Consider the following 72,089-nt stretch of genomic DNA (forward strand, 5'->3'; position numbering starts at 1 on the left):
AAAGAACTTAATCTCAGTGAAAACTTGTAATAAAACAATCTAAGTATTATTTTTACTGTGGCAAAAATATTAGAAAAATGTTAAGACTATTAATACATTGGTTTCAAAATTTTAATAATCTTATATGTTAAAAATTGTGCTATTTTGCTATTTACTTCGAGGTCCTTTTTGAATTATCATTGTATATACTGTTCATTCTACATATTATAAAGTTTTTGATTAGAATATTGTGTAAGCATACTGGTTATATTAAAAAATGTTTAGTACACAATTTACTTAAAATTGATATATTTCAATTTTTTAGAAATAGCATTATATTTAAAACTACCATGCATAATCTAAAAAAATACTGTTATAAGTAAATCTTTAATATTTAACCTTAAACATTTATTTTGAATATTAAGCCCTAATTGAGTACTACAAACATATGTAGATGTAAATTTTTTGATTTCACTTATTGTGTCAAAAAAAGTTAAAAAAATATATATAAAATTTAATATGAACATTTAGAAGAAACTAATACTTTAGAAAACTTGAGTTTAAAAAAGTGTTAAAAAGCTAAACATTTTACTAGTATTTCTTTATTCAAAATATATGTCAAGTCATTGTATTCAAAAATGGTTCTTACTTAAAATGTAAGAATTTCTAAAACAGCTCTCATACGAAAACTAAAAAATACAACTTATTGAAAGGCTTCAAGTGATGTCTTTAAATGTACAAAAGACTGAGTCTTATTAAAAAAGATGGTATTATTTTTCTTGCATTTTCTAATGATGAATAAAAATTATATGATAACTCACCTAAATTTTTATCATCAATTTAATTTTAGAAAGTTAAAATAATCTTATATTTTCTTCAGTATTATAAAACTATTACATTAACTAATTATTGTAACACTTTTAAATATATTTACAATCCATTCAGCTGGACCAAATAAAACAGTGTTTTAACTTTTCAGTTTTGGTTACAGTAATTTTAAAAATGGAAAGCAAGTGATTATGGTCACATGCTGAAGACATATTTTAATTTGGTGAGTTAAAAAAAATATAAATAGCTTTAAATTAAAACAATGTATATATATATATATATGATTTTTATTTAAATAACTTAGTTGTATTTTGTTAATCAAAAATTACAAATAAGGACTGACTTACACCGTACTTCTAGTATTAAAAATTGTTTGATAGAAGAAAGAAAGCTGTATTTTTTTTAAAGCTTTTATATAAAAAACGTTTTTTAAGTTAAAATTATTTAAAGTTAATTTTCATACTCAATTTACTGTCTTGCTTTTATCTTAATTTAAAAATAGTTTTTATGTCCTGTTGTTGAATACATTTCAGTCAAAAATAATTTTTTTTTCTGCACTTGTTTTTAGGAGGTTTTAAATCTTTAGCTACACTAATAACATACACTATAGATATTTTTACTAAGTTCTTTGCCTTATTAATGAAATGAAACAATTACTTTATAAACAAATTTAAAATCACACATAATACTGATAATTTGTCAGTGTGATTTTCAATTTTACAGTTTTATTTTAAATATAGTTTTAGTGAAAGACTTTCCAATATGAGTTGTGTTCATAATTTCCCTTTTTTTCCTACTTGTTAATAAACGAAACAAAATTTCAAAGCTTTCATCACTTCTGTTGATCATAAATTTTGACAATATTTAAGATTAAGGAGTGATAGTTATGGAAGAAGCAGACATGGTATTCTCTGTTAATGATCCGCTGCCTGCTTACATACAACAAGGTGTACAAAGACTTTTGAACCAACAGCAAGAAAATATTGCTCAGCTTCGAGGAGTCAGTAAAAAAAAATTCTTATAAATTTATTTATGTAGCTCTGTTTTAATAGAAATTTTATTTTACCATAAAGCAGAAAAATAAATTTTAACTCATGTAATTATACTACTTTAAAACCATAATAGCATATAAAAATCAATAACTAACAAGTTTTGTTAATGTAACAAAAATTTTATATAACAGTCTGATCCAGTCAATTCAAAATCAAGTCTTGGGCAATCTAAAGAAGAAAACGTTCAATCAAAAATTAAAGTCAATGAAAACAAAAGGTCAGAGCTGAATGTTGGGATCAGTAACAAAAGCGGGTCGATAAAAATGTGCAAGAGGAAAATGATATCAACGCTGGACAGGCATCTTAGAATATTATATTTACTTGCATTAAAAGTTTGTTTATACTTTTTATTATCAACTGTTTAAATATTCAATTTTTAATTTCTCTATAAATAAAATTATTTAATTTTTGAATTATAGATTTAAAATTTTTGATCATAAATTTTTTTTTTTTTTTTTAAAGACAACGTTGTTTAAAATGTAAATACTTAATAGTCTTAAAATTACTTGTTTAAATGTACAAAAGACTAAGTCTTACTTAATCAAAAATTTATTATTTTTTATTTTTTATTTTCGTATGAAAAAAGGAAATTTGATAACTCACTTAAACTTTTAATATTAATCAAAGTTCAGAAAATTAAAACATTTCTTTACCTTTTTTTCAATAATAAAAAACAAAATTTTTACAGAATTCAATAGATGAAGACGAAGCAATTTCGCAGACATGTAACATGGTTCTTGATATAACCAGTAAAACTATTCTAAAAAATAAACACTTTGAAAAACGCAACGAAAAAGGTTATTAGCTTTGAAAGTATTGTTTAAAAAACAACGAAAAAAACTTCAGACCTTTACAAATTGTTTAGAAAAGTTTTAAGGTAGACCTTTTAAGGGTAATTAAAATTAATTTATTTGCTGCTGCTAATCTTAGCTATAAAAGTCGTAAATTTCAAATTCTGAAACAGACACCAAACCTGACAACCCGCTGAAGTGTGATTTTTGCACCGAGCTTCTGTACATGCCAGTGACGCTTGCTTGCGGCCATTCCTTCTGCCAGTGTTGTGTGAGCACCATGCAGGAACTGTACAACAGTTGCTACCTTTGCAGCAAGCGACTGCCCAAAGAAAAGAAGCTCAAGTTTGTTTTGATTTCTAGATATCTGCTAATGCTGTTACTAGACTTTTGCTAATTCTGTTCGGTATTTTTCTAAGTTTTTTAAAGTTGAACAGTATTGATTTGCAACTCAACCAGGCTAATTTAAAGTTTTGGAAAACCGATAGCTATTTTTACTTTGCTGAAACAAGTATATAAATTATTAATTGTTAATGTTCTGTTACAACTCGATAAAAACTTGAAAGTATGTTGCATTAATAACTTAAATTGCACGAATTTATGAAAGTATCAGTCAGTGATTCCAAGTTCAATAAGACAAACTCGGTTGACTGAGAAGTTTAAAGTTACGTGTTGTCAAAAACATGTGTTAAAACAGCTTTTTTATCATATAAAGAATACAAATGTATATTTTTACTCATATTGCAAGTATACTTATATTTAAGTCCTCATTTTTAAATTGTAAAACTTGTTTCACTCAACCGAAGTAATTTTTTTAGTTTCCTTGGAAATATGGTTAAGTTTTGTTAGTCTTCCACTTGATAATTGTAAAAATGCCTTAGTTAGCAACATATTGTTCCTTTTAGCACTTTTACCAATATTAAGTTATAAAGAGTGGAAGCACTGCTACATTAGTTAATAATTTTTTCTAAACACTTTAAATCAGGGTTACCAAAAACCTGGAGTTGAAAATTTAGGCTAAAAAACCTGGAGTAGAGAAAAAAAAAAAAAAAAAACTTTATTTCGGAGCAAAAATCACTAAAAAACCTGGAATTTCAAACAACTTCTACATGTTAATTTATGAAATTTAGATTTGACACAAAACGTCTATCATAAAGATAATTTAATTTTAAATCATCAAAAAAATTTTTTATTAAAAATACATTTAAAGTAGCTTTACAGTATTGCTCAATGTTGTTAACATTTAAAAATTTACTTTGGCTGCTGAAATTTAAAAAAAAGAAAATAACATAAAAGTGAAAAAAAAAAGAATTTTGTTTTATTTCTTGTAGTTAAAAACTTAAATAATTAAAACATATCTTATAGTCATACTGTTAGTGATTGAAATATATTATGTAAATTGAAGCCTAACATAAAAGTGAACTGCGCTGGAGTTATAAAAAAAGTTTAAAGGTTTTTTTTCATTAAACTCAGACTAGTCTATAGTAACTCAGGCTGTTTTTTTTTTTGCTAAAAAGTATAGCAACTATGTAAGTTATTATTTTAAAACTTTAGTCAAACATTTTAAACATATTTAAATAATTAATTATTACTTAAATAACATTTATTAATTTACGTTTAATGTTCAAAAGCAAAAGAATCATATAAACTTTTTTTTAGTCTTATTTGTCACATAAATAACTAAGCTATTTTTCAGTTTTTTAAACTTTGAAATTACTTGTGAGATATGTTGATCAAAGTTTTTTAGAAAGTTCGATAAGTTTTTTATAGGAGGCGCAAATTTTTAAGGTGAAAATAGACTATTTCACTATAAATCTTAAATGATAATTTATTTCAAGAAATGTTTTTTATATTATTTAAAAATTCAGACGTAAGGAGTTTTTCTATTTTGAATAAATTTAGATTTTTTATAAAAATAATAAAAAACTAGTTTTTGTCTTTTGATTATTATTTTTTTCTAACTACAGATTTAACTAATTATTACATCAACATTTCCTATTGATATGAGGTACATTTATCTCAAAAAAAGTATGAGTAGATAGATTTTTAGTGATTGTTGTTTTTTCATTGTTTTAGTTTTCTCCTAACATAAGGAGCCTTTTGCATTATCTAAATTTAACCTGTTATCTCTCAAAAGTTAATCTAATTAGAAAACAGTTGTAAAAAGCAACTTATAGCTTTGTTAATTATCTATAAATTATGATGAAGTTGTAAAAAAAGTAATTTGCCCCTTTATCTCTTAAAACATGCTTATTTTAGTAATTTTATAAAATATACTAAAACTAAATAAGTATCTCAAATTAAACATAATCAGAGTGAACGTAACGCTGATGACGGTCATCCAAAAAATTTGTCCGAACGAGTGGAAAGCCAGAGAGCTGACTGTGCAAGGTTACAATTTGCTGCAGAAAGGAAGCTATCAAGAATCCCTGGACCGACTCACAGAAGCAATCGCTAAAAGTATGTATTTTGTGGCTCGCGATGTACTTACACCATAAATAAAAATTGGTTCCTGTACAATTTTTAGCTTAAATTTAATGTTTGTTTCAGTCTTTATATGAGGTCTAGGATACGAAACCAACAAAGTTTATTATTGTATGTATTTTAAATTATTATTGAATCTTAAACTACTTTTTAAATATTAACTCACTATAAATGTTTAATAATCAACTCAAACTAGGAAAAGCTTTCATATGTAAAGAAATTATAAAACATTTATTAATAGTTCAAATTGAAAAAACTCATTCAATGTTAATTTACACTATTTACTCTTATAATAAGTTTTTATATTCATTTGAAACATATCTAGATATAAAACTTATACAATATCTGCAGTTCCCAGTAGTTACAAAGCTTACTTGATTCGTTCGAAAGTGCTGCTTAAAATGCGCAAATACGAAAAGGCTCTGGAGGACTGCACCAAAACTGTGTTTTTGTCTAGCAAGTGTTCCGAGGTTTGTTTTGTTTTTCTAAAATAAATCATTGCTTAGATTTAGTTTAATTCGAATTGGTGCTATTTTAACCGCCTCCTCGCGTTTTTTAATATTTCACGTATCATCTCGAAAATTAAGTTTTTCTGATCACGTTGTCTCAATAAAGGGATTCTTGGAAGTAATAGGGGATAGAAAGGGTATATAACCATATAGATTAGTATAAGATCAAATAAATTTTTTATTTTAATTACAAGCTGGAAATACAAAGATAAATGATCACTATAAAACTGTTAAAACCTATAACCACATAAATGAACACGAATATACAGTTCAATAAATCACATACTCAAACCTTGAGAACAGACTACATTTTAAATTTATAACGCTCGGTCAAATAAAAATTTAAATTGCTACGCTATTCAACGTCTGACTGCCGGATGCCAATGCAAAAATGCAATTTCAAAACGTTGTCTGTTTTTTTATAGAAAACAATGATACTTTATCTTTTTTTACATACAGACTTATTTATTGAAATAAAATTTACTTATACCCGTTTACGAAACTTAAAAAATGCAAATAAAAACATAGACAAAACACGTTGTTTTTACTACCGTCTAAAATAAAATGTGATTTTTTAATACATATTTCCGCCATTAAATATTTTTTTATGGAGTTAGCGTCGCTCACTCGCTACAACGTAATTAATATGTGTAGACTTGAAACTAATATAAAAACTTTTTTTTTTGCTCAGGCGTATTTCGTGAAAAGTCAAATATTGCGGCGAATGAATCTGATTCCTCACGCCCTCATCAGCATTTTGATCGGCTTGTTCTTTGAACCGTGCAGAACTTTGGAGTCGGAACATTTAAAACAGGTTAGATGAGGTTTCAGTATTTAATATAACTGATTTTTCTTTAAACAAATATCCTTCACATTCATTTAACAATTAAAAAAAGTGTGGTATATTATACTTAATAACTTTTAGTATATTAAAGATTATCTTTAAAAATTTTTCATATTAAAAATAAATTGTTTGTTGTTCATGAATATTTTAGATTAAAAGATATATAAAACCTAAACACTTTTTATATTTTTTCAGTTCATAAGGTCCATGATGAACCGCGGCACGAAACGAAAGAAATCCAAACTCACATCAAAAATGCGCGCCGGCCAGAAGCGCCACTGCTCCTGCTCGCCGCCCAACGCCAACTCCAACCGCTTCTCCAACTTGGACCCGCCCTCGCCTCCCCTGCAGCCCCTGCCCGCCAAGCGCCGCCGCCTTTCCGAGTCCGACACCGTTGCCAACTACATGGCGTGGGACCGGACCCCGGATCAGACCCTAGCCATGATCCCCTCCTCGTCGCAGTCCTCTGACTGGGACTCGCTTCCGGTGCTGTCCCTCGACTCGGTGCGGCACCGCATGACCCCCTCCCCCCTCAACAGCACCTCGGAGAGCTCGGTGCAGCAGAAGCGGACGGGGTCGCGGAAGCGGCAGCTGTGCAAGGACGCCCAGCGCTGCTGGTTCCACTCCAACAAGCAGATGTCGCTGTGCGAGGACGTGAAGCCGTCGTGGGTGACGTTCAGCAGCGACAACGCCGCCTACAACCCGGTCGTCAACGACGACGGGGGCAACACGACGACGAGCGACGACGACACCATCTCGCACGCCGCCCCTTCCGTCAACTCGGTCGACCAGATGATGCTTAGCGACAACCAGCTGTCCGACACCAACCAGAACCCGGAGGAAAGCGGGAACCGGTGGGCTCAAGGAGGAGAGAGCCAGCTTAGTGAGAGCGACCAGGAGGTGGAGAAGCAGAACGGCGACCAGCGTGAGTTTTTGAAAAAAATTTATAATTTGAAAAATGGTTTAGTTATATACGCTTGCGTGTATTTTAGAGCTTTGTTATGCTTATTAAGTTTAATTAAGACTAAATACAGGGTTGCCAAAAAACCTGGAATTTGAGAAATTAAAAAGAAAAACCTGGAATTTTAGCATGTTAAGTAGAAAATTTTTGATTTTACACAAAAAATGTATCATATAGAATAAAAAAAATTGTTAACATCAATTTTTTTTTTGTTAAAACAAAATATTTAAATAAAGCTTAACAGTATCTTTTAAATGTTTTTATACTTATTAACACCGTTTCTTATCTTAAACTTAACTTTAAACTAAAAATAGACCCAAAAATGTGTACTTTTAAAAACCTTGAGGAAGTTTTGAAAACCTGGAGAAAATTTGCCAAAAACATTTGGCAACCCTGTAAATAGAGGAAGTAAGCGATTAAACGTTTTATATTTTGTAAACATTTCGTTATCTAACGGCAGTAGTTTAGTTTTTACGCTTGTATGTATCAATATATAAGTATATATAAAATATATAAAAACAAATTACACAGTAATCTTCCTTTATTCTACCAACATATGTTTCTGTGTGTCAACGAATAAAGGAAGATTACTGTATAATTTGTTTTTATTTATACTCCAGTGAAGTTACTTCACTAGGATCTTTTGTTAGCAAACAATTAAAACTATATTTTGAACAGTTATAAAATATATATAAAAACTATTTTGGTATTTTTTCTTCATAAAACATTAAAAGACATTGATAAATAATTTCCGTGATGAAAATAAACCATTAAGTGTGTTCAGCCATTAGAGTACGTATCTGTTGAAGGGTTTTTGAGACATTATGTAAATAGGCAGCTGAAATTTACGTAAAGTTTGAAAACAGCACTGGAGAGAGTTACATAAATACAGATGTTTCGCCACCAGCCCGTTTTTTACGAAACTGTTCAGTAGAAACTGTTCAAACTTTAACTTTAGTTTAAACTTGTTTAAACTGTTTTGATATTGTTAAAAATAAGTCAACTTCCTAAACGACCAATAATATATAGTTATGTTTTTTTCAATCGATAGTACGGTAGTATTAGTGATACAACAAAACCTTTATGGCGTTAAAAAAATATTTTGAATCAGCAGTACAAATTTCAAACACAATTTTAAGTTATTTCCAACAAAATCAATACGAATACTATGCTTCGAATTAAGAAATATTTATTTTAAAACAAACAAACTGATTTCAGCTGACAAGGAAGAGCAGCCCAACACCAACCTTCTGCTCGACACTGCCAAGGCAGTGAAGGCGTTCGTCAGCGAGATAGAAGTTTCCGAGCAGATTCAGAACGATTTCGTCGAGTACCTGTTCAAAGTGGACCGCATGTTTACCGGAGACCTCGTGTCGGTGTGCGACAAGTCAGTCAACGATAAAAGTTAGTGGGTGAACAAATCAGTGTTCGTTTTTTTGTAAACAGCACAACTGTAGATTGTAAGGAAAAGATGCACAATGCATGTTCGTGGTCATTATTTGTTTTGCTACAAACAACTCACAAAAACTTCAGTCATCGTTACTTTATATAAAACTTGAAAGTTTGATGGAAATTTTCGATACTAAATATGAATTTTCACAAAATAACACTCAAGTAATATTTTTCGTCAAACTAACTAATATGCTATTAATTGAGTACAATAAGGTGATATAGATAATTTGGTTTGTATTACTTCATTTTCTAACATAAACATGTATTTATTTTTTAGTTATACGACATACCGAAAAGTTTAGACATTTATTTATATGCAATTTTTTCTAAGATAAAAGTTTAAGCTCATTTATAGTTTTTCAATACCTTTTCATGAGTTCACATTTACAAATGTGGTTATTTTCAATAAAACTTTGTTTAATAAATTGCTCTTCCAGTAACTAAAAGGTCAGTTTTGTTAAGTTTAAACAAAAAAACTATCCTGAAAAATTTAAATAAAGTTAAGGTTTACCAATAATCAACATTGTTTGTATCTCAAACAATGATATTCGCATCAAGTTTTTTTAAAACTTACGTGCGACAAAATATTTTTTCACCGAGCGAGAGGTCAACCAGGTATAATTTTTCTATTGCATTCGTACGCTCATGTATTTTTTCAAACTAACGTTTTTTAGCTCATAAACGTTTCAATAGTTTGTACTAACAACGTCCGTCAAACCTCGATAAAAAAAGTTTTGTGAGTGAAAAAAACATGGATCCTATTGTTGCCGCAAGTTTAAGTTCAATTTATTATTAACTTGCTTCCGATTAAAATTAGAAACTCGTCTGTTACCTTTTTTACTATATTTTTTCCTTTACTTAAACAAACTGTTAATGCTCACCAATTAGTTTGTTAGTAACCAACTGAAATATATTTTAACGGTTTTCAAGAATACGTGTTGTAAGTGTTCTACTTGGCCACATACAAACTTACCTACTTACGTATTAAACTTTGTATGTATGCTTAAAAAGAAAATCGTAAAATTTTTCAGCGACTGTTCTTTTCAAATAAACAAGTTCTAACTATTTACTAGAATAAGCAAGATATCCTCCTACTTATCTAAATATCCAAGGTGAAAATTCACAATACGCGCAACTTCCAATTTTCAACTTGAAACATTTTCCTGCCTATTTTTTGCTTACATAACCAAACTTTTTGTCATGCGGCGCTCAAGCGCGCTTTCTAGCGAATAAGTCAAACTGCTGACTAATTTGCTTTTCTCGGAACTACTTGAAATGAATAATTCGTTCCAAGAATGAGTCAAAAGTGTCGAGGTCACTAAAATTCGTTTTTTAGTGCTGTTTTGTCATTAGTTTTTGAATTGCTGTGTGTTTTTTAAGTTTAATGAACGTTGTGTTATTTAAGCACAATATTTTATTGGATATATTGTTTTTAATTTTTAGTTAAGTTGTAAATTTTGACTAACGTGAAAATCACGCCACTCTAAGCTTTTCTTTTTTAATAGAATTTGTGCATAAAGTACCTGAGTTATAACCACAGAGACGTGTTTATAATACCATTTTTATGTCCAAGTACTTAAGCTAACTGACTGCTTTACTTACGAGTAGCTTACAAATATTGAAACTGTATTAGTTAATAAACAAGTAGTCTATTATAAAAAAATGCATGCAAAAATACTCATAATCTTGACAAAATAATTGTTCGATTAAGAAACTAGCTTAGGTCGAACTTTATAGGCTTGAACATAACTTGTTGATCATGCGAACGTCATTATCGTAACTTAACGACACACGGCACGCAGCACAATTTTAAACATGAAACATTTTAAAATTTGTTTTCAATCTACAAAAACATAAGTTCTAAATATTTAAAACTCAAACTTTTACAAACAAAATATATAACATTTTCTATAAAATAAATTCAAAAAAAATTATATATTTTAAATAACTGTTCAAAATATAGTTTTAATTGTTTGCTAATAAAAGATCCTAGTAAAGTAACTTCACTGGAATATAAATAAAAACAAATTATACAGTAATCTTCCTTTATTCTACCAACATATGTTTCTGTGTGTCAACGAATCAACACACTTCAACTGGGTTCTGTAAAAAAATAATTACTGTAATGAGAGAATAGAAGCATAGAATAAAGTAGGTGTATATATGTTTTCATTAAAATAAGATATATTCTACAGATAATAGTTATTAATAGGTGAAATACTTAACATTAAATCCGACTGTTATAAAATTATATGATATTTGTAATTATTAAGTCCAAAATAAATAAGTAAGCTAAATTACACAACAAAATATAAGATAACTAAATCAAAATTCACGGTTGTTAACTAACGAAAAAAATACATTTTTACAACCAATAATTTGAACTAAATCTGCTTCCTAATTCTATATAACTTTGATTCAATCATTACTAACATTCAATATATAATATACATGTTACACCGAGTTTCTGTGACTTTTATTGCCTTCAGCGCCGTTAAGTTTTATTGAATTTTATTGATTTACTAACTGATGGTTAATGTTTTATTTTTGTTCAGAATGGATTACATAAAAACAAAATTAATATTCTTGCAGTACAAATTGAATAGTTTAGGTGGCCTCATTTACATTGTGACGTAATTATTGGTTGTAAAAATGTATTTTTTTCGTTAGTTAACAACCGTGAATTTTGATTTAGTTATCTTTCCTATTAACGTAAGTTGTTTGTTTATATTATATTTTGTTGTGTAATTTAGCTTACTTATTTATTTTGGACTTAATAATTACAAATATCATATAATTTTATAACAGTCGGATTTAATGTTAAGTATTTCACCTATTAATAACTATTATCTGTAGAATATATCTTATTTTAATGAAAACATATATACACCTACTTTATTCTATGCTTCTATTCTCTCATTACAGTAATTATTTTTTTACAGAACCCAGTTGAAGTGTGTTGATTCGTTGACACACAGAAACATATGTTGGTAGAATAAAGGAAGATTACTGTATAATTTGTTTTTATTTATATTTTAAATAAAAATGTTTAATCAGTTTTAAATTTTCTAACAAAATTTTATATTGGTATAAATAATATTATTATACACACCTAAACAACTTTAAAACATTTTAAGAAACACTAATTTGTACAGCTTTCATGATGTATCTACGTGTTAATACTTATGTAAGCAAAAATTATTGAAAGTTTTTTTAAAATGATGTTTTTCAAGTGTTATTAGTTTAAGAGTTTAAAAAACTGCAGCTTGTAATTTATCTTTATAGAGTGTAAAAACTATTTTCAAAAAGCAGCAATTTTATAAAAATTATGTTTACTTAATTTAGGTATTACTTTTTTTAAATAAAATGTATTAGTTTTACTCGATATCTTTAAAATAATAATAATTGTTTCAATGTTGTTTACAGTCCCAGCGAATAAGCGATGTTAATTTTTTAGATTGAAAAGAAAAAAAAAACAAATTTAATAGCTGAAGTATGATAATCCCATTTTATTTTAGACGGTAGAAAAGTAATGTATCTTGTTTTCATTTTTATTTGCGTCTTTAAGGTTTCGTAAACAAATATATGTTGTTGTTAAAATAATCAATAAGTATTTACAAAAAAAAAAAGAATTTTATTTTCATTGAGCGGTATTAAAGTTACATCTTATAAGTTTAGAAAGATGGAATTACCAAGAAAATTAATCATATAGGTGCAGATAGTATATGTAAACAGTTCTGGAAAAAAAATAGTCTAACAACTCGTTTTTTTATAAGCAACATTTAAAATTTAATGGTAAACGTTTCAGTAAAAACCGCAAGTCTTCAAATAAAAATATTTTTTTAAGCATAACGTAAAAATTAAACCAGTGGTGAGTATACTGGAACTGCCGGAATCGAGCCCCGACGGCAAGTGCACCGACGATCAGAAAGTGGATCCGAGCGATTTCGAGTGCAGCTTGTGCATGAGGCTTTTCATGGACCCGCTGTGCACCACCTGCGGTCACGTTTTCTGCCAAGTGTGCTTGGAAAGGTTGGTTGTTTTGGTTGCAATTACTTTTTTCGATCAAAATTGACTTCGTGCTTGAACGCACTGGTTTTGTTAGAGTGTCTGGCTTTTTTTCCCGTTTAAAGCTACTATTTATTTTGTTTCGACTTTTTGCTTTAAAGTATGTACTAGTCATATTTATGTAATAAATTTTAATAAAGTTTTTCAAACATGTTTCGTTGATTTTTTTTGATTAAAAACAATTGTGATTGCGTTTGTACAAAAAAAATGTAACATAACATTGCGATTTAAGCGTCTATTAAAATGTTTTATTACTAAATATTTTTTTATGTTTAATGATTGATTCGTGAACTGAAAAGTACATGAAATCTTAAATTTTTAGTAATTTTAGTTAAGCTCTTATGTGGTTTATTAGCTTTTACAACTTATTGTTTAATTTAAAAAATGATTGTAACAAATCAACTATTTACAAGTGCTTAAAGTTTAACTCCTCTCTCCTTTTTTTGCAATGCTATCTTTTTTTGCAGCTTGTTTTGAAAAACAAAGTTTTAATTAAGCTTGAAGTGACTCATTTCAATGTTAAATCACAACAACTCTTAGAATCTGTTTTTATAATTTTCTGCTCATCTTATTATTTTATGGCATCTAAAAACAGTCAATAAAAACTGCATATAAATTTAAGTACAATATTAAATGTGTTTTTACTTGTGAGGTATTTACAATTTTTACCATTATTTCAGAATCTAAAATAACTACATTTTCAAGAACAGGCTGAGTCCTTTTGATTTTAACTTTGATGAAAAAAATGTATCAATCCTAAAAGTATCATGAATATCTAAAAGTGATATAGCGTTTTATGTTGAGCACACAACAACCTTGATAAACAAACGTGCATAAAACTTTCAGGTGTTTGGACCACACGCTCAACTGCCCCCTGTGCAAGTACCCGCTGCAGAACTACCTGGCCGACTCGCTCAAGTCCCTCCACCATCAATTGGATCACACGACCGACTCCGTCATAAAGCATTACTTGGCAGACGAGTACAGCGCTCGCAAGGCGCAGCATCTGCAAGAAATAGAAGAACTCAAGTGAGTTTGTTTTAGTAGTAAAAACTGTTCTGGTTCGTTCTTTGGATGTTGGTAATGGTAATTTTTATATTAAGTTACAACTTTTTTTTTTAGTTTTTATAACTACTGATATGAATTAAATACTAAACTCCAGTCTTGCAAACTTAGTAAACAAGTAAATTATAAATGATCAAAAGTAAATAAGGTACAAACAAAACTATGCCATTTGACGTATATAGTTAAACAAGATTTATGTGTTTTGCAAATTTACTTCCTTTTCACATAAGATAAGCCAACCATACTTAGCTGCTTCAATTCTGTTTAAGTTTTTAGTGAATTGCTTTTACGTAACTTCAAAGTACGAATTCCTTATCTTATGCAGGAAAGCAAATTTGCAAAAAAAAAAACCCAGTTTGTTGAAAGTAAAGTTTTGCTGATAGAGGAAATGTTACAAATTTCAACAAAAATAAATAAGCAAACAGCTGTTTCAATTCTGTTTATATTTTTAGTGAATTACTTTTACGTATGTTCAGTTTGCTTATTTACTTTCAACTAAAATAGCCTTTCTTTTGTTGAAATTTGTAACATTTCATCTAAAATAGGGATGGGCAACGTAAATAATCGACGGGCCGGATCCAAAAAAAATTAGTCCTTGGTGGGCCGAAGCATTTCGAGTTAGTGATCTACTGGATCCAGCTGGATCCTTGTTCAGATTCAGATCCTAATTTGAAAGTATTATTCGGATCCGGCTAAGTACTAATTTTAGATAAAGATCCGAAACCGACCACAAAGCTAATTTCAAAAAAAGGTTTGGATCCGGCTAAATGCTAATGGAACAGTTATTTCAGAATTTTGAACCCATTTATTAATTACCAAGTTTCTCAAGTATGGAACTTTATGTTAATGTTTAGTACAATTATATTATATATTTATTATAACTCTGGACCGAATTCATACTAGTTAGTCTTATAAATACAATAATTTAAAAAAAGAATTTTCCAACTGACTTGAAACAGAACAAAATGGTATTTTTATCACTACATAAAAATAAAAAGTCATTTTCAAAAACATTTTCAGGGTCAAATTCTTACTGTTTTGTTTTGTGAAAATTATGAAAAAAAAGGTTTTGTACAAATTTTGTAATATTTACATTGTCTGGCCGGATTTCATATAAATTTTGAAAAGGTTTGGGGCACGGTCGTTTTCAATCCGTGGGCGGTACGTTGCCCACCTCTACTCTTGAAGCAAAACTTTAGTTTTAACAAACTGTGCAAACTAATGTTTTTTGCTACATGAAAAATTAAGTACATACTAACGTCTGTGTTAAAGGCAAAACATTTTAAGCTCACATTGTTTCAATTATTTAGTCTATGATAATGTTTTGAAAGGCTTTAGGTTTTGAAAATTTTTGAGGTGGCGTTACGTAAATGTTAAAGTGTGTTTATTGTGAAAAAGTTAGTTACGTGGAATTTATCATTCCTATTACAAATTATGTTACTAATTTTTTTTGCAGTTTTAAATGCAATTATAAGTTAGTTTATGTTCAATATGTATAAGTTCATTTTTTGATTGCAAATAAGTTATTCTAACAAAAGTTATCTCAATGTTAGTTTAACATTTGCTACATAAATGATATTTTTATGTTTTCTATATCTTTTTGTCGGTGTATTTTTTATATTTGAATTATATTTTTTGTATACTCTTTCCAAAAAATTTAATTTATCTAAAGTTTTTAATTCTGAACTTCTGCAGTGAAACGATTTTTCGTACTTTAAAACTTTGCATTTAGTTTTAAGCAACTTGTAAAAAACAAAAAACCAAGTGTTCTTTTTTTTTTGAAAAAATGACTGTCAGTGGCATGATTTCGAGTGAAATATCGAATTTCCATCCACTTTTGCAAAAAGCTTGCTTACGTAAGCAGCAGTGGGTAGAGTTGAACTAAAAACTTGAATTATTTTTACGTAATCAACCCCATAGTGCTGCCACACATTAAATGTATTTACTTTTCAACTGATCGGTAAATACTTTTACATAAGAAAGCTGGCTGCTTCGCGGAAAGTTCTAGCAAAATGTTGTGAAACATGTTGTTGTCATTGATGTTAATTACAATTTGGGTTTTATTTATAAGTTTATTTAATTATATTTATTGATAATCTTAACATTAGTATGATAAGCTGTTTTATGATTGCAAAAAAGTTAGTTATCTCTAACTTATTTGTAATTCTTCGAACAAACAATATTTATTTAAAAACAACCTTTACTTTTAACTCATAAATTGAATTTTAATTGCATATAAAAATGTGTGAAACAAACTTTTCACACAAGTTTGAAACATGTTAAAATAGATAATCAAGTGTAATGTAATTTATGTTTTTGATTCTAAAAATATATTTTTAAATGATTTAGATGACTTTCTTTGGGGAACAAATAATTTTTAACATTAAACTATTTTCTCAAAACTTACCTTATACGTAAGATATACTTTCGAAAACGATTTTTTAAAGGAACTACTTAGCTTGGGTCTTTTCAGTGTAAATTTCAGATTTTTTTACATTAAAAGATATACATTTGTAGCTTATTTTAAAATATAACCAATTAATTTTAACATCTTTAGTTTTTTGTATGGAAATGCTAATAAATGTTGCTAAAAAGATATAAATAAAATAAAAAAAATAATTATTAGTTTAATTACAAAAAGCAATATTAAATAGTTCCTCAAAACTCAACTATTTACGTTAGATATATTTTTGAAAGTCAATTTTATAAAGGAATTATACTATTTAACTTTTAAGTTGTGTCTTTTTTGTGTAATTCTTAAAATTTACTGTATTTTAAAAACTACATTTTTTGCTTGTTTTAAAATGTATCTTATTATAAAAAGTGTTGAATTTGTGGTTTAGAAAATGCTAACTTTATAAATATAAAACTGAATCTGTAAATCAAATTGAAATAAGTATGATATTTATGTTTGAGCACAGTTTAAAATTTAAGTACTTTTTTTTAGTGTTGAGTTTGTAATTTAAAAACGCTAACAGTGTGCTTAAAAATAGTCACACAATTTCAATAAACACTATTCAAATTAAACATTTAAGTATCAGCCGTTCGTCACGCTTTTTGAACTATGACGTCACAACACAGGTTGAACCTGTCCATATTCATTTGCACAATCGGCTTCCCGTCGGTGCCCTGCCCGCTGCACATATTCGAGCCGAGGTACAGGCTGATGCTTAGGAGGTGCCTGGACCACAACGACCGCTCCTTCGGAATGTGCATGCCCACACCCAACCAGCAGTTAGTTATGTTTTACTTTTTATATTGAAATTTTTTTAGTTAGTTGATATTGTTTTGAAAGGAGTTGTTGTAAACTAGGGATATTTAAAAAAAATGTACATTTGAAAAACAGTTATTTTAAACTAAGAATTATAATTCAAATATAAAAATAAAAGAATTTTATGTTATATTAATAGAACAAATCTATATATTTTATCACTGCTCTATTGTTTGTTTTGATATTTTTTTTGTTGTTGTAATTTAAAGTGTTCTGAACTTACATGTATATTTATAAGCTTTATTGGTTACTTGTACGAGTCTCAATATTAATTTCAATTTTATATATATTATTGAAAAAGCCTTTTTTTAACTACTGTTACAAACAATTTATATAAGTATTTGAAATCTCAAATTATCTCAAACTTTTTTTCTTAAGTTTAAGTGTTTAATTTTTTTTTTTGTTAAGTTTTATTTGCCACGAAAACGAGCTGTTAATTAAATTTTAAAGTACTAACTCAAAAATAAGTTTAGTGTAAAATATTTTTCGTTACGTAAATGCTTTACTTCCACATGTTTCAAAAAACCAGTTCACATTAGCAGTCACGCAAAACCATTAACAAAATATCATAAACACAACCCGAAATGTATATTAAAATTAACTTTCGAGTAAAAACAACACTTTTCATATAAACACGAATTCAAGGTCTCACCAGCAAATTCTCACCAAGCTAGTCGCCCGGCCACAATTGTTTGCACGGCTTTACGTAAGCAAACTCAAACTTAAAAAAAAAATCAGCAGCTCTCGAATTTCAGCACATGCCGTTTGGTTCGCGATCACGTGACTTTATTAAACTCTCCTGCGCCACCGATTTCGAGCGTGTTCGGGCGCGAACGTGTTACGTAAAGGAAAAAACTTTTTTCTTCACCTCACAAGCTAATATTTTTATTATTAGTTATCGAAATTGCTGAATACGTCGTGTTTTTTTTTGCCAGTTTATCTTGAATAATTTTCATGGTTGCTGTTGTTATTCAGGATAATCCGTTGAACTGATATAAAAACTTGAAAATGGGTTTTGTTTACACACTATGACATTAAGTTTTTACGTCGATTAATTTATATACTTCTGTTTATGTTAACTTATACTGAACATAAAGTTTGTATACCAGTTTGATATAAAGTGGTGATTTTTCATGATATGTAGAACACTTTTTAAAGGTTTGTATTAGTAGCTTTATAATAAAAAAAAAGTTAATACGACAGTGCAATAAACTCATTTTTTACTAAAATACTTATTTAACAGTTTTTTTATTGCAAGAGTTGGTATTTAAAAAATAAGTATTTGATTTTATTGTATTCATAAAATTATTGTATGAGTTTCTGCTTTTTTTATATTTACATTTATTTTACCGTAAAAGTTAAGCTATAATAATTAACAAATTATACTTAATCGAACTACACTCATTTTTGATATTCTAGTTCTGAACGGTCGATAGTTTTATAAAAATCTCGCTATGATAGTTTTTGAATATGATAAAAACAATTTATACAATATCCTTCTTTTATTGTACCAACATATGTTTCTGTGTGTTAACGGATTAACACACTTCAACTGGGTTCTGTAAAAAAATAAATACTGTAAAAGAAAAAAGAATAGAAGCTAAGATAGAAGTATACATGTGTTCATTAAAATAAAAATAACTTCTACAGATTTTTAGAGGTTAATGGTTAATAATAATAGGTAAAATACTTAATGTAAAATCCGACTGTTATAAAACTATATAATATTTGTAAGTTTTAAGTCTAAATTAAGTAAAGTAAACTAAAATACACAATAAATTAATATAAACTTATTTCATGAATGGAAGGAAGAACTAATTCAAGTTTGTTTACCGGTTGCTAATGATTGAACAAAATATATCTAATAATTACGTCACAATATATATGAACATTAGAATTATATTGTAGCTTCTATTCTTTTTTGTTTACAGAACCCAGTTGAAGTGGTTAATCCGTTAACACACAGAAACATATGTTGGTACAATAAAAGAAGGATACTGTATAATATGTTATTATTATATATTCCAATGAACTTGTTTCACTAGGATCTTTTGTTAACAAACACTTAAATTTATATTTTGAATAGTTTTTGAATATGTTTATATTGCTGAAATAAGTGAAGTTTATGATTCTCAGTGCTTAAAAATATAGTTTAAGTAATTAAGCTGAAGAATTTTACAGTTTTGTCGTATTTAATTGTAAAAGTATTTGTTTTTTGATTCGTATTTTTTATAAGAAGTGTTCTCTAATGTTTTTAAGAGTTGTACTTTTATATTATAGCAAAAAATATCATTTAGGTATCATTTAATAACTTTTATCAAAGTTTATCTTGAAAAAATAAAAATAAATTTTTTAATGAGTTTTACATGTTTTTAAAGCTTTTAATTATGCACATAACAACTTTAAAAAAGTTAGTTAAATTTTAATATTTGTTCGAAGTAAAATTTAGTAAAAACAAAGTATTTAAAACGTTAATATGATTCACAAAAAACAATTTAGCAATCAATATATATGTGAAAAATATTAAAGTTTTTTTTTTTATGTCAAAACATAAAGTATTGAAAAAGTTCGCGGGGATTACTCGGTAAAAGCTAAAAAAAAACTGCATAATGATAATCTACTGACAGCTCCCCTCCCAAATAATTTCCCTCGCCTTTCTGGTATTTCCCTTCTTTTTCCACAGGCACCACAACATCGGCACTCTTCTCAAGGTGCGCAACGTGACCTTCTTCCCCGACGGCCGCTCCGTGGTCGACTGCATGGGCTTCCGCAGGTTCAAGACCGTCAACAGCGAGGTGGTGGACGGGTACACGATGGCAAAGGTGCAGTACATCAAGGACACGCCGGTCGCAGACGAGCAGACCATGGAGAGGCTCATCAGGATACACGAGAAGGTTCGTTTGTTAGCTTGGATTTTAATAAGTTTCAATATATACTTCATTCTGTTAATTTATTATAGTTAATTTTAGAATTTTACAAAAAAAAAAAGTTATCAGATTACACGAGAAAGCTCCTTTTATATTTCCTCAGCGAGTTTTTACTGTTTTTAGTTATTTTGGCATACTTGTTCTTACTTTGAAAAATCTTAATTTTATGAATTAAAATTACTAATCAGATTACACAAAATTACAGACTACACAAATTACACATCAGATTACAGAAGAAAATTAGTTTTTCTCTTAATTTGATTTGAGTTTATTTATTTCAGAAATAGTTTAATTCGGTTTTTGCTCCCTAACTTTATCAATAAAATAGTTTTCTTAAGTTTTTTTTAACACTTTACCTCATGAAAGTTGTTTTGGACTTTGGGAAGTAGTTAATTTTTTTAATTAATATTTAATTAGCAAAGTTTCTTTTTAATTAATTTATAAGAATATAAGAATTGTTAACCTTAAAGCAAAAAAACAAACAAACAATACTGTTTATAACAAGTTAGCCTCTGAGATGAAACATCACTAAAGAAAAGTAAAAACTTTTTTTTTTAATATTTTTACATTTATTTACAAAGTTTTTTTTTCACTAAATATAACTTTGAATTGCAACCGCAATAAGAAAATAAAGTTATTAATTTAAACTTTTCTTGTCAAGTAGTAGACATAGTTTACTTACATAAGGTACAGCGTCTCTATACAAATTCCGACCCCAAAACATGTATAAGAAGTTTTTATAGCTCGCACCAAAATTCAATTACATTTTCATTTAAACGTTCTTGATTAAATGTTACTTTTTTGTTGATATTACATATTTTTAACAGGTTGTTTATTCTTATGTATTCGATAATTTTTCTATAGGAAAGTTCTAACGTTTGTATACTTTAATTTGAAAATAGTTTAACATTATTTGAAGTAGACCTTTTTATATTTTAAGTATTAAAACTTCGAGTCATTAAAATAAATAAAGCTATTTCATAAAGAATACAATATCCAAAAGTTTTGAAGAATAAATAAGTAATTTTCAAATCTCAACTATTAAATCGAAATACCGTTGAAATTTGATATTTTTCTTTCTTAGATTATAAGTTTTATCAACTTACTTTTTGATATTTTTAACATGAACTTAAGTTTTTCTTACTTCTGAAATTAAAAGTTTAAATGGAATAAAATTTTCTTGATAGTTTTAAATACAATTGGTATCCATGTAATTTAAGAATATATAGTCCCTAAATTTAGATAAGCTGCTTACCTTTTTTTATTTTAATTATTGGTAATTTAAATTATTAAAGTGATGCATAACACATTATCTTTTTAAACGTTAACTTCATTTAAAAACTTTATTTTTTAGATACTTGATTGTACAATTCTGTTCATAGTTGTTAAGTATTTTTTTATTCAAAATAATTTTTGATATCTAATGTCATTTTCCAGCTTTTTTTTATTGGTACATATTAGTTTACAAACTAATTTTAACAAAATTTTATATGTAAGTATTTTTTCTGTAAAGATTTAATAGCAGTTTCAATCGATTTTAATTTTAGAACTTTTGATTGTTTAATGTAAATATTAACAAGCCGATTATCAACTAGCCAACACAATATTCCTGAAAGTTTAAATAAGTTTTTAATCTCACTTGTTGATTTTTTCAGGTATTTTGTGAGGCAAAGGAATGGTTTAAAAACCAAACGAACACTGTCACAGAAAGAATTGTCTCTCATTTTGGTAATTTTCCTGAGAAGGACAACAACACACGAGTAAGTTAATTTCTGATTGTATATTCAGGGTTGCAAAAAAACTGGTGTTTGAGAAATTCTGAAAATAAAAACCTAGAACTTAAAACAAAAATCACTAAAAATCGGGATTTTTAAACAATTTTTACATTTAAGTTGCGAAATTTTAGTTTGATACGAAATATTATCTACCATATGGATAAAAAAAAATTGTCATTATCAAAAAAATTCATTATTAAAAAACACATTTTAAGTAGTTTCACAGTAAGTATCTTTACATGTTGTTATACTACTTGGCACAGTTTTAAACTTAACTTTAAACTAAAATTAGACCCAAAAACGTGTACTTTTAAAAACCTGGAAAAACTTCAGAAAACCTGAAAAAATTTCTCAAAAAGATTTGGCAACCCTAGTAAATATATTTGCATGATTTTTAGATAATTACGGGCTTAATTATTATTTTTATTGGTTTTGCTTTATTTATTGTAAAACTCATAATTGGGCTGCCACTAATTATTTACCATATTTTCCTTTATTAATCAGGAAACATTTTTATTGAACCTTTTTTCTCTCAATTCTTTATAAAGTTTAAAGTTAGGATCAAAGTTTTTTTGAAGACATTTCAGTACTTTTTAATTACATGGAACTTGAACTTTTAAAGATTAATAATTTTCTGTCAACATTAAAGTTATTTTTGCATTTCAGTATTTTATAATTCAGGTGTAATAAAATAAGTTTTGTAATTTAAAGTACACATAGATCTACAATTTACATAGAAGAAGTATGAAAGTTTCTTTATTGCTAATTTTTAAATAACTCACTTTTTTATTAAATGTCAAGTGACAATTGAAAGTAAGTCATAGTTTTGACAAACATTTATTAAAGTCAAGCTAAGAGTGGCAATCCTTTTCAGTGTTAATTTGTTGTGTTTTTGTGCAAAACACCGTGTTAACAAGCAATTTCACACAGATCTACTCAAGCATACTCGTTGCCGTGAGTTTCAATAACATATAAGATGTACTAACTTATGCCTTCTAGATATTTAAAAATTAAACGCTTAAAAGTATTTCTATTGACAAAAAAACATGTAAAGTTGTAATTGATATATAGTTTTGAAGTATATTTAGTTGTGTAAATCAATATATTTTTTAACACTTTTTGTCAAGCTTATGTTGTAAGGGGGTTTAAAATCGAGTTTTTTCAAGATAGTCTTTATTAAAACAAATATTTTTAAGTTATCTTGCTAAATTAAAAACTCACACTGCTTTTATATGTATAAGAATTAATAGTTCACAGGTTGTGTTGTTTTTTGTGTGGTTAGTGTAGTACAAAATAGTATATGCACTTAAGCTGTACTCTTAATTTACACTAATTTAAAAGCATTAGTTCTATCACTTAATTTGTGTTTTTAATTAACACTAAACTGCTTTGCACGACCACCAGCAACAGTCATAGCAACTCTGGTTTCCATTTACATCTCGTCTGTTAGAAGTTTCAAGATAATTTTTCGGCCGAACAGGATCGAATTGCGGAAATAATTATCTGCTGTACTGATGATTTCCAACACATTCTTAGTTATTAATTAGAAATTAACTTAATAAGCAAATTTTGAATAAAAATCTGCACAAATAGCAATTTCAACAAATTTCTCTAAATACTGCTTTAAGTCTAATTTTTCCTTTATGAGGTAATGCTGCATGTTTTTATAAATAAATGTTTGAGTCTTTAACTAAAATTGCTTTTCAAATGTATGAGGGTGTAAATATTAGGTGTACGTTTAAAAACATGCATCGAATTTGTTTTTATCGAAACAAGATTTGTTTTTGTATAGTTTTTTCATGATATCTTATATTTTAATTATTAAGACTTTTTTATATATTTTTTTTATAAATTTTTTGGTAATAGGGGTTAAGGTTTTAGCACAGGTTAAAAATTTAAACTACTAAAGAAAATTTTGTTTTGATATACCCAAATTAGATGCATGTGTTTTAGTGTACCAATTATTAGTGGTTTGTTTTCAAAGTATAACAATTTTATAAGTCCCCCTGCTTTTTAAGCTTCAGTTTATCAGAAGTTAGATAAATAAATATCCACTTTTAGATATTTATAATATTTAATTTTATTCTTGATAAAGTTCTTGTAAACTAAGTTTATGAAAAAATATTTTAGTAGGTGACATAAAATATCAGTAACAAACTATTATATATCAACACCTGTTTCAGTCTGAAAATGGCCCAACTGGCTGTTATTTATTAAACAAAATCTTGAGTTAATGAATTAAGTAAGTTTGAAAAGTAGGAGAGTGTAAGTTTTGGTGTTTTTATCATTTTTTATGGTATTATTTTTTACAAGTTCGCTTTTTAAGCTTTGGTGTAGTAACTTTTAATGTTTATAAACATGCTCCTATTTATTTATAACATTTAATTGTATTTTAAACAATTTTTGTTTAAAGTAATTTTCAGAAACAATTCGTTTTAAAAGCTGTCATAAAATATCAGTACCAAACTATTAACACTCATTAAAACAACAATTCCCGTTTCAGTCTGAAAATGGGCCCAACTGGCTGTGGTGGGTTCTCGCGGTGATTCCCGTGGAGCTGCGGGTGAAGGCCACCATCCTGGGCAAGTCGTCGCTGAGGGAGAGGCTGCTGATCATCCACAGGATATTCGTGTGCTTGGCCCAGCGGCCCCAGAACAACCAGTAGTGAAACACGTGATGCGAGTGGAAGGTGTTTTTATGTTGTGAGGAAAGTTTGGTTGCAGATTCGAGTTTTCCCCCTTTTCGGGGTGAGTAAACGGCGACTTGTTGCCACGTAGCATTGTTAGTTGTTTCTTTTTACACTGGCTTATCAACTTCTTATCGATTTTTCTCACTTTTTTTGTTAGATAATGAAGATAGTCATCGATATGTATGTGTTTGTGTTGAAATTTTTAATTGTGATACCTTTTATTTAATTACTACATTTTAGATAAAGCGATGCTAGTAATCAAATGTATGCTTTTAATATTTTAATGCCTAAATAATCAGTTTGGCCGTCGACTTGTAATAGGTAACATAATATTGGATTTAAAAAGGTTTTATCATTAAGAATTTTATTTTGTATTTTTATGAAAAGCTACTTTTAGAATTAGTCTTAATAACACTTTGTAATTTCAAATTAAAAACTCTACATATAAGACCACCCATAGCATGTATTAATTATAATTTAGTTTTTTACCTACTAATGAATTTTATGTGTTTAGTATCTAATTCTTTTTTTCTGTATAATCTTATTCTGTAAATGTGTTTGTTTTTATTAATCAGTGTCGTCGAGTCTGCGAAAAGCTACATGAATTTTTTATTTAAAACAGTTTACGAATTGAAATTCAATAAATTTTAATAATATAGTCTGTCGTTTTTTGTTTAAATCGAGATATGTTGTTTTTTGCACGGCAGAAGGAACCGCTTACCGATCAAGGGTTAGTATTAATGGTGGAAGTAAAAAATAGATAAAAATGAGAAAAAAGAAAGAAAATCATCGACAAAGGTAAAGGGTGACAGTAATAGAAAAATAATAATTAAAGAAAAAAAAACAAGGGTAATGGTCAACAGTGATAATACAAAAAGTAAAATAAAATTGAAGTACTGTTTACTATTTACTTATAAGGTGTTAAAGGACAACATAAATTTTTTTTGTATTGTATATTCTTGAGTCAGGTTTTTATCTACTAAATTTTGTGTACTAGAACTTTTAGCCATACTAAAAAACTTGGTCTTTTGTACTTAATAATTTAAGAACATGATATAAATTTATAAATAGTTAAATCTTGTTTTTAAGCTAAGTTGTCATTTTGTCTTAAAAAAATGAAAACTTTCTTATAATAAAGAAATTATTAATATTATTTTACTGTAAATATGGAGTTTACAAAATACTAATAGAAGATCAGAGATTTATTGTATATTTGATAAAATATAGTAATGAGCATTTTTAATTCTGAGTTAAGTTAATAATTTTTTGAATTCGGAACCAAACAAATTTAAAAAATAATATACTTAAGTTTAAAAACAATCATTGGTTAGCATTAACCTAAGGTTTTAATAACTCAAATGTTTTTAGTTCATTGAAATATAAACAGCGGCGTTTGTTAAAGTTATATAATAAAACTAAAGTTTTAACATTTTAGTGGATGATACTTTCCATACGAACATAACAAGAGTCTCTTAGTTGTTAATATTTTAGAACAGATGTTCTTAACCTCTTCAAAATATGACGAAAGTTGATTATTAAACAGTATGGTCTCTTGCTTACTACATTGTTAAACTTAAAAGTTATTTTAATTCTATACATTAAAAGAATTTAATTAGTATCAAAAAAAAGAGCTTTAAGTGATAAAATGCTACAATGATAAATATTCATACCTAACAAAGCAACTAAAGTTATTTCTCATCTTAACTTCTACTTTCTGTAACTTTATTTTACTAGTTTAAAAAGGTTCACACTTTGATATAAACTTTAGTATTACGTGCAGTTTCTCATGGTTATTTAAACTACTTAAGCCTGGACTGTGTATACCCGAGACATTCTGAAGTTAATAAAAGGGTTGATCGAACCAATTCGATCATCAGGCCACAAGCCTTCGTTAGACGTCGTTAAACGAAACCCGGGTTTCAACCGAAAGCTTGTGGTGATCGAATTGGTATATGATCAAACCTTTATTAGATCTTTTTGGATAGTTTTGTTCTATCTGATCAAATGTAAGACGATATTTTATTTGCCTGCAAAAAAAGAATACTTTTTTTCACAACTGTTTGTGATCCTATTTATTTTCTATGTCAACAATCGACTTCTTAATATTTTTCCATATATTATCTAGTCACAATTAAAAGCAAAAAATTAATTTATGGACGACCGTATGCTACAATAATGGCTAAATAGGCAATGAAATGTAATAACTATTGTAGTTTTACTACATGAAAAAATAAGAAACCTAAGTTATACATATATGGCTATAGCAGAATTAAGTTTTGATACTAGCATCTAAATTAATAATAATAGTTTATAGAAAGAACTAGGATTAATTTGAATTTCTATTTATTATAACTTTTTTATTAATTTTACTGAATTATTTAAGAGCAAACTTTGATGCCAAAGAAAAAGAACATTTCACATATCTATAAATTTTTTAAAATGTATCTAGTTTAAATTAAAAATCAGCACAAAAGTTTTCAGGCATTAGATCAGTGTATTCCAAAATAAGCAAAATTGACCCTTTTGGGGCAATTTCGGCTATCAGGGGACTAATTAGTAGAGGATTAAAAATTAAATACGTAAACAACTAGAAAAGGGCTGTTATGTAATAATTTGAAAGAAGGCATTTATGAAAACTAGTATGGGAAACTGTGTATTAGATGGACAAAAATAATAAGCTAAACGACCGTACAAAAAAGGTATAACTCATTTCATTTATCAATTTTACAATTACTGAAACTTGTTCTCAAAGAAGAATTGTAGAATTTTGGGACATAATTAGTATTGTGAAGAATTAATTATAAACATTAATAAATAAAGTTGTAAAAATTGACTTTAATGTATAATTTTTCAAATCAAAATTTTAAGTTTTCATAGTTTAATTGTAGAATGATTTCTATTTTTTCATAGTCCGAACTGTATGGAATTAAAAATATTTAGGACTACTATAACCAAGTACCTAAGAGGAGTTATTTTTTTGTTTAAAAAGTTTCTATTAACTAGTTACTATAAACATTGAAAATTTTCTGAAATTTTTTGTAAACTTTTAGTACAAAGTTAATATAAGGTAAAAACTGTGTTAAATATATAAGTAATGAAAATATACTGTAATCCTACTTTAAATGTAATTTATTATATTGTAGAAATAAAATTAAAAATAGTACAAACAAAACTTATGTGAGAGATATATTTTTCGTACCTTATCAAAATTTTATTAATTTCAATGTAAAAAAATTGTGTAAAATTCCATGTTTTTTAGTGAATTTTCTTTAAATTTCCTGGTTTTTACACATTTTAGCATCCTTGTGTTTACGAAATATTTATGTAAAACTTTTTTTTTTTTAATACATCTATATGTATATATTAGTTTATATGCTACTATTTTTTGTCATTAATACAACATTTTTTATAACATTATTTAAAAAAAAGTTAGTACACAGGATGTCTTTTAAACTTAGTAAAACTTGCTTAGATACACACTTTAATATAAAAGGGCATATAATTAACATAAGGCTTAATTTTTGCTTATTAAAGTTAATATATAATGTAAATATTTCTTACTTAAATTTAAGTAGATGCTAAAGAAAAATATTTAAATTAAGCTTTTTACTTTAAACATTTAAAATGTACATACAAACAAATGCTGCAATTTTGTCATCAGTCATTGCTGGAGCTTTGTCATTCAACAACTGTCACATCTCAGTGACATTAGGATAAACTCCATAGTTGTCACATTCTTAGATATCAAATGGATAAACTCTTTATTATGCACTTGATTCTATAAATATTCTAACTCTTAAATATTTGAGTGTACAATATAGTCATGGAGTTTTAAGTTAAGGTTAAACTGCTTATTCAAATAACAAATATTAAATTTGATTTTTTTAATAAATTAAAATAGCTATTAATAGTTTAGGTAACATTATCATTTGGTGAACATTAATGTTTTGGTTTTTGAATATATTGCAATTTGTTTTAATACTTAAAAATATAAATAATTTTTATGCAAGTTGAAAAACATGCACACTTTGTTTTGCGGAACTTTTTAGTAATTATATAATTGTTAACTAGCTACAAAAAATATTTTAATTACATGAATGTTTTTAGCCTATGTCTGTATCAAATTTATTTATAAAAAAACAAAGACTTGAACTTTGAGCAATATTATTTCTAAAATCTATTGAAACAATTTTAATCATTTAAAAGTAAACAAAGAAAACACATACTTTTTCAAACTATTTATCCACAATTTTTTAATCGTCCTATTGTAAAATATTCATTTCTTTAAATTTTCATATTGTAAAATTTTTATATACATAGTATATAAATAAAGTTCGCATCTGTTTGTGTTTTGTTTTATTCAACGGTTTAATTACAGTAAACAAATTATTTTCATTTCTGTTAAAAACTACTGTAATTTTAGCTTATTCCTGGTTGGTTTTGTAATTATAATAAAAAGTAAAATTCTAATATAAATAAGAAAAGGAAAGAAGAATAAAAATCTAAAGAAAAAATGGTATCATTGTTATTCTGTAGTTTTTATAGTCATATTAGCAGTTATGGAAGGAGAGTGTTTACAACTTATTTAGTATTAAAATTTATGATTTTTAATACAGTAAAATATTTCTAGCTTTACTTTCTAAGATTTTAATAATATTAGAGTTTTTCATAGAGAAGTGTTTATTGCATCAGTATAAATCTAAAACAAACCATTTGTAGGTGCTTTTTTTTCTGTTAGATATTCAATATTTTTTAATCATCTAATTGTATAACTTGTGTACTTAAACAGGTTTGTAAGCTTAGTAATCTATTAAAATACTTTTAATTTTGGTAAATCATACAGTAATTAATATTTATCAAAGAATCAACCTTGTCTTATGTACAACTAAATAATTTCTAAATGTTACTAAATCAAGTCAATTTTCATTTGATATGCATTGTAAATAAACATATAGAATCTAAGGTGGTTATACAACTAATGAAATTAAAAATTATGAACAAAAGATGTTTACGACTAAAAAATTAGATTAAACGATTCAAAATTTTACAAATAAGTAAATGTACCAGATATAAATCAAACAACCACTTAGTAGTTATTAATTTTCTTTTGTGTTATATACAAAATTTTAGATACATAAAATTATGTGATTTTATAATTTACTTCTGTAAATAAAAAAGAAAGTAAGCCTAGTATGATATTAAACTACTCTCACCTTTCCTTTGTAATATTTATCAAAAAGTTAATTTTATCTTTTGTATTAATATTTTATAAACAGATTTTAATCATAAAACTTTATTTCAGTTATAATATCTTTAGTTATAACTTAAATCATGTCCAAAAAGAAGATTGTCTTAGATACAACTAGACAGTTTCTAGTTGCTACTAAATCAAGCCAATTTCTATGTGACATGCTTTGTAAATAAAAATAAAGAGTCTAAGGTGTTTATTCAGAAAATTATACTAAATAAAGTGTTCATCATCAACAAAAGATAAATATGATAAATATTTTCGATTTAACAAACTAAAACTAAGTTAGTAAAAACAGTTTTAAAAGTGTATAATTCAAAACAATTATAATTAAATTTACTAACATAATATTTCTAAATTTAACTTTTAGTTAAGTAAGTTTTATTCTTAATCACTTAACTTTTCTTTCTTAAAATCTAAAATTATTTCCACCAATATTTTGCAATATTTCAATAAGTTTTGTAGCTTTAGAAATTGTGTTTTGTTGGGTAGAAATATTACAGAGTAATATATTATACATAGTAGATATTCCAATTTAAAAAAATCACCATCAAGTGTAAAATTTATTAGAATATTAATTGGAAATGTAGAAGCAATGAAATTTCAAATTTCTTTAATAATTCCAGGTCATTTTTTCTTTTAAATCAAAACTGACTCTGGTAATCATAATAGAAATAGTTTAAACTTTAATAACAACACACACTTACAAAAATTTGTACTAAATACACATAAAAATATAAAACTTTAATAGTAAATATGGACAAAATAGGAAAAAAAGAATGACTAAGACTACAAGTTAGCTAAAAAAAACTGAAAGATCAAATAATATTATTTTAGTCTTTGGAAAGTTCAATTTTGAGTTAGTTTGAGTAAAGTTGTTGGCACTAAATCAATAAAAAAAGAGAAGAAAAAAATAATAATAAACTAACTTATGGTTCAAGAATTTCACTCTAATACTTTCATTAAATATACTACTTATTAAAATATGTAAATTACAAAAAAACTTAGCTAGACCAAAGAGAAAAACTTCCTTTGTAAATTTACACAAAAATAAATTCTATCAGAAAAATTTTAAGACGAAAATAAATATATAAGTTTTATTGAGAAAAAATATCATGTTAACATTGATTAAATTTATCCGGTTTAAATTATAATTTATTGTTTTGTATTACGTTTATGTTATAAGAGATTTGTCAATGTAGCAACTACAAATTTTTCAATTTACAGACTCTAAAACTTTCTAGTTATCATCATGTAAAAAAGCTCTACCGGCTATTATAAACTATTTATAAATTTAGAAAAAAAATTTACAAACAATGCATTAAAAATAATTTTTATATAGTTAGATAAAGTAATTTGCTTAATAAACTTAAAAAATAACATTGATTGACTATTTTATCAAAAGAATTTATTCTAAATCATAATTTCTTTAGTAGACCAATTTATTTTAATTTTTTGATGTTGCATGTTTTATAATAAAGTGTAAAATTAAACATTTGTTTTTGTTTGATTTTTTTTATTTGCTTTTTGTATACAAAATTATTTAAAACATTTAAAAAATGATAGTATATAACTTAAAATGCGAATAAATATAACAAATATTATGATTTTTTTTATTAAAATAAACAAATCATGAAAATAAACGAATCATGAAAATAAAAACTTATTAAGTTTATATTATACACTTTTAGTATTTAAAAATATTTATTTTCCAGCACATATTTTAAATAAATACTTATGAAATATCAGTTTTAATGTTAAAGGCCTTTTGAATTTTTAGAAGATTTAATTCAACTCTATTTACCTTTAAAAAATAACGAAGTAAATTTATTATTCAATATTAAAATCGAACTTGTTTTATCAATCCCTAATAAATTTAGATTACTCTGATCATATTTGAAAAAATAAGGAATATATTAGGTTAAACAATACAAAAACAAACAACCAATAATTAAAGTTTACAGTTTTAAAACCACCTTAAACACTTATTTAGAATAAAATATTTGACTTGAAAAACACATAAAAGCAGACAATAGCACTTTAAACCGTTTAAGAATAATTAGTAAAGTAAATAATGGTTTACACAAACTTTTTCAATATAATCAAAAGAAGAAACTTACTCAAATTCATTGGAACTCTGTGTGGCTTATTTGGTTTCTTAGCTGTTGTGAATAAAAGTTAAAGTTTTATAAATTTAATTTAAAATCTAAGTTGACCAATCAAAACAGGCGAAAACTAATCACACAAAAACATCAAAAAAAGTTTTTAACACACAAATGATAAACCAGGTCTGCAATAAAAGTAGTTACTTATTAAACTGTTACGTTTAGTATGTCTTAACGGATTTTCTGGGTACAATTTTTTTAAAATTAAAACATAACAAAAATAAAACTCTGCTAACATTTTATTATGAATGTTAGACAGAAATAATGTTAAATCAAATATACATTTATTTTTTTCCTACACAACACTTTTCAATTCTCATTTTACTTCTATCGACCCTCAAACAATTAAAAAAATTAAGAATAAAGAACATTTTTTTATTTGTATGTATTTACTGTTAAACTCTTAAGTAACTTTTCCACTAAAATAATAAAAGTTTATCCAAATCGAAAACATTAAAGAGAAAACTTGATAACTGCATACCTAATCATGTGTCTTCAGGTTTTTTAAACCAAATCAAAACATAAATCTTTTTCCAAAAATAGTTTTGGGCGAAACAAAATCTATTAAAAAATTTTAAATTATCAAATTGTATGGGAAATATTTCTCCTACTTAAAATAAAAGGTTTAGGAGCTGTTTAGGTGAAATGTTGTTTAAAAGTTGTACGCAACATCATATGTTTAAGTATCACAGAAGCAAGTATAAACAGAAGTTAGTTAAACATATCTAATAATATATAACATTTAAAAGTTTTTCTGACTTATAAACCAAGTAAATAAAAATTACATAGCAAAAATACAATGTACATAATAAACAAAACAGCTGGCTTATATTTAGTAGAAAGCAAAAATTAATAGTACAAACAGTTAGTATGCTTAAAACGTTTTAAAACTTTGAGATGTTTTAAGTACTTAAATACTGAAAATATTTTGATAATTGTTATAAACCTTTATTCTTGTGCTATTTTATGTTTAATGACTAACCATAGAACTAAACTTTCCTTCTACTATACAATACAATGTATGGTTTTAGTTGTGAATTACGTAGATATACTGTAGTACTAAAAGTAAGCTTTGTAAAACTCTACTAAATTACAACTCTAAATTTAAGATACTTAAAAAACTTAGATAAGTTCAACTATGACAAAATCAAGAATAAAGATGACAGAAATTTAAAGTTTTTAATTAAACGTAGATTTAGCAGTTTAAGTGCCAAAACGTTCATTCATAATCTTTCTAACTACATACCTAACGAAGATGAAAACTTTGTCTTAAATCATGGTTTAAAGTTTTGCATTCCTTCCCTTAAACTTAAACGAGAACTTTTTTTCTGAATTTGAAGTTCTTACGGGACAATTACATCACCATAAGCCACTAAATAAAATTAAACTTGAACAATGTTTATCCAAACTAAATGATCTTTCTCAAACGTATTCTACACTTGAAGTTAATCATTCCGAGAAACTAATGTGTAATAAGTATAAAGAAGCTTTGAAACGATTAAAAGATAATCAAAACATAGTACTTTGTAAAGCAGATAAAGAAAACATAATTGTAATTTTAAATAAGGCTTATTATATTAAAAAATTGATGTTTATATGACAGTTCAAAACTTGGACAAATCGATAAATTCGATCATACAAGTAAAATTGAAAACAGCATTCAGAGAAAACTGAGAAGTTGGTTTGTAAAAGGTCTAATACCAAAAGAAGTGAATGAATCAACCAGACCTATTGGCTCACAGCGTCCTAAGTTGTATGGACTCTAAAAAACACAAAAAAAAATCCACTTAGACCCATCTTATCTATGACTAAATCACCACAATCAAATTTATCTATCTTTTTAATTTCCGTTTTAGAACCAGTATTAGAAAAATTCACAATTCATACAGTACGTGATTCTTTTATTTTTGTTGATAAACTTAAAAGCTTAAATCTTTCCCAAACAAACAACTTTATGGTCTCGTTTGACATTAAAATTTTGTTTACAAATGTTCCACTTGATGAAGTTTTAAATATTTGTTTAGATCAGTTGTACAATTCTGACTTACTTCCTCCTCTTCTCCCAAGACCTGTTTGCAATGATATGTTATGCATGTACAATTTGGTTTTAATAATCTCATGCTTCGTCAAATTGACGGCATAGCGATTGGAAGCCCTTTAAGCCCTTTTCTTGCTAACATTTTTAAATAGTCTTCTTTCATTAGATAACAGTAAGCCAATTGTGTATTATAGGTATTTCGATGATGTTTTTGCTATTTTCCCTTCAAGAAACAATGTCAATAACTTTTTTACTTTGCTAAATAAGATGCACAAATGCATAGTTTTTACCGTTGAAGAAGAAGTTTCCGGTAAAACTCACTTTTTAGACATTAACATTACTAGAAACAGCAACAACACCTTTTCTACTTCTGTGTACAGAAAAGAAAACTTTAGTCCATACAACTTTTCCTTGAATTCTTTTTGCCCCACCAAACAAAAATTGAAGATCATACAATGCATTACTAACAGAGCTATTAAAATTTGTACGGCCGACTGTTTGGGTCTAGAATTTGACAACATTTACGAAATTTTTCACTCATTAGGTTACCCCGAAACAGTCATCAAGAAGGCAATTAAGGCAACTCAGTCCAAAATGAACCGCTTACCCTCTTTCGGCCCTCATCCTTGCCCAGTCTACCTCCGCCTTCCTTATATGGGTAAAAACTCAACAAGACTGGCTAGCAAGCTTCATTAGCTATAAAATCCACCTTTAATAGCGTTTCGCTACGTTTTGTGTACTACACCAACTGCCCGCTTAACAGAATGGTGAAAGATGCCACACCTACCCATGATTTGAGTAATGTAGTATACATATTTAAAGGTCATTGCGTAAATGACTACGTAGCTCGAACATCTAAACGTTTCCACGTCAGGCGAGAGCAGCATGTCACAAAAAAGCTAACAAGGTTCATTTTTAATGAAGACGTGAAGCCTTAAGGTGAACAGTCATCTATTAATGATCATCTCCTCAACAACCCTGTTTATGCTGAGAACTACCTGGATAGTATATTCAAAATTCTATCCAGAGCGAGAAACACCTACCATCTCTCAGTTTTAGAATCTTTGTTTATTAGAATTCGCGAGTCAAAATTTGCAAACAAAGAGATTTTTACAATTTAAAACTTTATAAATAGCGTGTTTTTAGTATTATTGTTGTCGTTTTTTGTCGTATTTTGTAATGTGCTTTTTATTCAATTTAGTTTTATGTAAAAATTTCTACTATCTTACATGTTTTTGTTTTAGCATTTGTCTTATAAATTACTTCAAATCAGCTAAGTATAACTCAATTCTATTTTAAACTTTTAAACAGACCTTTAAACTTTATGACGTAACTATTTTTTGCTAGACATTGAAACTATTGTTTATAACTAAATTTACACTACAAATACTATCATTTTTTAATAAGATTATTCTGAGGATGCGCAAAACAAAATTAATCAATAAACCTTTTTTAAATGAGTGACTTATGTTTAAATTTTTTAGTCAAAACTAGTACCAAAACCAAACTATTAATAAATTACAACAGTTGACAAACAATAACTTTTTTTAGTTGTGAATTACATAGATATACTGTAGTACTAAAAAGTAAGCTTTGTAAACCTCTACTAAATTAAAACAGTTGACAAACAATAACTTTATACTATGTAGTTTGTCCGTTACTCGTTAGAACTAAAAACTTAGTTACAAAAACTAATGAAAATTAAATTGTTAAAATTTTTGTAGTTTAGTAACAATTTAAAACAAAACAATGTTTCTAGTACTATGTACCATAAAAATTTCTTATAAAAAGAATTTCTACAAAAAAAAAACTGTTAATGCTTTTTAAACAAATCTAACACATTAGTTTGTTTTATAAACCCTTTTAAGATTATAAAAGTTGAAATTAAATTTGTTAAGCTTTTTTTTCATCTAAAATAAACAGTTTTGAAGTTTGCCTTTGTTTATTTTTCATAACATAGAAATAGTAAGCGGAAGCTTTGCAGATGTTTTAAATAAGATATTCGCGTATTTTGTACACTAGTTCGTAACAAACACGTGTTTCTATACAATAAACTTACTATATTATAGATCAGGGATCGGCAGGCAATTGGTTCTCGCGGGCCAAATTTCAAGTTTCAAAATTTTCCGCGGGCTGCAGTTTTAGTTTTAGTCAGATACTTAATGATATAGTGACGATGTGCGAAATTTCGCAGCATCCTAAAATGACGCTTCGTGCTAAAGTGACGATGTGCATACTGATCTACCGTACTAAAGTGATGCCGTGCAAAAGTGACGCACCGTGCAGTATTGACGCCATTAAATTTTCACTCGCTATTGTATTTTTATGTTTAATATTTAAACAGAATAGTTTTAAGTTTAAGAACTATATGCAAAAAGTTTAAGTTTTGAATTATCAAAAAAGTAAGTAGAAATAAGCAAATCTATCTTAAAGATTAAAAATTTGTTTGTATTTTACTGTGATAAAGTTATATAACTGTTCTAAAATTTTCAAGTTTTTAAAAACTTTTTAAAGTAAAAAGTCTTATTTTTACTTAGAATAAGTTAGTTAAAAGGTTTATCAATAAAATAATTTTCAATGTCATAAGTGAACAAACAGTTTTCAATAAATAAAACTTATAGGATTAGTTTTATTTTAGCAAGTCAAATAAGTATAACATGGTTAAAAATAGATAGAACAACCAAGAAGTGTGTAGTGTAGAAGCAGAAAGTAATTTTCAAAATACTTTATATTGTATATATAAACTAGGTATAATTATATTTTCATAATTAGTTAAACTTTTTATTGTAAATAATTTGGTCTGCACTGTACAGAAATTCATTTTTAATGTGCATATCTTTTGAGAATAAGGCAATCCGCTGATTTTAAAAGCATCATAATAAAACTAAATTTATTTACTTTTAAAACAAACAAAGTAAGCAAGCTGCACTTATTGTTTTTATTTACGCCTACCTACTTGCTCATTGCCAAGCAGCTAATAAGCAGGAAGCTTTTATGAAGTCAACAGTTAGTCAATCTGCTTGTAGGCACAATAAGCTTTCTTCTTATTTATTACGCTTGTGTGTTATAAGCAGCCTTACTAGTTCGTAAGTTATGTAACGATTAAATGATGTATTAAGTTGTGTAGATCAGCAGCACAACAAACTTTTTTTTTGTGTTTATTATTTAAAATTTCATTGCTAAAAAAACTTATTTAAAATGTGTTTTCAGACAGAACGGTTTACAGGATTTGATTGTTTTGCTGCTCGTAAGGCAAGTATTTTAAAATCGTTAATTACATCAATCGTAGAAGATAAATATGAATAAAAACTAATGCTACAACTTTAAGCAGGCTGTTTATAATATCAAGAACTGAATATAAATAAATAAAAAAAGTGTTATTTGCAACTACTCGGTTATTTTACACCAGGGGTCGGCAGGCAATTAGTTCTCGCGAGCCAAATTTTAAGTTTCATGCGGGCCGCAGTTTTAGTTTTAGTCAGTTTTTATTTTTAATCGGTTTTAGTTATAATTAGCTAATTATAAGGGTCTGGCCTGGCCCATTTAAAATATTTTTTTTTGTTTTAGAATAAAAAATTAATATTTAATATAATAATTATGTCTTAATACTATTACATCATTATTTATATATTTATTTAAATAATATAACAATTTTGTTCTATTTATTACTACCTAACTCTTTAACAATGAAATAAGCACTTTTGAAACAAAAAAGTTAAAATCAGTTACATAAAATCTGTCAGTGTTTTTAAAGGATAAAAAATGTAAAAAAGCCAAGATTCAAAAACTTTGCCATTTAAATAAAGTAATTTACAAATTAAAAAAAAAAAAAGAATTACTAAGTAGTTTTTGATTTCTTTTAAATGTTTCTTTGTAAGTTTCAATATAGTGATAAAATAATTATGAAAAAAAAAATTTTATAATCACATGTCAAAGCAAAATACCTAAACTATAAAGAATTGACATGTTAGTAAAAAACTGTAATATTTGTGCACATAAAAACTTTTATACTAAATAAAAGTACTTATTGCATCATTAACTTGCTAAAGTTAAAAAACTTTCCAATCCAATTACGTAAGCTTTTGTATATACTCCAGGATGTTGTTATTTGAAAGGAAAGTCAAAGTCTAAAATTAAAAAAAAACTGCTAGAACTGCTATCTGCTTTAATTCACATATTTAAGCTTAAGCAATGAAGATAATAAACGGCTTTTATATGATATCCAGGTAATAAAGGTAATAAAATACATTTTTTTTTTCAAAAAAGTCAGTTTAAAAAATAGTTTTGTTAAGCGGCCCAAATTTATATGTTCGAGGGCCACATTTACATGCTAGCCGGTCGCAAAATTTTTCTTTCGCGGGCCGCATCCCATTAAATAAAAAATATGCTCGCGGGCCGCAGATTTACACTTCGAGGGCCGCAGTTTGCCGACCCTTGTTATAGATTTTTCAAATGATTTTTTTTTGTAATTTTTGAGAGTTCCAAAACGCGTTATTTAACGGAGTGGGTAACCAAAATAGTGTGTAAATTCGCGAGAGGTGAATGTGCCTCGAATATTATTGCATTTTATAATAAAGTATGCAGTTATGTTAGAACATTAAAAATAAAGGGATGTTGAACTATGATTTTAAGCCATTTTATTTTGCTCCGCTTTCCTATGAACCTATTAAAAAAAAAGTTTATAATAAGACCAACCAGGGTTACAAATTATTTTTTACCTTTAGTCCTATTGTAAACTTTTACCTAAAAGTAAAACTAAATTGTCTATCGAGATTTAGTATAATGAACCTACAAGATTTTATTATAACCAAAATTTTAATTTGCTGATATATCTAGTCGTAGTTTCATCTAACTAACTAGTTGGGTTTAGTCAGGTTTTGTGAACGAATTCAGATATTTTTTATAAGGAACAAACACAAACTAAAAAGTTTTACTGTTAAGCTATAACTGTTTTTAATACTAAAAGTTTGAGGGAAAAAGTTATATTATGAGGGGATACTTTTTCACTGCACCACTTTTGTACGGAGGATCACTTTTGCACGAAGACCGTTTTGCACAGGTTGAAAGTTTTTGTCTATTTTTTTTTAAGTTTAATCAATTTTTTTTTTGCTATCACTATTACCCCTAGGCCCTAACACTTACCCTCGGTCGGTAAATTTTTTATCTGATTAGTTTTTTGTTTTTTGTAACTTATTTAAATTTTTTTTTATTCTGCTTTTTTTTATTAATAGTTTTAATAGGTACATATACTTTTTTATATCATTTTTACCCCTAACCCTTACCCACAGTCGGTATTTTTTTTTCGTATTTTGTTTCTTTGTTAGATCATTTTATTTCATTTTTTCTAGTTTTTTATTTTAAATTTTTTTGTAATTTTATCTTTTTTGTTTTTATTTTTACTACCACTGTTGCCATTAACCCTTACCATCGGTCGGTAACTTTTATTTTATTTATTAATTTTTTTTTTCTTCTTTTTTTATCTTTTTTTTTTATATATCTATTTTTTTCTGGTCCAAAAATGACCCTTTGTGCAAAAGTGTCTCCTCATGCTAAAGTGACGCTCGTGAAAAAGAGTCGCCGTGCAAAATTGTCCACTTGTGCAAAAGTGATCCTGCGTGCAAAAGTGACGCCGAGCAAAAGTGTCCCCTCGTGCAAAAGAGACCTGTTCTCGAAAATTTCAGCTATCACCTTATAGCGTTATTTATCTTATCTGATAGCGGTCTACAATAAAGTTGTACAGATTAATGCAAGTTTATAGAGATTTACTCTTTATACTTTTATTTCCTATTATATACAATCTTCGGCTCTGTTAAATCGGGAACCGTTCAGTTCCAACCCGCGCACAATTCCAACCCGATCAATTCCAACCCAAATCAAATCCCCACCCGATCATTTCCCACCCGCACAATTCCCACCCGAATCAAATCCAACCCGATCATTTCCCACCCGAATCAAATTCCACCCGATCAAATCCAACCCGAATCAAATCCCACCCGCATAATACCTACCTTAATCAAATCCCACCTAAATCAAATCCCACCCGATCATTTCCCACCCGAATCAATTCCCATCCACATAGTTCCTACCCGGTTAATTCCCATCCCACTATACTATCAAACCCGATTATAATTATTCTTGTACAAGTTAAGAATTTTAATACGTTTGGAACTCACATTAAATTTTTTGTTTTTGTATTTTTTAAAAATCATTTGAAATATGAAACTAGTAAGGTAAAAACGATTTTTTATTTAAGCTAAAATTGTTACTGTTGCTCATTTTATCATGTTTTTAGTTTAATGTCAGTTTTGTTTGTTGATAACTACGATGATTAAATAATTACGACTTGCGAGCAACAGAAAGTTGGTCTGTTACTTGTAAAATGCTATCATTGTTACTAAAGTTTAATCCAGATCAAGTTTTAATAATAATTAAGTTTTTAGAATCAGAAACATTTTCTATCATGGTAACTAACTAAATTAGGTCCAATTAATTTTTTTTGTACGAGTTGGAACAATTGACATTGACATTTAATTATATTTTAGTTTTTGTAATTAATTAAAACAACAAAATAACATAGTGCTGTACAACATAGTTTTCTTTGATAAGAACTTTGGAATTTAAAAATTATATTATTGCTTATTTTATTAAACTCTAGACTAGACCTAAATTAATTTTGTTCGTTGATTACTAGATTTTTGTAAGTATTTACGGCCGGCAAGGAAAATTGGCCTATCTTTTGTAAAATGCTTTTACGGCTAATACAATTTAGTCCAAATCAGGTTCAAAGCAAATTCAAGTATTTTTAGTATCCGAACTATTTTTTATAACAAAGTATTCTACGGTAACTGATTTATGTCCAATTAAATCTACCTTTGTAACGACTATAGAAATTAATATTGCTCGGCATAAATTTTTTTAAGTGCAATTTTTGGAAAATATTTTGTTTTATTAAGCTGTTTCATATTTCTTGTTTAAAACAACACTTCCTAAGTTTAATTTAACAACAATTTCAAGCATTTGATACCTGCGGCCCGAATAGCTTATTATAGAAAAATTGGTCTTTTTTGAAAAATATTTGTTATTTAACAAAGTTTTGATTCAGTTGTTATTCAATTTTTTCCTTAAGTTCTAGCTTTTAAACCAACTAAATTAATTGCGTACTATATCTACCTAAAAATTAGCTTAATTTTATTGTAACTATGAATTTTTTTTTTAAACATATGTTTTATTATTTATGTGAAAATAGATGAGTTAAAAAAAAAATTAAACAACTAATAAAAACTTACTGTTACATAAAGACTGATGTAGATGTTATAAATAATATAGGGTAAAATAGATTTATTGTACTGTATAGTTTTAAATAAATTTAATCTAAAATATGTTTAAATGCATATTTATCAATTGTCTTTTATGCTATTTTCAAACGCTTCCTAAAAATATTATAACTTAATATCTACCGCTATAGGACTTTTAAAAATTGATTTTTAAATATGTATGTTAAAAGCACTTTCAATAAATTTAGCTTCATTAAGAATATAGTATCAGAATTAGCCAAAGATTTATAATTATAAATATTATTAACTAACTTCAGAAATAAAAGAATTTAATAACGAACAAAAGCGAAAACTGACACAGATACTACAATATTTAAGTTATTGGCTTAAATGCCTTATATAAAAATTGGTTCAACTGAATCAATCCAACTAAAGAACTTAAAATTTTTTTTTAACGTTGTGTTCTACATTTTTAAAATATCAACATTATTGAAAATGGAGAGATGAAAAATTGAATATTTATTAATAACCAGACAAATTATCAATAAACTTTGTAAATAAAAGAATTTCTGAACGAAAAAAAACTTATACAGATACTAATAAATTGAAGCTATGGGCTTAAATGCCTCTTATAAAAACTGATTCAACTTGATCATAGCATTAACGATCAAATATTTTTTTTACAAAGTTTTACATTTTTAATACATCTAAAATTTAACATTAATAAAAACAAAAAAAAAATTTTATATTAATAACTAAAATAATTATCAAACAACTTTGTAAAAAAAATAATTTAAGACGAAAAATAAACGAAAACTAATACAGATGATAATTAATTAAGGTTATGTGCAATACCTTTGAGGAATTCCATAACAGTTCTTTGATTGCGCCCGGTTACAATCGATTTTAATCTTTCGTCTAGGTTTTTGTTTTTTTTCTGTTTCTTTTTATGAGGTTCACCCGAGTTCAATTTTTCCATTTGATTGCTTTGACTTTTTTGCTCTTTCATTAATTTAGCAATACATTTAAACACTCCAGGTTTGGCACACTGCATGACAGCTTTGAACCTTCTGTGTCAACCCTCCACACATCTAATAATTTCTCTCATTAAAAGTTATTATAAAAAAAATTTAATTGTCAAACGTTTTAAAGAAAACTTTTTTGGTCGAAATGTATGAGGTAATATGAAATTTTAAACCTGAAAAGAATGGAACTTGACTGAAATTTATAATCAATCTTTTTCTAAACTTTACATGTACAAAAATAAAACGGATTAGAATTTATGCATAAAACTATTGATCTGAACTAACCTTATAACATATATAGAGGTTGATAATTATTTTATTTGAAATATTTATGAACTGGATTGAGTCGAATAAGAATTCATTCGAGTGATAATTTACCTGGATGGGAATTGAACGTGAGGGAATTGATCGGGTGGGATTTAATTCGTGTTGGAATTGTGCGGGTTGGATTTGATCGGGTGGGATTTGATCGGGTTGGAATTGATTCGGGTTGGAATTGATTTGGGTGGGTATTGATCGGGTGGGAATTGATTGGGTGGGAATTCTATAAAATATTCTCACTTTGTTGTACTCTCAAATTTTTTTTTTTTTCCTTATTTCTAATATTTAATAGTTTATACAAATATGCCCGATTGTAAACTTCATAAACCTTCAATTTTCTAACGGTCACTGTAGCAAAAAAAAAAATTAACTTAATTTATTACAATTAATTATTAATTTTTTAAATGGTTTACGCTTTTTTTTAATCTAAACTGTTTTTATGTAAGACATGACCCATGTACGTTTTACTAAAATTATCATTAATTGAATATGAAATCCCTCATAAAAGAAATATGAGCATTAAAGAATTTGAAAATAATTGGTTTTAAAGTTTTGTTAAGAAAAAAATTACAAAAAAACCCATTCAAGCCAAGTTCACGCTCGTATGTATATAGTTATTGCCTACGTGTTTTACTATATTTTGAATGAATGTTATGAATGCTTAATTTAAAAAAAACTTAAATTCAATTAACGAAACATATAAAAACTAACAGCACTAGTAACTAAGCACCAGTTTAGATTTTTTGCAATTACTAAAAAACCCATTCAAGCCAAGTTCACGCTCGTATGTATATAGTTATTGCCTACGTGTTTTACTATTTTTTGAATGAATGTTATGAATGCTTAATTTAAAAAAAACTTAAATTCATTTAATGAAACATATAGTAACTAACAGCACTAGTAACTAGGCACCAGTTTAGATTTTTTTGCAATTAAAGAAATAAGAGGGATTTCATGACTAAATAATGATAGTTTTAGTAAAACGTGCGTGGGTCATGTCTTACTTAAAAACATTTTAGATGAAAAACTAACATTCTAACTGAAAACTCAAAAGTCCCTGATTTTATAAGCAACCTGGGTTAAAAGTTATGGTTAAAATTAGAAAGTGATTAGTATTCCTAAGTGATAGTATAAACAATTTTGTCTTTCTTGTTTTAATAATACAAATTTAAACAGTACTCTTTCTTTATTAACAACTAACACACGTTTCTGTGTGTTAACAAGTTAACTGTCCTGGACATGAAATTAAACTGTATCCTGATGTATGACTTGATAACCAAAAGGGTTCTTCGTTAACCAGGTCCTTAGACCAAATTTTTGAGCGCGTTTGTTTTATTTAAACTAAGGAGGACTGTTTAAATTTGTCATTATTATATATTCCAGTGAACTTGTTTTGCTAGGATCTCTATTAGCAAACAATTAATTTTAATTTTGAATAGTTCTATCTTATTTATAAAAATTTTTTATTGTGATCATTGTTTTTGCATGAAACATAGTGAAAACTCAAAAATTCTTAGTATTAAATTGATGTATATACTATCTACTTGAAAGTATAGTAATAGCCAGTAGAGATCTGATAAAATAATAACTAGTTTTAATTAAAAAAAAAAATATATAAAAACCTTTTTTATTTTATTAGTTTATTAGTATGATGTTTTCAGTTAAAAAGTACATTGCAGTTCAAATGTTTTTGCTTTGCTGGCAGTTTGCCAACTTCTGGTGTAGAACAATACCAACTTTTTTGTAAATAATAAATATAAACTTTAAAAATGAGTGTTTAAAATTTCTAATTGTTTATTTTGTGTGGAGTAGTATATTTGTTTATAGTTGTATGAAGAAAATTTTGAAACTGGTACTGATTTACAATTTGAAAATGTTTGTACTAAACCTCAAGAAAAGTTGGTACATTTTTTGTACTGTTGAGCTTAAGAGAGTATTTAGAGCTTGTTACGGTTGCATGCACAAGCCAATGAGAATCATCTGACAAAATGTTAACTCCAAACAAGCCAATGAGAATCAAGGCTCATGATGCAATGAAACATCAAAATATGACAATACAGTTTCATGTGAGTAGTTAGCCATTAAGTTTAGTGTGCAGCTGGAAGCATCAACTTATCTTGAACTTATTTGTGAATGTTTATTGTAAGTATTGTTTTGTTTTAAACTTAATATTTCAACTGGTGTTTGATTGCTTAAATGTTTGAGCCAGGTTTACAAGTTTAATAGTTAATTAAACCTTTCACAGTTTATTGCAACCAAAAGTTTTGTTTAAATTTTATTTTATTGTTTTAAGTCTTTTGATATAGATTTTAATAGCTATCAATTCTAACAGTGTTTATAATAGTAATTTATGATTTTAATTTATACTTGTATTTCTTGTTGTTCTTTAAATAATAGATTCATCACTCCAAACTGTCATGTCTGATTATATAAAGTAGCCTAGAATAGCATTAAGTATTTTATAGATAGAATCCACTGATAATTTACAAGTTAGCAGTTATAATTAGTTTATAGTTATTATGTCCAACTTAAATAATATAAATGAGAAGTTGCCTGCAACGGGTCCTGAACATAAGCCTGTTAAAAGGTCGCCCCGCCTGCAGGAAAAGTATGAACAAAAGGTCAGGTTGATAATCTACCCATAGAAAGTCAACCTGACCCAACTGAGGCTTTGGATGTTGGCCCACCAACATTCATAGCTCACAATTTGTCAACCTTTGGGTATAATCTTACAATTTTTAATTAGAGAGTTTTCAAAGCTGTCATCAGGATCCCTACTCCATCAGGCCACATTATGTTATTTATATAAATCTTTGATATTTACATTAAACCTTATTGTTTTATTAAAGTAACATTTTATTTAAGTTATCTAATAGAAGTCAGTTAATTTATTTTAATTAAGTTATTTTTGGATGTATAGCTAAGTGTAAAATTTTGAAACTTGTAAACAAATTAGTTTATATAAAGTAAAAAACATCAGTATACACTCTTTCCTATACAAAGTCAAATAATTTAAAAGTTCAAGCAAGCAAGTTAGTTGAGTATAACTTTACCTGCAGCTTAATAATTAAGTCTTTTTAGAAAAAATTGTCATTGCCTACTAAGTGTGGCCTAATGGTAGTTTTGAAAACTTTCTGAGTTGAACTTTGCAAGATCAAAGCCCAGTAGTTGACACAGATACAAAAAAGCTTAACATATAAACTATAAGTCACTTTCTATAGAAAAAAAAAAAAAAAAATAACATTTAAAATACAGTCGGTTATGAAAAAAGTTTACAATACAAGGATTATAAATTATTCTTTATTATAGAACTAGATGTCTCAAATTTTAAGAAAATATTCATTAGGTAGTTATCATATTTCTAGGTTAAACTTTTAAAGTTATTAAAGTTAAAAGATAATAAAGAAATTTAAATAGTTCTTTAGTAGAATGATTTTTATATTGCTAATAAACTTACTTTAAAAATTAAAGAAGAGGTAAATATATAGTTATGTAGTCTTATTTTACCCTCTTTTTTAACCTGTTGAACTCACCAACTTTGATTTGATATATCATAAGTTACTTAGTTTAGCACAATAAATGTTAGTGTTAAAAAAGTACTTCACATAATAGAAGACAAGTATGTGTTTAAAAAAATCAAGCACATAAGCTCTATGCATGGGTAAACATACTATTAATTAGAACAGTCATTAACAAAGTTCACTTTGTACAGAGTTAGTTTAGTAGTTTTTGTTATTGAAATTCTACATAGAAGATTCTATAATAGAAATTAATAGACTTTTTTTAAACTTAAAAATTTGAAGTTTAAAAAGTTTATCAGTTACTTACCACACAACTTTTCATAATATTTTCTTCATTAAATAATTTTAAGTATTAAAAAAATAATTTTTAAACTCTTAATTGTTTTTGATTAATTTAGTACTGTTCAAGCTGTTGTTATTTGTAGATATTTTTTATGTATTAAACAACGTATAATTATAAACTAAAGTTGTAAAGTTGCTTACGTTATCTAGATTTATCCTCTCTGTTAGTCCCCTCCATGTAGAATTAAGATTATCACTATATAATTTTTAGTCTCAAATACTATATTGGGTAAATTTTTTCATGTCTACAAATTTAACAAATTCTAGAAAATATAAGTATTTGAAAAAACTAAGCTACCACAATAAAATGGATCAAAACAGAAATATGGAAGTTGATGCTAAAGTTGCTCTAATTACAGGTTTTTCATTATTTAGTTATACTTGAATACATATATTTACACAATATCCACTTCTGGTTTAGTTTATGTACTTATTATTCAATTATTTTTAATTCTGCTTAGGCTTTGGTTTTAACTATTTTTTTGCAAGATGTTTTTATAATGACTTATGCTAACACTATAACCATTTACAGATAATTTTTTATGAAGTTTTAAAGAAAGTTTTATTCAAATAAAAAATCACTAGTTATAAAACTTTTTTTTTGTTTATAAAATATTAAATAATGTTTATGAAATTTATTTTATTTTTTTTTTTTTTTCAATATAAAAACTTAATATATATTTTATTAAATATGTTAAAAAAAAGATATACATTAAGGGCATAGGGGGGTAAACACCCTTTTTTGGTTTTTGATCTTATTTTATATAGTTTTTACTAAGCTACAAGTTGCTTTTTACAGATTTTAAAAATTCAAAATAATTTTTGAGATATAGCCGGTCAAAGTTGGAGGCAACAATAGGATCCTTATGGGAGGCGCAAACTAAAACGGCAAATAACTAGAAATCACTAAAAATCTATCTCCTCCTACGTTTTTTGAGATAACTACCTCAAATTTTCAGGAAATGTTCCTTGCAATATTTAAAAAATTCTGTCGGAACAGAATTTAAAAAAATAAAAAATAAAAATTTTATAACAAAAAGACTAAAAAAACTCTTTTTTTTGAATATTTTTTGTATAAAATTTTAATTTTTTAATTTCTGTTCAGACAGAATTTTCTAAATATATCAAGGAACATTTCCTGAAAATTTGAGGTAGTTATCTCAAAAAACGTAGGAGAAGATAGATTTTTAGTGAAATAGTCTATTTTTGTCGTTTTAGTTTGCGCCTTCCATAAGGAACCTATTGCTGCCTCTGACTTTGACCGGCTATATCTTAAAAACTATTTTGAATCTTTTAAATCTGTGAAAAGCAACTTGTAGCTTAGTAAAAACTATATAAAATAAGATCTAAAACCAAAAAAGGGTGTTTACCTCCCCTAGCCCTTAAGTTAAACTGTAAATTTGTTTTAAAGTATACTTCCTTCATTAAGAACATAAAATTGTATGTATTAAATGTTTAAATATCAGAGAATACTCAAGGTTAAAAAAGAAATTGATATTACTAATGAAAATTCACCAAAAATAAAATTTCTTATGGGAGGCGCAAACTAAAACGCCAAAAATAGACTGTTTCACTAAAAATCTATCTTCTCCTACGTTTTTTGAGATAACTACCTCAAATTTTCAGGAAATGTTCCTTGCAATGTTTAGAAAATTCTGTCGGAACAAAATTTGAAAAATTTTAAAAATAAAAATTTTATAACAAAAAAAAGACTGTTTTTTGTTTATTTTTTATATTAAACTTTAATTTTTTTAAATTCTTTCCGACAGAATTTTCTAAATATATCAATGAACACTTCCTAAAAGTTTTAGGTAGTTATCTCAAAAAACATAGGAGGAGATAGATTTTTAGTTATTTGCTGTTTTAGTTTGCGGCTCCCATGAGGATCCTATTGTTGCCTCTAACTTTGACCGGCTATATCTCAAAAATTATTTTGAATTTCTAAAATCTGTAAAAAGCATCTTGTAGCTTAGTAAAAACTATATAAAATAAGATCAAATTTCAAAAAAAGATGTTCAAATAAGTTTCAACTCTAATTTTATAAAATAATTTTCAACTTTTTTCAAATTTTTGCTACAATTTAAAGGAATAACTGGGCAAGATGGATCGTACTTGGCTGAGATGCTTGTAGAAAAGGGTTACTTGGTTCATGGAATAATTAGAAGAGCTTCAACTATGAACACCGGAAGAATTGAACATTTGTATGCTGACCAGAAAACTCACAAGCATGGAAAGATGACCCTGCACTATGGTGATCTTAGTGATAGCACATGTCTGGTGAAAATAATTCAAAAGGTTTGAGATGGTTTGGTTTATAAAACTAACATAATGTAGTTTGTTTTAGTTTTTGTAGCTTTATAAATTTATTGGACTGATAGTAATATTAGTAAAATGAGTTTAAATTATCAGTTTTGTTGTGTTTATCTTTTTGTTGTTATACAAAAAACGTTTAATTTTTCTACTATGATTATGCTTCAAAATAACTTTTTGTTAATAGTTGTTATCAAATATTTATTTGAACATGCTAGATATATTTTTATTATATTTATTTTTTTAGATTTGTTTGACTTTAAGTAATTAAAAGACTAGATTTTAATATACTAAGTTAGTAGGTTTAATATTACTGTTTAGCATCATTAAAACATACTGTAAAAGTATCTATTACTTAAGTTAAGTAGTTTTTATAGCTTGAAAACACTTAGTTATTTGTTTTTGGAGTCTAAATACATTTTTCAAAAGTTGATACCAATTTTTCTATGAATGCTTAAAGTACTAATTTATAAGTTGATTTGGTAGAATATAAAAAGTTCAACTTTTAAAATAAAATAAATTTTGAAAAAAGTCACTAAACAAAAGTATTGTGGGTAAGTTTTCTAATTTCAATTTTGATTAAAAATCTATATATTTTAATGTTTTTTACCTAAGGACCTACCTTGAACTTAATAATAAAAGTTTTTTTGCATGATTAACAAAAATTTTAAATTATTATCCAATAAAAACTATAACATTAAAAAAAGGTCTTATAATAATAGTTTTTTAAGCAAAAAATATTAAAACTACAATTCGGTTTTTATTAAAAAAAATTAGATGAAGAAAGTGTAAGTATAATGGATAAAACTTGAAAAAACAAAATAAAATTAAATAGTTTTTGCTTTTAGTTTGCTTCTTTCATAAAAACCTACTAAACTCAACTTTATATCAATAAGTTTCACCTCACAATTATTAAAAATTTTTAAAAACACTTTGATACAGCTGATAGGTTTCATTAAAATCTGCCAAAGAATACCGAATTGTAACACAGTTACCTATTAGTTTTTTACTAAAAATAATATAGATAAAACTTATTGTTTTCTTTATATAATTGTACATTAAGGTTTTAAATATTTTGTGAGTTAGTGCGTAAATGTATTCTTGCACACTTTTAAACATATGATGTACTAAGCATGATTAAAAATATGTTAGTGGGTTCATATCATATACAAAACTCAATAAAGTAGTTTTATCGACATTTAATTATGACCTTACATGTATAATGCAAAAAGTGAAAACTATACATTATTCAACTAAGCAAATTAAATTCATTAAGTTTGTTTTCAGTTTTTCCTTACTGCTGCATTTGTAATTCTTTTTTTTTTGCAATTCAAATTTTGTAAATTCGAATATGACACTAAGTTTAAAACAATAATCATTTGAAAATCATTGTCAACTATTAATATATTTCTTGGCAGATGTAATATAATAAGGGTTATCTCAAGTGTTCCGTATATAAAACTTAAACTTTTTTGTTTTATCCAACCAACTCTATGATAAGCAAAGATCTTTTAACTTTTTTAACTTAATCAAAATATATTAACAACTAACTTTAGTATCAAACTGAATTGTTAACAAAAAAAGCAAACAAAAGCACATGACAGGTTCAACCGAACGAAGTGTACAACCTGGGCGCGATGTCCCACGTGAAAGTGTCGTTCGACCAGGCGGAATACACTGCTGACGTTGACGGTGTGGGAGTGCTGAGGCTGCTTGACGCCATCATCACCTGCAACCTGCACAAAAAAGTCAGGTTCTACCAGGCTTCCACCAGCGAAATGTATGGCAAAGTTGGTTTAGAACTTTATTTATTTATGCTTGTTTTGTAAGTACATAGAAGTTTTTGTATGATAAGAGGTGTTAAAGGACTAACCATTATGACTCATTGGCTTTGTTTGTATTTCTCTAATGTTAAACAATTAGTCATCATTCAATAACTTATTATTATATTGTTATATACTTAATTTATTAGTAATAAAATAACTTACTGAATATATATATATTTTTTAATTTAAAATTATAAAACAATTTTCAAACCATGTTCATGCAACTGGTGATTACTTATACTTTTAAGTAAGCTAAAAGTTAATCTAAAATAAGTTAAAATTACTTGTTGTGACAGCTTGCATAAATAAAGAACACAAACTAATTTCAATAAAATTCATTAAAACAACGCAGGTTCAAGAAGTGCCTCAGAGCGAACTGACCCCGTTCTACCCCCGATCGCCGTACGCTTGCGCCAAAGTGTACGCCTACTGGATAGTTGTCAACTACCGGGAGGCGTACGGCATGCACGCATCCAACGGGATCCTCTTCAACCACGAGTCTCCGAGGAGGGGAAACACCTTTGTCACCCGCAAGATCACCAGGAGCGTTGCCAAGATACACCTCGGCCTTCAAGGTATTTCGATTTTTTTTATAAATTGAGGTTTTTTATGGGTTAGTTGTAAATATGCTTTTTATTTTCTTGATGATTAACTTATTTAATGTACTTTTTAATTTTGATGAGAAAAAAAAAAGTTTTTGTTTTCTAACTTTTAAACAATGCTTTAAAATAACTTATTTAGCGTTGAATGTGTTTACAGAGTACGTCACACTGGGAAACTTGGATTCAAAGCGTGATTGGGGACACGCGAAAGATTACGTGGAAGGAATGTGGATGATGATGCAACAGGATGAGTTTGTTACTAAATATTTTTTAAAATTTAATCCTAAAAAAATTGAAATCATCCTAATGTTATACTGATTGCTTTTTTAAGCAAGTTTACTTTAAGTTTATGTTGATAGAGACTTCTATTCGGTTTTTAACGCTTAGTTATGACATACTATTTAGCTAAACTAATGTGAAAATTAATTATTTAAAGATGTATTTTAAATTTTAATAGTGTAATAAAGTTAGTCAAAATATCTATATCCTATTTAAAAAAGATGCAGAAAGCATTGAAACTAAGTAAACGAATTGAAAATTGGTTGTTTTTTATATTATAAATATATCCTATTTATTTATTTTTTGAGACTCCGTAGATCTGTTCTTAAATTTATTTGAGAGCATTGACACGCCTTTAGTCGGAATAAAGTTTTGACACAAAAACATCTGTGGTATATCGTATTTGTGTATTTTAAGAAGTCTAAACTTGTATTGAAAAAATATAAGGCTTGGTAAAAAATTTGTAGTAAACTAGATTTTAAAATATAGCCATGAATTTTATCTTATTTTGATTTCAATGTTGTTGTTTAAATTATTTTTTACACAGATTAAATTATAAAAAGCAATGCAAAACATAAAGTATTAAAAATTTTGTATAACGTAATAAAATACTTTTACATGATACAGCTAGTGAGCAAAAAAAAATTATTAGTTTGTAGAGATTTGGGAGGAGCTTTTTATTTCAAAAGTTCTACGGTAGTAAAAAATACTTTTGAGTGAATTAAACATTTTATTAAGATAAAAATCTTACTATAATTATTTTTTGGATGGCCATGCTTTGAGTTTTTTTTGGTCTTTTGTTTATATAATTTAGCTAATGCTAAACCAGAACTAAAGTAAACCTGTTGTAAACATTTTGATAATAGTATTTTTAATTTTTTTTTATTGAAGAACCAAGACATTTCAATAACAACTTACAATTAGTTTTTTACAACAATCTAAGTAAAACTGTTTAGTTTTTGTACCCAACTCAAAATTTTCTACGTTTTATTTCTACGTTTTGTTTTGTAACCTACGCATTACTCAATTCAAAAACGTTGACTAATTTCACTGATTTCAACGTTGACTAAAACGTTTGTTATTAGGTAACTGAAATAACCTTAAGTCTTCTAGGCTCCGCTTATGCTTATAGAATTTATTAGACACGCTAGTTCAGGGTTGCCAAAAAATCTGGAACCCTGGAATTTAACAATTTAGGTTAAAAAAAACTTGAAACACCCGGAATTCTAAACAACTTTTACACGTTAAGTAGTAAAATTTAGATTTGACACAAAAAATCTATTATGTAAATAAAAAAATTTGTAGTCATCAAAAGTTTTTTTATTAAAAAACATATTACAGAAGCTTAAAGATATCTTTTCAATGTTATTATACTATTTAATACATTTTTTTTACCTTAAACTTAATTTTAAACTGAAAATAGACCCTAAAGTGTGTAATTTTAAAAACCTTGTAGAAATTTTAAAGCCTGGAAAAACTTGCCAAAAACAATTGGCAACCCTCCTAGTTGCAGGCAACTATCTAAACCAGGGGTGCTCGCACCCCTTGGGGGTGCGAGGCAACATTCCAGGGGGTGCGAGATGGTTTTTATTTTTTGTATGACTAATAAGGAGATTTTCACTCTCTGATAAAGTTTATAAAGTTAAAAAGTACATTTTGTTATAAAAGTAGTTGGCGCTAATTTTCTGAATAAATTAATTTTATTAATACGGAAAAGAAGCTTCTAAAAAGCTTGAGTTAGTGCCGCTATCTAATAATATTATTCAAAGTCGAATTAAAGATTTAAGTTCGGATGTTTTGGATCAAGTCATTGCTGAAATCAAAGCTAGTTCTTTAAAAATCTCTCTCCAGTTGGACGAATCAACCGATGTTGAAAATTGCAGTCAATTGATTGTACTACTGAGATATGTGCATGATGGTTCGATAAAAGAAGATTTCTTATTTTGTGAAGATCTGAAAAGAACTACAAAAGCAAAAGACATCTTTCGATGTGTCAAGAATTTTTTGCAAAACATGACTTAGACATGCAAGTTATGTTCTGTATGTACTGACGGTGCCCCTGCTATGTTGGGAAATAAATCTGGTTTTTTGCTTTGTTAAAACAGGATATTCCGCACTTGCAGAGTACTCACTGTTTTCTTCATCGACATGCCTTGGCATCAAAAACATTGCCCTCGAAATTTAAAAATGTCCTTGATATTTGTGTGAGGACAATCAACTGGATTAGAGGTCGTGCTCTTAATCACCGTCTTTTTAAGTCCTTGTGTCAAGATTATGGTAGTGAACATTCAGTTTTACTTTTCCATACGGAGGTCCGCTAGCTATCACGTGGAAGAGCTTTAACGCGCTTTTTTGAATTGAGGAAAGAAGTAAAAGCTTTTCTTAAGGAACGTGACTATGACCATTTCAAAGAAATGGAGTCAAAAGAGTTTATTCAAATACTAGCTTACTTAAGTGACATTTTCAGCCGCTTGAATGACATGAGTGTTTCCATGCAAGGGAGAAATATAAATATTTTAAAATGTCGTGAAATAATAAATGTTTTAAAAAAAAAGTTAAATCTCTGGTGTCGACGAGTTGAAAGAGGAAATTTATCAAACTTTCCATTACTCGACGAAGTGACTGATGAAGATGAGTGTTTCGTTCCAAGTGTGCGTCAAGAAATTATGAACCATTTGGAAATACTATCCAAGTCTTTTGACGGATATTTTAAAATAGGAGAACTGGAAATTTCTGAAGAATGGATAAAAAATCCATATTCTTTTAATTTGAATCTCATGTCCGGTGATGAATCGTTTAAAGATGAACTTATTGAATTATGCATGAACCGTTTTATCAAAATGCAGTTTGAAAGCAAAACTCTTGAGCAATATTGGTGTTGTTCAATGAATATGTTTCCAAAACTTAGTGAAAAAGCACCATTTTGACCAAAAATAACATATAGACTTATATTATAGTAAATTTCATAATCTTTCAGATGATTTTTTTAGATTTTAAAAATATTAAGTAACTTTTTTTTTATGACCGGTTATATAAAGGGTTGTCTTTATAAAGGGTATATAAAGGGTAACTTTAAAGCCGTTTTTCTCGAGTTTTTAAAAACGGGCTTTAAAATCTATCTTCTCCTTCATTTTTCAAGCAATTTTCTTCAAATTTTCAGGAAATGTTCCTTACATTATGAGAAAAAAACGTTATTTGTGAATTTTAATAATTTTAAAAAATAAAAATTTTATGACAAAAATAAAAAAAAAAGTTACTTTTTATCAAAAAAAAATTTTTTTTTTCAAAAAAAAGGTTTTTTTACTTGAAATTTTTTAAAGTCACAAATAATGTTTTTTTGTTATTGTATAAAGAATAGACTGTGAAAGTTTGAAGAAGATTGCTTAAAAAATGAAGGAGGAGATAGATTTTGAATGCATTAGTCTTTTTTCGCCGTTTTAGTTTTTCCTTCCCCATAAGGAACCTGTTATGCGGCCCGACTTTGGCCGGTCATATCTCAAAAACTAATTCGAATTTTTAAAAACGGTAAAAATCAACTTGAAGCTTAGTAAAAACTCTATAAAATAAGATCAACTTGTAAAAAACATGGCCTACCCCCCCTATGGCCTTAACTGAAAAGAGTAGAAGTTTAGATTCAAACAAAATTAAGAACTGAAACAATATTATTCAAGTTTTAAAATACTACCACTAACTACTTGTTAGAGTTTTTGAAAAGTAGGTAGGGCTTCAATATTTTTTTAAATTTTAACTGAACTTTAGTAAGCCTGTCTTTTGTTAATGCTGATGTTTTAAAGAGGGTAAATAAATTAAAGCATAATTTAGTGTAATTTTACGATTATAAAAATTGAACATAGCTCAAAATATTCTACCAATAAACTTTAAAGTAAAACAGTTTACATATGAAAATGTATAAAATGGTATTATATTAAAAACTAAGAAGTTGTTCTTATTCAGATACAATAACTATTTGCCCATTTTTTAGTTTATTTAAAAATATATGTGATACAGCTTAATTTAACATCAAAAAGTTAAATGAAGTCATTTTATAATAGTTTTTCACATACGCTTTATTACTTTCTCTCAAAAAGAATACAATACAAATTATTTCTTATTCTTTTAAAGTTAAAACTATTGTGTTGAACAGGCCATCTGATTACGTGCTGGCGACAAATGAAACGCACAGTGTTAGAGAATTTGTCGAAAAAGCTTTCGCTCACATCAACGTCACAATTAGGTGGGAAGGCAAAGGCGTCGACGAAGTTTGTTGTGTTAAAATATATTTATATTTTATAACACATATGTATATACTTGAGAAAGTTTAGAAAGTATCCGTTGTGTTCTAAAAAGATATACAGCACTTTAAATGCACATAAACATAACAGTATTTTTCTATTCTAGCTTCATTAGAAAGCTGTTTGTTCAATTTAAAAAGTTATTTTTTTACGAATCATAATAAACTAATTGTTATTCAACAAATACTGTATTAAACTGAAAAATATATTTATTTTTTTTTTTCAATTTGCTATGTCTTATATATTCTTTATGTATATAAAGGGTTGATAAAAAATCTTTAAACCTGGAAAAACCTGGAATTTGACATTTTAGGCTAAAAACCTGGAATTTTAAACAATTTTAACATGTTAATTAGTAAAGTTTTGATTTGAATCAAAAAATCTATCATATAAATAAAAAATTTTTGTCATCATCAAAAATTGTTTTAATTAAAAACAAATTTCAAGTAGCTTTAGAGTATCTTTTGAATGTTTTTATACTATTTAACACAGTTTCTTACCTTAAACTTCACTTCAAACTAAAAATAGATCCAAAAATGTGTACTTTTAAAAACGTGGAACAATTTTTTAAAACCTAGAGAAAATTTTGCCAAAAATTTTTGGTCAATCCTGTATAAAGTTATTGTAGTCATTTAAACAATTAAGACTTTTTTAAACTCAATTAAGTTGGTCTAATAAAAACAGATATTAGTTTATTCTTATACTTAAAGTTGAATTATTTATATTCAAAATATCTATATAGTTTTTGAAATTTTATTCTATACACCAAATATATATATGTGTTTTTTCTTTCTAAATTTTGATGTAGGCACTAGTTAATATTGCTGTGAAATATAAAACTAAATTAACTTAATTCTCAAATATTTATGAGCAAATTACAATGTCAGCTTTTTTTGCAAAAGTTTTTGAAATTTATTATCAACCAAAAAAATTTCAGTTTATGATATTAAAAAGTAAATATTTTTCAATAAGCAAAATTAAAATAAATTGTGTACACAAAAAATTCTTTTTAAGTTAATTTGTATAGATATAAAAATCACATTTTGTTAAACTAATTTTAGCCAAAACTTCTAGTTTTATTTAATTCAAAGCATACATTGTTAATTGCTGGTAATTAAAAGTAAGTAATTAGATAAATGGAAGATTTTGAGAAATTAAACCGAAAGTTAAGAAAACAGTGAAAACAAAATTATCTATAATTAAATACCTAGAACCATATTAATTTATTACGATGTGATTTTTTTAATCTACAAAATTTAATTTAGTAATTGCTTTTATTTATATTGTTTGATTTTTTTAACTTGCTCAAATTTAATTTTAACTTATTTGAAGTACTTGGCTGTTTTATTAATCAGCAGTATAATTTTATAGATTTAACTTTACTTTCTTAAACCAAATTAACTTCAATTTAAATAAGTCTAGAGTAAACACATATGATAATTAGTTAGCTAAGTATAAGTAATTTAAATTGATGTAAAGACAGCTACCCTGTATGTTGTATGAATTTAAATGTTGTTAAATGAAATAAACATAGCGATAAATAGATTTTAAATAGTAACAAACAACTATTTTTTTAGTTTGCAAAGCAACTAAAGCCTCTTTACTTGGTTTAATATTTAAACTTGGAATTTTTGGTTATTTTCAACACTTCATTGGTCCTCTAATCTCATTAGTTCTGTTATAGATTTCTAAACTTTGTTGTATAAATACTTGTCCTGCATTTATGTTTTTGATTTTTCAGTATTAATGATCTGTAAAATTTACTGTTTAGCGTATTTTTCAGACTATTTTCATAAAATAGTTCAGCATCATTAGATTTTTTCAACTTTTGTTGCTTTTATCAATATGGGTAATCTGTATGCTATGTTTAACTATGTAAGTAAATGTGATTAATAAATTTTTATAAGAAATCATGCATTCATGACGAAAAAACTTTCATAGTTAGTTTTTCACGCGCAATATGTAGCTTACGTGTCCGTATTAAGAAAATGAATTTTCTTTTTAAACAATACTTTTTTATTTCTATTCATACATTTAAAACATTTATAAAAAGGCTTGAAAAATAAAAATAAATATCTCTAAGAAAAGCTCAAGTCGATAGCTATTCAATTTCATATGATTTTATTTCTGTAGCAAGTATTTTAATCCAGAGTTCGTCAACCGTTAAAAAAATTGCCTACGTATTTTATTTTATTTAAGTTTCTTTTGTTACGACAAAGAATAAGATTTTAGGCGTGGCTTTATACGCGTGAACACTTATTCTATATGTGTATCTAAAGGAACAATATCTATTCAAAATGTATCTTTTTTTCTATGCAAAAACAAAAGAGTACGTTACACAGGGCTACCAAAAAACTTGGCAACCTGGAAAAACCTGGAATTTTAAACAATTTTTACATGTTAAGTAGAAAAGCTTTGATTTGACTCAAAAAATCTACCGTATAAATAAATTTTTTTATCACCATGAAAACTTGTTTTTAATAAACAACACATTTGAAGTAGCTTTACAGTTTCTTTTCAATTTTTTTATTCTATTTAACACCGTTTTTTTAGTTGTTTGTTCAAAATTGGATTATGACGTTTAATTAAAATCGCTTCGCTAATCATGGTCTCAAATTTGTTTCTGCATTCTTTTAAAGTATCAAACTTTTTATCAGTTATTCTTACATCTTTACAAATGTTACAATTACTAATGTGGTCAGATACAGCTATTTTACCTTTTAGATGTTCTTTGACTCTTTCTATCAGTGGTCTTGAATACTCTTTAAACTTAACTTAAAACTAAAGTAGACCCAAAATTGTGTACTTTTAAAATCTGGAGATTAAAATTTAAAACATTCGGCAACCCTGGTTACCTAAAAATGAGAATTATCGTTTTGAAAATACAGAAGGGGATGTTGAAACTTTTAAATACCAATTTAGAGAGATACACATTGTAGATTTATAGTTTATTAAATAATTTTGACACTGTTTCGACTTTTCATTAGTCATTTTCAAATAAAAGCTGTGCAAATTAACTAAAAATTAGTGTTAAAACAACTAAATGTACAATAAAACTTAAATAATTAGATATATATCTATCAGTTATATAAAATAATTAAAAATTACATTACAATTACCGTTTACATAAGTTTTTATAAACTATTAAAAGGAAAATATACATAACTAGTCAAAAATTCTTAGTGTGTGGGTTATACCTGGTTTAGTTATAATTATCGTTTTTCTTTTGTTTTGTTTTACTTTATTTCCGATTTGATTCATGCTTGTTTCCTTCTAGTTAGAACTAGAAAATGACCAAAAAATTTTAAACGTGTATAGAGCAATTTTATTTTACAAATTTCCTTAAACTTTAAAATGTTTCTTTTAGACTTCTTTAAAACAAACAAGCAGTAACTGATTATATCTTTTATCAATACTTATTATTTTTTTAATTTTTGATTTAAACTTTTTCTTAAGGTTGGTTTAAAATATATTGAAGTTTTAACTTTTTAAAGTATTTTATTCGAAGTAATTTTCTTTTTTTGGAAATATAATAATTAAATACTTCTATAAGACAATGTTTTCACTTTATTCAGACTTCTTCAAACCTGAATCATTTTGATTTGATAATTTTATCATATAGGTTTTTCATATCTTGTTGTACATGTATTTAACAAGTATTTTTTTTTTTTTTAACACGTATTATTTTAAAACTTTGTACATAAAATATGAAAGATTATAATCAAATTTTCAACTAGTTCAAAAACTAAAAATATTAAGATAAACAAAAAATATAAGCATTCAGATAAAGTTATTCAATCAACAAGCACTCCAAACTAATAAATACTAAACAAGCAACATTTTTTGAACATTTTAATAACCGAATAAAAAACATGAACACTTGTTTACGTTTATGAATAATTATTTAAAATAAAACTAACTGTTTTTGAATGTTGCTGACAGCTGCTTAGAATTTTTTTCATATCAAATAATGTTTATTACAAAAAAAAAATATATAAGTTTTTTTAGAATAACTAACTGAATCTTTATATACTGTTTATAAGTATGAACAGTTTAACGAAAAAGTGTGTAATACTTTTATTTATGTAAACAAGTTTGAAAGTAAAGTTTTAACTGAGAAATTGTAAAAGTTTTTAAGCACATAACTTTTAACTTAGTTTATGTTTATTAATTTGTAGTTTACTTTCATATAAATTTTATTCTCAGGTCGGTTACGACGCTGAAAGCGGATTGCGCCGAATCGTAATCAGCGAGAAGTTCTACCGACCCACCGAAGTGGATCTGTTGCTAGGCGATAGCTCGAAAGCGCACAAGTCACTCGGGTGGAAAGCAAAGGTGAAGTTTGACCAGCTGGTCAGGGAAATGGTGGATTCCGACATCAAACTGATGCGAAGCAACCCCAAAGCTTGAATTCTTCAATTTTATTCAACATATAACGTTTTTTTTTTGTACGTAGCAATACTAGTACGTTCCATAATACAGTGTAAATTTTCTTCAACTTTTTTTTATCTTCAAAAGTTATAATTACCATACTTCTTCAACAGAAAATATTCTATAGCTGTGTTTTTTGTTGAAATATTGCAGAAAGTTAAATTCTATGTCATTTTATTTATATACGTTGTACTGTGAATTTTTATAGAGAGATTTGTCTTTGAAGCTGCGTTTTTTTCGGAAAGCCTTTTGTTTGTATATTGTTGTTTTTGTTCTATGCATGCAAATTTTAAGCAACGGAGAAGCTACTCGGTTTTCAAACTTTATAGTACATTACGAGCACTATTTTTTATATTACATATTTGCACTAATAGTTTAACAAAACCACTTTTTAACTTATTAATTTATCAAACTAATATTTTTCTTTAAATAGACTTTTAACTTCTTTATATATCAGTATCGTTTTATTAATAAACCAATCAGTTTTTAAAAAAGTGATGTTTTGTTTTGTTCATTATTCGATTCAAATTATCACTACTATTTGTATCAATTATACTATATAATGTTTTGTAATATTTATACTATTTTATAATAATTATAAAATAGTATGACTTTTACAGTAAAAAGTTCATAAGGTATATTTGTTACTATAATGTGAATCACTTAGCTAGAAAATTCTAAAAATTTCAGGCTAGTTTAAATTGTTTTTACCAAAGTCCGGTTATTTTGACTTATTTTTTGTAAATATCAGACTTGTGTTGCTTTTCAAAATAAGGTTGTTATACTTTAGATAAATCAAAGTTCATCACTCAATATTACAAAAATATAATGTTTTGTGGGTTTGAAGCCAAATTTTACGTCAAAGTTTCTACTCTGTATCTACTTAAATATTTTTTTTTAAATTCTCAAAACCGTTCAACTCAAATAACAGGAGTTGCTAAAAGCTGCTGGACAAATATTGACAAGCATGTTTACTCACTATTCATGAAAGAAAAGCTTATCTTTTATTGAGTGATTTAAATTTGATACACTTTTTCAAAGTTAAGTATTTTGTTATCTTTGAAGCATATTCTTATACTGTCAGTTGTGCATTAAGTAACTAATTTTTACGAAAGATTTAATAGCAGGGGAGGCATAAATATTCATTTTAGACTATAATTTTTGTTTTGTGAAAATTGATTGTTTGCAATATACAAAACGCTCATAAAACTAAATTTTTTAAATGAATATTTATAAACTCAATAAAAAAATAAACATTGAAAATCGCTACAAAACATAGTCTACTTATAAATTTAAATATAAACTTAGTGAGTGAGCCGTTCAAAAAACTATTTATTTAATTAAATTAATAAATGTTTGGCTTAAGCAGTTACTCTTTTAGATTGCACTGAAATATGCTTAGAAATTACTTAGTTAAACAGACTTTGGTAAGTAATTAAATTATATATCAATTGCACGAAATTTTTTACGCAATTTTTTTAGTTTATTATAGCAAGCCATAACAATACTGCTGAATTTTATACTTAATAATTTGTTCAGTTCAATTTTTAGTGAATATTTGTATAAACTTTTTGGTCTAATATTTTTTTGTTTGAATTTATATAAGCAAGATTTAAACGAAAGTATTAGTATACGAATAACTATTTAAACTTAATTTCCATAAAAGTTCCAATTTTTAAATTTAGTATCAATTATCAACACTATATAAATTTCAATTTAATACTTTTTATAACAAATTTTGTTCAACTGTTTTTTTTTTGTCTTGGCTAATTTAAACAAAAAATTGGCATTCAAAAGCAATACATCAGGGGTTGGCAACAACATGCTCGCGGGCCACCTGCGGCCGGCGAGCATGTTAATCTGACAAACTGAAAACTAAATTTTAAGTTGATTGAAGTTAAAGTTCTGTCTTTTGACTTATTCCATTTCAACTCCTTAATAATAAGTGTTCTACTAAGACAGATTGTTTATTTATGAGTATTTATTCACCGTAGAAACATCAGGGTTTTTTTTTATATCTGTAAGTGTTAACTAGTAACTACTATGGGATACTGTTCTATCTTAGTACTTCTTGGATTTTAAAAGTTATTAATTTGATACTTATCGAATAGTTTTTGTTAGTGCATATTTTAGTAGTTTCCAATGTTAACTAGAGCTTTGCAGAGTAAATAACTAAAAAGTTAATTAAAATCTTAATAAGTATTTAGTTAAATAACAAACTTAAATATGACTTTCCAACAATTATACTTTTTTTACTGCATTTTATAGTTTGTTTATGAAAAATCATAAGAATATTGTTAAGGTAAAATGTTGTACTGATGTGAATTCATTTTTACCTCTTTCAAAGTATTTGAGCACAGTAAGTTGTTTTGTTTTCATCCTTTATTTAGGACACTGTTTTAATGTATATTATATACTGATTATTTGTATTTTGTCTTAAAATGGATTTAAACACTGTATGTAAATAAAAAATTGATTTTTTCAATTAAATCATGTTATGTTTACCTTATTGTTGTAATTAAGCAATTTTGTTAGTTTTTTTCAAGCATAACTTATCAAAAAGGTATTATTAATTGCCAAGTATACTAATGGTTTTATTGAAAAAAATTCCTTGGTCAATTGCATTTTGTATAAACTTGTCAAATTTTTAAAAATGTTAGTATCCTGTAAGAATGCCACACATTTATGCTTGCAAAACACTTTGAAACGTCCAGTCTGTTTAAAGTAATTTTGTTTAGTTTTTGTGTCTTAAGCAGTTAAAAAAAATTTAAACTTGTTTTATAACATAATTTTCAAGCTAATCCTGCTATGCAATTAAAAGTTTACTACACACTTCAGTTGCCACACACTCAGGATAAGGGCAGAGCAAAATAAAAATTTCTTGACAACTCTGGATAGATCGATATTATAAAAACTAGGTTAACCTAGACAATTATGATGTTTTTATATAAAGTTAAAAGGGCAGTTTTTTAAAAGTCTCAGGCCTATTTTTTTACAGATGTTTTTAAGTGAGATGTGGTTCAATTAGATTTAATATTTTAATTTATTTAAAAAATTATTCAAGAACTCTAGTTTTGTTAATATTGAAGGACAAAAAATTAGTGCTCAAAATATTTAGTCCTAGGACCTGGTGCACAAAAAACCTTTCGGTTATCGAGTTGCACACCATTGATACCTTTTAATGTCTTGTCCAGGACAAAAATAATAAAACTACAAAATATATTTAAAATAAACAAAAAATACTCAGGATAACTAAGGACAGTTTCAAGTCATTCAGAATAGTTTTTGGTTACACAAGACAGTTTTTTAATTCAAAGACTTGCAACCCAGTAGTTTTGTAAACTTTTGTTTATAGAAAAGTAAAGCATTCTTAATTATTAAATTTTAAAACTAAGGGCAGAGGGGTTTAACTTATTTTTTACATATAAGCCTTATTTTATAGAGTTCTATATCTAGGTATTTATAATGCACTCCCTTTATTATTTTTTGGTTTAAGCTATAAATACAATAATCTTTCAGACTATTTTTAAGTTGAAACATTAATATTCAAAAATTTACTGTGTATGTTTTTATTCAAAATTCAAAACTTTAACGAGTATAATTCAAACTGATACAATAAATACTACTTTTAATGGGTTACTAAATATTTTATAACTTAAGTTGAAAATTATAAACATTTTTAAGGCACTATAAAGTCATATCATAAGAAAATATTCATAGCAAAACTGAAAAGGTAATGGAAGAACATGAAAAAGATGATAACAAACCGTTTGAGCTTCATAAAGTTTGTTAAAAAATAAAATTTCTGAAAAGAACTATTATGAAAGCATAAATGATGAGAATTTAGAATTTATTGATGAATTTACAGGTAAAATATTCAAGTAATAAATTATTTTTTAAAGAAATAGAATAATTGTTTAACACTGTATTATTATTGTTTATTGAACGAAAAAAAAGTGTTCAAATATTTGGTCCTAGGACCTAGTGTACGAAAAAACATTTCGGTTATCGAGTCATATACCAGGATACAGTTTAAAGTCATGTCCAGGATAAAGTAATAAAAATTGAATTTAACTAATTTTTTTAAAGCTAGCTAAAGTTTTAGTTTGCTTAGTTTTACGCACTATTTTAACGTACGAAATATTTTGAGCTAACTTTACTGTATTTAGTTTTTTTTATCTAGAAAGGGATGTTTTTATACTAATATAAGAAGATACTTACCAAAAGTAGTAATATATGATTTTTTTTGAAAAAACAAATTATTCCAAAAGAGCTAAATTTTCGTTTTTTTTTATTTAGCTAACTTAGCACAAGAAGACAACAATATTTAAGTAAGTCTTAGAACAAGCAAGGTTTTTATAAATGAAAGATTAAAATTAAGCAATTGCAATTACATGCAAAACAACATGAGTATTGAGAACAATTTACTGTATCACAATATAGCCGATATCTTTAATTTATCCAACATTGATCAACTAAGTATGAAGTATATAAAACATTGTTTTACTATACTTCTTATACTAACTTAAAATTATTTAGAACTAGATGCTGCTTTAGTTTAGAAAACTTTTCAATCTTAAAATCTGCGTACTACTTCAGAATTGGAGTATTTACTGCAGCAGGTGACTGGATTGGCTATAACTCTGAAAAAAGAAGCAAACTTGCAAAAGATCTCTTACTAACAGTTCGTCTTCCTTTGTTGTCAGATCCTGCTTTTAAGTCTCTTTTGTGTTGAACTTCTTATATTTGTAAACATGATGAGTGTACATCCATAATAAAAAAGGTTTTGCTTAAAAACGAACACCAACTAAGTAAACTACCAACGAATACCTTTGAAATAAGTTTGAAAATATAATGAAAATAAATAGTAAGGACTTTGAAAAAGTTGAGTCTATAATAAAGATGATTAGATTGATTTCGCAAAATAGTTTTGTTATCAAAGAAGTTTTTCAAAAGGTAATATTTACATATCCGAAAGCAGTAAATGGTACAATGTAACAAAAGTCAAAAAATACTCGAACATCTAAAGGTTTGGGAAAATGAGGATGATTTAGATTCTTTTTATCACTTTTGTGTTTGTGCTCTTATTGACAAAATATATATCATCAATAGTTAATTTTGTTAAACTTTATTCTGTATACAAGTTTGAATCATTTTAATTAATCCAACAGTATTGTATCAAAACTTTTTTTTACATGTTTAAGATGCATTTAAAGAATAAATACTTTGTACAACGATACTACTTTGAATTTTAATGATGTTTTTAAATAAAAATACATACTTTTTAGCATTTCTAGCTCCAAATTTAAGTCCTGGACAAGACGTTAAAAGGTATCCTTGGTGTGAGAATTTAAAAACCGAATCGTTCTTCGTGCACCAGGTCATAGGACCAAATACTTTGAGCGTCTTTTTTGTCGTTCAATAAAATATATGTAGTAACTACATGTTAAGAAAAATAATGATCTGAAGAAAACTATTAGTAAAGTAGTTTGGTGTGTTGTAAAAAACTTTTAAATTATGCTATAAAAAGAACTAAAAATTGTTTAACTCAATAGTGTTTATGTTTCTATAGATTTTATCAGTTTATTTAACACGATAAAAAACAACCCTCAAATATTTCGGTCAAAGGACCTGGGTGTATAGAAAGACCTTTTGGTCATCGAGCTACACACCAACTACAGTAACCTCTCGCTTATTTACGCACATCGTGTCCACAGAAAAACTGCGTAAAGATACGAGAGATCGTAAAGATACGAGAGGTACCAAATATACTTAGTATAATGGCTGTTTTTTGATATTGCTTCTTGTTAAAAGCAGATTTGGGACTTTCTCACTTTTTAAAAATTTGTTTAACTTATTTACAAATATGAAAACAAAAGAAAAAATTATACATATATTAAAAAAAGGATTTAAATTTATATAAATTAATAATACTTCTAGAAAATTTATACTAATTTTAATAATAAATTTTTAATATAAAATTTAATAGTAAATTTTATCTTTATTTATATGTGATTTATTTGATACTAAACATTTATATTCTATTCTACTTATCAAATTCAATTTATAATTAAGCATTTGTCTTAAATGTAAACTCTATATTTATTAAGTATCACTGCTACTTTTTGCTAGGAAGTTTCATAAAGTTTCTTTTTTAGATGTTTGTTTATATATAGGGCAAGAGTGCTGTATTATTGGTTTGTGCTTTATACTTTCATTATTTCATTATACTTTCATTATTTAACACAGTCATATTTCTTTCAGAATTTTAACTTAAACTCTTATTGTTAACAAAATTTTTGATATACTGAGGTATAACTAAATGTTTATTATTTAGTTAAGGAACATAAGTTTACAAAGTCTAAAAATATAGTGAAGTGAGTTAGCATTGAAAAACATATTTTATATTAAAAATATAAAATAAACCTAATTTGTGCAATATTAAAAAATATTAAAACTTTTTTTCGAATGTTTTAAAATTCTAAAATGCGTAACTAAACGAGAAGGCGTAACGTCACGAGTGCGTAAAGATGCGAGATGTTACTGTATTTAATTTATCATTTTCGATTATAAAACAAACAAAAATAACAGTTTTTAGCATTAAAATTTTAAAGTTTTATATAAATATAATACATAAGAAGAACAAAAAACATATTAAATGAACATAAACGCATTATGACATTTTACTTGGAACAACTTATCATGAAAATAAATTAACTAAATAAATAAATTAATTAGTATTTTAGTTGTAGAATAAATGTTTCTTAGAACAATAACTATGGCATACTGACTTATTTTAAACTGTTTATAACTAAAATGTTATACCTATACATATATTACAGTATATCATGATAAATTATGCAAGAAAACAACTAAATTACACATTAAAGTTGTTTGCTACAATAAAATCTTGTAGGAAGAGTATAAATACAAAACTGGCTGACGTTTCTTCTTTTTTTAATATTAATTTTGTTGGTAAATCATTAATTAAAAGTTTTTAAAGCAACTTTTTCGAAGACTTTGTAAGTGTACCTATATAAAAGAAATACGAAACTATTTAACCAGGTATAGCTTAAGTATGACAGTACTTGCTACAGTATAAACTAGATAAATGTCATCATAATCAAATTAATTTACTTATTAAGGACTATTTCTAGGTGGAGTAATTATCGATGTTATAAAAACTTAGTATTTAATTTAAAAAAACAGTTGCTTTAGAATGTTGTTTAAGGTAAAAATTTATAAAAAAGTTACACACTTTAAAAAAAAAAACTGAAATGAAATTATAAGATAAACAATTAAAAATGATATGTTAGTCATACAAAGTTTATAAACTAAAATTTATTGTAGACTCGTATTATAAGAAACAAAACTTGCTTAGAAAATATTCCAATAATAGAATTTATGTATTTTAAGCAACAAACTTTAAAATTATTAAGTTAAAATCTTTTCAACTGTACTCAACTTGTGAAAAAAATAAGATAAATTATGCTAGGAGTTAAATTAAAGCATTAATAGTTGAGATTAATAGGTTGGTATCAGTTGTCATCTTTTTGCTTATATTCTTTTAGATCCCATTCAAGCAGTTCCTTAATTAAAAAACAGTCAGGATCAACTTAAATACAAAGAAAAATTGGATGTTTTTCATACAAGTTGTCTATAAATATAAAAAATAGTGCTACAATATGGTTACCACAAAAATTAGCGAAACGGTATAAGGTCTAAGCCAGGGATCGGCAAACTGCCACCCGCAGGACAAATGCAGCCCTAAAAGTCAAAACCTGCGGCCGCGACTTAGTTTTTAGCTTAAAGCATACCTTGTTAAAAAACAATTATAAGAAACGTTTTTGTAGAAAAGCCTTTGGTTTAATAACCACTAATAAATAATGAGCTACTGTTGCTTATTTTGATATATGTTTTTTTAAACAGTGTTTTTTTACTGATTATTACCTATACTTAGAAATAACAACGTCCTGCCAGCACCTATTCTTAGGAAAATTATCCCGCGATTTATAAAAAGCTGCCGACCATTGCAATACATGTATATTAACGTTTAATGAACTAGTTACAACAATTACTATAGCTTTATCTAACTATCAACAACAAGGTATCTTTTTTAAGTCTAATCAATAAACTTAATTATAGGCAAGAAACGTTTAATTATGTTATTAAAGTATTAATACTCAACTAAGTTTGATGATGCATTGTATTAAGTGATCTACAGGATATACAAAATAGGGTCCTGGATCACATTTTCAAAACAAGTAAGGTCAAACTGATTTTAATGTTGAAAAAAAATTTAATTTTTTCTCGTTCTTTATTACAAACTCAAAATAAACTAATGTAAGTTTAAAGCGCCGCGTATTTACCTTTCGAGGACCGCAGTTTGCCAGCTTATAGCAATTTTTGTAAACATCAATTAAAACTTGCAAAAGTCCCAAGAATGTCTATTAGTATCTTTTTTAAGAATTTTTTGATCTTAATCAAATATTAATAAATTTTCAAGTATAAACATTATTAAAAAAAATCTAAAATCTTAATTTAATCCAGCTTTAAACCAAATATTTTTGAAATCAAGATCCGAACAGATCTAGACCATTTCAAAAATGTATGGAAATTATCTTATCTAGAACCTGTAGATCCCTAACTGCTCTAGTATTGTTTATTTCAAAACTTGAATTAAAAGTACACTTTTTTATATGAATTGTAATGAAATCAACATTTCATTTTATAATTTAAAAGCGTGTGAATATATACGGAATTTTCAGTGACAATAAAAAATTCAACAAGCTTTTACAAAACAATTTTCCCAAAACAACATTGTTTAATTATATTAAACATTCGAAGGAGTTAATTTCATTCCGCTGCGTGTATGTAGGCGTTTGTCTTTAAAAAACGTGTTAGTTGTTATAGATATGTACTGCAAGACATTTTAACAAGTTGAGCTCAACATCTAGTTTCGAGAATCAAGAATATCAAATAGTAAGCATTGAAACGTCTACATCGTTAATATTTTATAAAACTTTACGACTGTTAATACTTTTTGTTCGTGTTGTGATTTAAAAGTTTCTTTCGTGAGAATTAATAACTATTTCTTTAAATAAAGTAACTTGCATTAATTTGAAGTGTTTTTTAATCATAACTTAGGAATAAGTTAATTTAAGTTGTGTAACTAAAGTACTGTAAGCTATTCGTAAGTAGAGCAGCTAGTTTACTCGTAAGTACTTGGAGACCACATATTCAAAACCGTGAACATAACCAATACAGTAAATATATCTTTGGGGGTAAAAAATAAGTTTCTAATACTATATTTTAATTGGTAAAATTTTTACATAACATTTATAAAAAACTTTTTAGTTAACAAAAAAATATTTTCAGCTACATTCTAGTTCTAAAATTCTTAAAAATTTATTATGACATATAAAATTAATAAAACATTTAGTACTAATAGATATAATAAAAAAAAAAAGTTGTTATAATGAACTTTCTAAAAAGTCATCACTTAAAATACTCTTAAATTAATAGTGGATTTTAAATAAAAAACTCGTTTTAAACTATTTTTTTAACCTTATGTTATTTTATTACATTCTGTTTTTGAAAGTTACGTAATTAACGATAAAAATTGCACTAACTTTAGTTTTAAAATAGAAACAAATTCACATTTAAAAAACTTATTTAAGATTAGAACACTTTGTATGTATAATTTCTAAAATTATAATGGAATCGTTTTTGAGACTTTGTAAATTGTTCAAGTTTATTGTATTGTATATATTATAACATTGAACAACAAAAAAAAATCGCTTAAAATATTTGGTCTTAGGACCTGGTGTACGAAGAAACTTTCGGTTATTGAGTCGCACACCATTTAGATACCTTTTAACGTCTTGTCAAGGACAGACCAAAATTTTGATCAAATTTTAAAACTCCTGTTAGAGTTATTCAGGTATAAGTTTGCGATTTTAATTCTTATTTAAATAAAACTAAAAAGCGAACTGAATTCTATACCTAATTTTTGATCAGCAATGATAAAACTTTGAAAGCGAAAGAATTTTAAAATAACATGAAGCAATTGTTAAAAAATATGTTAGTTGTGCATTTTCTTAAATAAAAAGGTTTTTATTTCGAACGCATATATCGTAAATATTCCAGCTTTTTTTATTAATATTTATATCCAAGTAACCACCACCATCAAATCTTTCAAATTATTTGCCCATTTCTTCAGTGAACCAATCCGGTAAAAACGCGTGCTCACAGTCACTTACCAGCTTCATTTCAACAAATTCGCTTTTCAGCCGCCAGGTCACTACGCAGCAGGTGTTCAGCTCCTCAACTTGTTCCATCCTCCTCACCACCTCAGCCAAAACGTTTCCCGCCAAGTTGACGCACTTGACGAGCGACCAAGCGTTTCGAATCTCTTTTCGCGCCAATTCCGGAATTGCCCGCACCTCGTAACGCTCCAGCGATTTCACGAAGCCGTTCTGGTCTCGGAAGCCGCACACGAGCGTCGGGGTGCCGCACAGGAAAGACTGCGCCCACCACTTGAGCGCCTTCACGCGGAGAAAATTATGCTTGTGGTGTTTGCAAGTTATTTCGCGGCTGGTCTTCAGCTCGACGTGGCGATGCGGTGCGTCCGAACGATCCATCCAAGCCACTTGTGTATTATAGGTATGTCGATGATGTTTTTGCTATTTTCCCTTCAAAAAACAATGTCAATAACTTTTTTACTTTGCTAAATAAGATGCACAAATGCATAGTTTTTACCGTTGAAGAAGAAGTTTCCGGTAAAACTCATTTTTTAGACATTAACATTTTTAGTAACAGCAACAACACCTTTTCTACTTCTGTGTACAGAAAAGAAAACTTTAGTCCACACAACATTTCCTAGAATTCTTTTTGCCCCACCAAACAAAAATTGAAGATCATTCAATGCATTACTAACAGAGCTATTAAAATTTGTACGGCCGACTGTTTGGGTCTAGAATTTGAAAACATTTACGAAATTTTTCACTCATTAGGTTACCCCGAAACAGTCATCAAGAAGGCAATTAAGGCAACTCAGTCCAAATGAACCGCTTACCCTCTTTCGGCCCTCATCCTTGCCCAGTCTACCTCCGCCTTCCTTATATGGGTAAAAACTCAACAAGACTGGCTAGCAAGCTTCATTAGCTATAAAATCCACCTTTAATAGCGTTTCGCTACGTTTTGTGTACTACACCAACTGCCCGCTTAACAGAATGGTGAAAGATGCCACACCTACCCATGATTTGAATAATGTAGTATACATATTTAAAGGTCATTGCGGAAATGACTACGTAGCTCGAACATCTAAACGTTTCCACGTCAGGCGAGAGCAGCATGTCACGAAAAAGCTAACAAGGTTCATTTTTAATGAAGACGTGAAGCCTAAAGGTGAACAGTCATCTATTAATGATCATCTCCTCAACAACCCTGTTTATGCTGAGAACTACCTGGATAGTAGATTCAAAATTCTATCCAGAGCGAGAAACACCTACCATCTCTCAGTTTTAGAATCTTTGTTTATTAGAATTCGCGAGCCAAAATTTGCAAATAAAGAGATTTTTACAATTTAAAACTTTATAAATAGCGTGTTTTTAGTATTATTGTTGTCGTTTTTTGTCGTATTTTGTAATGTGCTTTTTATTCAATTTAGTTTTAGGTAAAAATTTCTACTATCTTACATGTTTTTGTTTTAGCAATTT

The 72,089-nt window shown here is 26.9% G+C and overlaps 3 protein-coding genes across 4 annotated transcripts; 2 read left to right on the forward strand and 1 right to left on the reverse strand.

The window, feature by feature from the left end:
- The first annotated feature begins 956 nt into the window (after window positions 1-956).
- On the forward strand, window positions 957-25,346 carry LOC145837231 (uncharacterized). 2 transcript variants are annotated; one of them, XM_082945022.1, is made up of 17 exons: window positions 957-1,030; window positions 1,677-1,807; window positions 1,991-2,191; window positions 2,548-2,656; window positions 2,824-2,995; window positions 4,965-5,110; window positions 5,486-5,604; window positions 6,335-6,457; window positions 6,683-7,412; window positions 8,667-8,852; window positions 12,770-12,932; window positions 13,815-13,997; window positions 17,115-17,267; window positions 19,988-20,198; window positions 21,887-21,991; window positions 22,937-22,960; window positions 24,510-25,346. In XM_082945022.1, the coding sequence occupies exons 2-17, from the start codon at window positions 1,694-1,696 to the stop codon at window positions 24,669-24,671; spliced, it is 2,901 nt and encodes a 966-aa protein (XP_082801148.1). In that variant the 5' UTR covers window positions 957-1,030; window positions 1,677-1,693; the 3' UTR covers window positions 24,672-25,346. The 2 variants fall into 2 exon arrangements, with proteins under 2 accessions (XP_082801148.1, XP_082801149.1); XM_082945023.1 differs by lacking the exon at window positions 22,937-22,960.
- A 21,554-nt stretch (window positions 25,347-46,900) lies between these two features.
- On the forward strand, window positions 46,901-60,840 carry LOC145837136 (GDP-mannose 4,6 dehydratase-like). The gene is made up of 7 exons (XM_082944903.1): window positions 46,901-46,988; window positions 48,716-48,924; window positions 50,544-50,729; window positions 51,118-51,340; window positions 51,525-51,618; window positions 55,791-55,905; window positions 60,145-60,840. Exons 1-7 carry the CDS (start codon window positions 46,937-46,939, stop codon window positions 60,346-60,348), a joined length of 1,083 nt encoding a protein of 360 aa, XP_082801029.1. The 5' UTR covers window positions 46,901-46,936; the 3' UTR covers window positions 60,349-60,840.
- Window positions 60,841-70,173: 9,333 nt separating this feature from the next.
- LOC145836678 (decapping and exoribonuclease protein-like) lies at window positions 70,174-71,012 on the reverse strand. Its single transcript, XM_082944462.1, has one exon. The coding sequence runs from the start codon at window positions 71,010-71,012 to the stop codon at window positions 70,572-70,574; it is 441 nt and encodes a 146-aa protein (XP_082800588.1). The 3' UTR covers window positions 70,174-70,571.
- Between the last annotated feature and the right edge of the window lie 1,077 nt (window positions 71,013-72,089).

The sequence above is a fragment of the Thalia democratica genome, chromosome 5 (genome assembly GCF_965202585.1).
Source record: "Thalia democratica chromosome 5, ktThaDemo2.hap1.1, whole genome shotgun sequence".
Lineage (NCBI taxonomy): Eukaryota > Metazoa > Chordata > Thaliacea > Salpida > Salpidae > Thalia > Thalia democratica.

Coding starts and splice junctions, on each gene's coding strand:
- LOC145837231 (XM_082945022.1), top strand. CDS start 1,694: ATGGAAGAAGCAGACATGGTATTCTCTGTTAATGATCCGCTGCCTGCT. Junction 2,192..2,547: donor TATATTTACTTGCATTAAAA/GTTTGTTTATAC, acceptor AAATTTTTACAG/AATTCAATAGATGAAGACGA. Junction 21,992..22,936: donor AGAAGGACAACAACACACGA/GTAAGTTAATTT, acceptor AATTTCACACAG/ATCTACTCAAGCATACTCGT.
- LOC145837136 (XM_082944903.1), top strand. CDS start 46,937: ATGGATCAAAACAGAAATATGGAAGTTGATGCTAAAGTTGCTCTAATT. Junction 46,989..48,715: donor TAAAGTTGCTCTAATTACAG/GTTTTTCATTAT, acceptor TACAATTTAAAG/GAATAACTGGGCAAGATGGA. Junction 55,906..60,144: donor AAGGCAAAGGCGTCGACGAA/GTTTGTTGTGTT, acceptor TTTTATTCTCAG/GTCGGTTACGACGCTGAAAG.
- LOC145836678 (XM_082944462.1), bottom strand. CDS start 71,012: ATGGATCGTTCGGACGCACCGCATCGCCACGTCGAGCTGAAGACCAGC.